General features: G+C 45.9%; 5 protein-coding genes and 1 long non-coding RNA gene across 8 annotated transcripts; 2 read left to right on the top strand and 4 right to left on the bottom strand.

Moving 5' to 3' along the window:
* Positions 1-14258: 14258 nt before the first annotated feature.
* LOC147991301 (uncharacterized) lies at positions 14259-14705 on the bottom strand. Its single transcript, XM_087538612.1, has one exon. The coding sequence runs from the start codon at positions 14703-14705 to the stop codon at positions 14259-14261; it is 447 nt and encodes a 148-aa protein (XP_087394738.1).
* A 699-nt stretch (positions 14706-15404) lies between these two features.
* LOC125512925 (short-chain dehydrogenase TIC 32, chloroplastic) lies at positions 15405-17458 on the bottom strand. Its single transcript, XM_048677990.2, has 8 exons — positions 17240-17458; positions 16942-17176; positions 16734-16813; positions 16494-16647; positions 16306-16384; positions 16155-16239; positions 15975-16021; positions 15405-15866 (listed from the first exon to the last, which is right to left on the bottom strand). The coding sequence occupies exons 1-8, from the start codon at positions 17343-17345 to the stop codon at positions 15705-15707; spliced, it is 948 nt and encodes a 315-aa protein (XP_048533947.1). The 5' UTR covers positions 17346-17458; the 3' UTR covers positions 15405-15704.
* A 341-nt stretch (positions 17459-17799) lies between these two features.
* LOC125512933 (uncharacterized) lies at positions 17800-19094 on the bottom strand. The gene has a single exon (XM_048677998.2). The coding sequence runs from the start codon at positions 18785-18787 to the stop codon at positions 17984-17986; it is 804 nt and encodes a 267-aa protein (XP_048533955.2). The 5' UTR covers positions 18788-19094; the 3' UTR covers positions 17800-17983.
* A 1010-nt stretch (positions 19095-20104) lies between these two features.
* LOC125512942 (uncharacterized) lies at positions 20105-24523 on the top strand. The gene is made up of 2 exons (XR_007285615.2): positions 20105-21359; positions 21446-24523. It is a non-coding gene; the product is annotated as an uncharacterized LOC125512942 (long non-coding RNA).
* Positions 24524-24793: 270 nt separating this feature from the next.
* LOC125512904 (Tetratricopeptide repeat (TPR)-like superfamily protein) lies at positions 24794-35707 on the bottom strand. Of its 3 annotated transcripts, XM_048677971.2 has the most exons (20): positions 35223-35707; positions 34970-35092; positions 30794-30877; positions 30633-30683; positions 30453-30545; positions 30168-30308; positions 30009-30089; positions 29666-29913; positions 29418-29589; positions 29216-29337; positions 29057-29114; positions 28884-28949; positions 28284-28502; positions 28002-28053; positions 27465-27838; positions 27270-27364; positions 26953-27192; positions 26224-26867; positions 25277-25480; positions 24794-25185 (listed from the first exon to the last, which is right to left on the bottom strand). In XM_048677971.2, the coding sequence occupies exons 1-20, from the start codon at positions 35415-35417 to the stop codon at positions 24980-24982; spliced, it is 3468 nt and encodes a 1155-aa protein (XP_048533928.2). In that variant the 5' UTR covers positions 35418-35707; the 3' UTR covers positions 24794-24979. The 3 variants fall into 3 exon arrangements, with proteins under 3 accessions (XP_048533928.2, XP_048533932.2, XP_048533935.2); XM_048677975.2 differs by lacking the exons at positions 34970-35092; positions 35223-35707 and adding an exon at positions 31439-32507; XM_048677978.2 differs by lacking the exons at positions 30794-30877; positions 34970-35092; positions 35223-35707 and having other exon boundaries at positions 30453-30558; positions 30633-30674.
* An 11896-nt stretch (positions 35708-47603) lies between these two features.
* Positions 47604-50109, top strand: LOC125533832 (U-box domain-containing protein 33). Its single transcript, XM_048697173.2, has 7 exons — positions 47604-48147; positions 48257-48378; positions 48470-48591; positions 48741-48845; positions 48985-49081; positions 49196-49336; positions 49444-50109. The coding sequence occupies exons 1-7, from the start codon at positions 47982-47984 to the stop codon at positions 49597-49599; spliced, it is 909 nt and encodes a 302-aa protein (XP_048553130.2). The 5' UTR covers positions 47604-47981; the 3' UTR covers positions 49600-50109.
* Positions 50110-70624: the final 20515 nt, after the last annotated feature.

The raw sequence follows: 70624 nt of genomic DNA on the forward strand, positions 1-70624 counted from the left end.
AGGGAAAAATTGGCTTTACGCAAAACTATAACCATAGAGCTTTCCACCAGCCAAATATGCATGTAGTATAGCTTTATTCTTCCATTATTCTCTATGTGTTACCTTGCCAGCATATTCCATGTGCTGACCCGTTTCGGGCTGCAACGTTCATGTTGCAGACTTTTCACACGACGAGTAAGGTGCCTTTAGGTCGTGGTTCTATACATAGTGATGACGTTGGAGTTGATGGACTCACCTATCTTCCAAGTCTTCCGCTGTTATCGTTATTAGATGGCCTTAAGCCATATTTATTGTAATAAGTTCTCTTTTGAGACACTCGATGTAATAAGTGTGTGATTGCTACTCTGGTGTAAATCCTTCAAGTACTGTGCGTGTCAGCATTACCGATCCAGGGATGACACTGATGCACAGAGATTGGACCGTTTGAGGTCTGGTCGCTACACACTTTGTGTGCTACCAAATGTCACAACGTAACTGGGTGATTATAAAGGTGCTCTATAGGTGTCTCCGAAGGTACTTGTTGGGTAGGCGTATTTCGAGATTAGGATTTGTCACTCCGATTGTTGGAGAAGTATCTCTGGGCCCACTCGGTAATGCACATCAGTTAAGCCTGGCAAGCATTGCAACTAATGAGTTAGTTGCGGGATGATGTATTACGGAACGAGTAAAGAGACTTGCCGGTAACGAGATTGAACTAGTTATTGAGATACCGACGATCGAATCTCGGGCAAGTAACATACCGATGACAAAGGGAACAACGTATGTTGTTATGCGGTCTGACCGATAAAGATCTTCGTAGAATATGTGGGAGCCAATATGAGCATCCAGGTTCCGCTATTGGTTATTGACCGGAGACGTGTCTCGGTCATGTCTACATAGTTCTCGAACCCGTAGGGTCCGCACGCTTAAAGTTTCAATGAAGGTTATATTATGAGTTTATGAGTTTTGATGTACTGAAGGTTGTTCGGAGTCCCGGATGTGATCACGGACATGACGAGGAGTCTCGAAATGGTCGAGACATGAATATTGATATATTGGAAGCCTATATTTGGATATCGGAAGTGTTCAGGGTGAAATCGGGATTTTACCGGAGTACCGAGGGGTTACCGGAACCCCCCGGGGGCTTAATGGGCCATAGTGGGCCTTTGTGGAGAAGAGGATAGGCGGCCAGGGCAGGGCCGGGCGCCCCTCCCCCCTAGTCCGAATAGTAGAAGGAGAGGGGGGCGGCGCCCCCCCCTTCCTTCCTCTCTCTCTCCTCTTTCCCCCTCCACTCCTAATCCAACAAGGAAAAGGGGGGAGTCCTACTCCCGGTGGGAGTAGAACTCCTCCTGGCACGCCCCTCCTGGCCGACCGCACCTCCCCCCTTGCTCCTTTATATACGGGGGCAGGGGGGCTCCCTAGAGACACAACAATTGATCGTTTGATCTTTTAGCCGTGTGCGATGCCCCACTCCACCATAGTCCACTTCGATAATACTGTGGCGGTGCTTAGGCGAAGCCCTGCGTCGGTAGAACATCATCATCGTCACCACCCCATCGTGCTGAAAAAACTTTCCCTCAACACTCGGCTGGATCAGAGTTCGAGGGACGTTATCGGGCTGAACGTGTGTTGAACTCGGAGCTGCCGTACGTTCGGTACTTGATCGGTTGGATCGTGAAGACGTACGACTACATCAACCGCGTTGTGCTAACGCTTCCACTTTCGGTCTACGAGGGTACGTGGACAACACTCTCCCCTCTCGTTGCTATGTGTCACAATGATCTTGCGTGTGCGTAGGAATTTTTTTGAAATTACTACGTTCCCCAACAATGATGCCCCTCAGGATACGATTCTCCTCCTCGAGCTTATTGACTTGCTGCTTGAGGTCCATTATTTCCTTTCGAAGTTTTCCGGTAACAGCCAAAGCTCCCTGCACCCAAGGGTGCTGCATAGCTGCGGGAGAACCAGTGACACTCTTTTTCATATTCTCATAAGAAAGAATTATAATATTGGAAGGGATAACCGAGTTTTGGATAGCCGAGCTCTGCAATTCCCCCATTGTGAATCCAGCTCGGAAGCGGGAAGTGACTTCTTGATCCTCCTCCATGGCATCTATCCTCTTCAAATCAGCCTCCATATCTTCCTCCGTTGCTGGCCCAAAGTGGTCAACATTGTTGTTTGTCATTAATCCCGGTGCCGGATGAGACACCCGGCTCTCCCCGACTGACTCTTACGAAGACATCTTGCTCTAATCTGCAGCAGCAACAGCTCGAAACACAAACAGAGGATAATTGCGTGATACGGGAACCAAAACCTCCGGGAGATTATATAATGAATTTTTACCGACCAAAATACGTAACGTGTAAGAAAACAGAGTCCGAAGAGCACACGAGGTGCCCACGAGGTAGGGGGCGCGCTCTCCACCCTCGTGGAGCCCTCGTGTCCTTCCCGGACTGCTTCTTATTTTTCTATTTTTCTAAATATTCCAAAACGGAGAAATATTGCCATAAAAACTGTTTTGGAGTCGGTTTACTTACCGTACCACATACCTATTCCATTTCAGAGTCTGAAACGTTCAGGAAAGTGTCCCTTATATATTCCTCCGGGGTTACAGTTTCAATAACATTGGTTTCAACATTTATAGGTTTACCTGAGATATAATGTTTAATCCTTTGACCGTTCACCACGTTCGGATTTGTGCCTTCGAAGTTGTTGATTTTCATGGCACCGGAATGATAGACCTCCTCGATAACGTAAGAAACTTCCCATTTAGAGAGAAGTTTTCCTGCAAAAAAATCTTACACGAGAGTTCTATAGCAATACATAATCACCTACATTAAACTCACCTTTTGTATTCTTTTGTCATGCCATCTTTTAACTTTTTCTTTAAATAATTTGGCATTCTCATAGGCTTGAGTTCTCCATTCATCAAGTGAGCTGATGTCAAATAACCTCTTCCCACCGGCAAGTTTGAAATCATAATTGAGCTCTTTAATAGCCCAATAAGCCTTATGTTCTAGTTCGAGAGGTAAGTGACATGCTTTTCCATAAACCATTTTATACGGAGACATACCCATAGGATTTTTATATGCAGTTCTATAGGCCCATAATGCATCATCAAGTTTCTTGGAACAATTCTTTCTAGATCTACTAACAGTCTTTTGCAAAATTAATTTGAGTTCTCTGTTGCTCAATTCTACTTGACCAATAGACTGTGGGTGATAAGGTGATGCAATTCTATGATTAACATCATATTTAGCAAGCATTTTACAGAAAGCACCATGAATAAAATGTGAACCACCATCAGTCATTGAATATCTAGGAACTCCAAACCTTGGAAAAATAACTTCTTTAAGCATCTTAATAGAGGTGTTATGATCAACACTACTAGTTGGAATAGCTTCTACCCACTTAGTAACGTAATCAAAAGCAACTAAAATATGTGTATATCCATTAGAGGCAGGAAAAGGTCCCATATAATCAAAGCCCCAAACATCAAATGGTTCAATAACAAGTGAATAATTCATAGGCATTTCTTGACATCTACTAATATTACCAATTGTTTGACATTCATCACAAGACAAGACAAACTTATGGGCATCCTTGAAGAGAGTAGGCCAATAAAAACCGGATTGCAATACCTTATGTGTAGTTCTATCTCCAGCGTGGTGTCCTCCATAAGCCTCGGAATGACACTTGCATAGGATCTGTTCCTGTTCATGCTCAGGTACACAACGTCTAATAACACCATCTACTCCTTCTTTATAAAGATGTGGGTGATCCCAAAAGTAATGTCTCAAATCATAGAAGAACCTTTTCTTTTGCTGGTATGTGAAACTAGGTGGTATAAATTTAGCAACAATGTAATTAGCATAATCAGCATACCATGAAGCAGTATGAGAAGCATTTATGACATTTAATTGTTCATCAGGAAAGCTATCATCAATAGGTAGTGGGTCATCAAGAACATTCTCTAACCTAGACAAGTTGTCTGCAACGGGGTTCTCAACTCCCTTTCTATCAATAATATGCAAATCAAATTCTTGTAGCAAGAGAACCCATCTAATAAGTCTAGGTTTAGCATCTTTCTTATTTAATAGCAACATGATCTGTGTGAATAGTTACTTTAGAATCAACAATATAAGGTCTGAACTTATCACAAGCACATACAACTGCTAAGAATTATTTTTCAGTAGTAGCATAATTTCTCTGAGCATTGTCTAGAGTTTTACTAGCATATTGAATAACATTTAATTTCTTATCAACTATTTGCCCTAGAACAGCACCTACAACATAATCACTAGCATCACACATAATTTCAAAGAGTAAATTCCAATCAGGTGGCTGAACAATAGGTGCAGAGATCAATGCTTTCTTAAGTATTTCAAATGCTTGTACACAATCATCATAAAAAACAAATGGTATATCTTTTTGTAATAAATTAGTCAGAGGCCGAGAAATTTTTGAGAAGTCCTTAATGAACCTCCTATAAAAACCGGCATGACCAAGGAAACTTCTTATACCTTTGATGTGCTTGGGACATGGCATCTTTTCAATAGCATCAACCTTGGCTTATCAACCTCAATGCCTCTTTCAGAAACTTTATGCCCCAAGACAATACCTTCATTAACCATAAAGTGGCACTTTTCCCAATTCAAGACAAGATTAGTTTCTTCACATCTCTGCAAAACTCGGTCAAGGTTGCTTAAGCAATCATCAAAAGAGGATCCATAGACGGAAAAATCGTCCATGAAAACCTCACAAATCTTTTCACAAAAGTCAGAGAATATAGCCATCATGCATCTTTGAAAGGTGGCAGGTGCATTACATAAACCAAAAGGCACACGTCTATAAGCAAAAGTACCAAAAGGGCAAGTAAAAGTAATCTTTGATTGATCATTGGCTGACACAGGTATTTGAGAGAAACCAGAATAACCATCTAGAAAGCAAAAATGAGTATGTTTGGATAATCTTTCTAGCATTTGATCGATAAAAGGTAAGGGGTAATGATCCTTTTTAGTAGCTTTATTTAATTTGCGGAAATCAATTACCATCCTATAACCTATAATAATTCTTTGCGGGATCAACTCATCTTTATCATTAGGAACGACAGTAATACCTTCCTTCTTAGGGACACAATGGACATGACTTACCCACTGACTATCAACAACTGGATAAATTACACCTACCTCAAGAAGCTTTAGTATTTCCTTCCTTACCACTTCCTTCATCTTAGGATTCACCGTCGTTGATGATCACGAACTAGTTTGGCATCTTCCTCTAAATTTATTTTGTGTTGACACAGAGTGGGACTAATGCCCTTAAGATCATCAAGAGTATATCCAATAGCAGCACGGTGCTTCTTTAGAGTTTTCAATAATCTCTCTTCCTCATGCTCTGAAAGGTTAGCACTAATAATAACAGGATATATCTTTTTCTCATCAAGATAAGCATATTTAAGAGTATCAGGTAACGGTTTAAGCTCAAACACGGGATCACCCTTGGGTGGAGGAGGATCCACTAGGATTTCAACAGGTAAATTGTTTTCCAGAATAGGTTCCTGTTTAAAGAATACTTCATCTATTTCCCTTGTTTCATTCATAAACATGTCATTTTCATGATCTATCAAATATTGTTCTAAAGGATCACTAAGAGGTACGGCAATAGAAGCAAGACCAATAATTTCATCCTTACTAGGTAATTCTTCTTCACGCTGTTGTCTACTAAGTTTAGAGAAATTAAATTCATGAGTCATATCATCTAAACCGATAGTAACAACATCCCTTTGCAATCTATGGTAGCATTAACAGTGTTCAGGAAGGGTCTACCAAATATAATGGGACAAAAGCTATCTTGTGGGCAACCAAGAACAAGAAAATCAGCAGGATATTTAGTTTTCCCACACAAGACTTCAGCATCTCTAACAATTCCCATTGGTGAAATAGTATCTCTATTGGCAAGTTTAATTGTGACATCAATATCTTCTATCTCAGCAGGTGCAATATCATGCATAATTTCTTTGTATAAGGAATGAGGTATTGCGCTAGCACTAGCACCCATATCACATAAGCCATGATAACAATGATCTCCTATTTTAACAGAAATAACAGGCATGCCTACCACAAGTCTAGGTTTATCTTTAGCACAGGGTTTAGCAATTCTAGCAGTTTCATCACAGAAATAAATAACATGCCCATCAATATTATCAGACAAGAGATCTTTAACAATAGCAATATTAGGTTCAACTTTAACTTGCTCAGGAGGTGTATATGTTTTAATATTGCTTTTACGAACCACAATTGAAGCTTTAGCATGATCCTTTATCCTAATAGGGAAAGGTGGTTTCTCAACATAAGAAGTAGGAACAATAGGATCATTATAAGTGATAGTCTTTTCTTCAACTTTAATAGGTGCAGCTACTTTTACTTCTATGGAAGGATGATATTTAAACCACTTCTCCCTAGGGAGATCAACATGAGTAGCAAAAGATTCACAGAAGGAAGCTACTATCTCAGAGTCAAGTCCATATTTAGTGCTAAATTTACGAAAAACATCGGTATCCATAAAAAATTTAACACAATCAAATTTAGGTGTCATACCTGACTCCCTACCTTCGTCGAGGTCCCAATCTTCAGAGTTGCGTTTAATTCTTTCCAATAAATCCCATTTGAATTCAATAGTCTTCATCATAAAAGAGCCAGCACAAGAAGTATCGAGCATGATGCGATTGTTATCGGAAAGCCGAGCATATAAATTTTGAATAATCATTTCTCTTGAGAGCTCGTGATTGGGGCATGAATATAACATTGATTTAAGCCTCCCCCAAGCCTGTGCGATGCTTTCTCCTTCGCGAGGCCAAAAATTATATATATAATTGCGATCATGATGAACAAGATGCATAGGATAAAACTTCTGATGAAATTCCAATTTCAATCGTTTGTAGTTCCATGATCCTGTATCATCACATAGCCTATACCATGTCAATGCATATTCCTTCAAAGATAAAGGGAAGACCTTCTTAATAACATCTCTGGGTACACCTGCAAGCTTAAATAATCCACAAACTTCATCCACATATATTAGGTGCTCATCAGGATGAATTGTTCCGTCTCCTGAAAGAGGATTAGCTAGCAGTTTTTCTATCATACCCGAAGGAATTTCAAAGCAGACATTTTCATTTTCAGTACGTTCAGTAGGTTGAGGAGCAACTCTTTGCTCTACTCGTCGGGGTGAAGATACCCCGAACAAGCCCCTCAGAGGATTACTTTCCATAGTAACAAGTGACGGTAAATTTCAGCACACTATATAAATTTTTCCTTACCAAATTCCACCTACCAAAGGCGCTTCACTCCCCGGCAACGGCACCAGAAAAGAGTCTTGATGACCCACAAGTATAGGGGATCTATCGTAGTCCTTTCGATAAGTAAGAGTGTCGAACCCAACGAGGAGCAGAAGGAAATGATAAACGGTTTTCTGCAAGGTATTCTCTGCAAGCACTGAAATAATAGGTAACAAATAGTTTTGTGATAGGATAATTTGTAATGAGCAACAAGTAACAAAAGTAAATAAAGTGCAGCAAGGTGGCCCAATCCTTTTTGTAGCAAAGGACAAGCCTGGACAAACTCTTATATGATGTAAAGCGCTCCCGAAGACACATGGGAATATCGTCAAGCTAGGTTTCATCACGTTCATATGATTCGTGTTCGGTACTTTGATAATTTGGTATGTGGGTGGACCGGTGCTTGGGTGCTGCCCTTACTTGGACAAGCATACCACTTATTATTAACCTCTATTGCAAGAATCCGCAACTACAACAAAAGTATTAAGGTAAACCTAACCATAGCATGAAACATATGGATCCAAATCAGCCCCTTACGAAGCAACGCATAAACTAGGGTTTAAGCTTCTGTCACTCTAGCAACCCATCATCTACTTATTACTTTCCAATGCCTTCCTCTTGGCCCAAATAATGGTGAAGTGTCATGTAGTCGACGTTCACATAACACTACTAGAGGAGAGACAACATACATCTCATCAAAATATCGAACGAATACCAAATTCACATGACTACTAATAGTAAGACTTCTCCCATGTCCTCAGGAACAAATGTAACTACTCACAAAGCATATTCATGTTCATAATCAGAGGGGTGTTAATATGCATATAGGATCTGAACATATGATATTCCACCAAATAAACCAACTAGCATCAACTACAAGGAGTAATTAACACTACTAGCAACCCACAGGTACCAATCCCAGACTTGGAGACAAGAATTGGATACAAGAGATGAACTAGGATTTTGAGAGGAGATGGTGCTGGTGAAGATGTTGATGAAGATTGCCCTCTCCCGATGAGAGGAGCGTTGGTGATGACGATGGTGATGATTTCCCCCTCCCGGAGGGAAGTTTCCCCGACAGAACAGCTCCGCCAGAGCCCTAGATTGGTTCCGCCAAGGTTCCGCCTTGTGGCGGCGGAGTCTTGTCCGGGAAGATGGCTTATGATTTTTTCCTCATCGAAAGACTCCATATAGCAGAAGATGGCCATCAGAGGGCCACCAAGGGGCCCACGAGGTAGGGGGCGAGCCCAGGGGGTAGGGTGCGTCCCCCACCCTCGTGGGCAGGGTGTGGCCCCCCGGTGAACTTCTTGCGCTCAATATTTATTATATATTCTGAAAATGACTTCTGTGAAGTTTCAGGACTTTTGGAGCTGTGCAGAATAGGTCTCTAATATTTGCTCCTTTTCCAGCCCGGAGTCCCAGCTGCCGGCATTCTCCCTCTTTATGTAAACCTTATAAAATAAGAGAGAATAGGCATAAGTATTGCGACATAATGTGTAATAACAACCCATAATGCAATAAATATCAATATAAAACATGATGCAAAATGGTCGTATCACTCGACAATCAACTCCAACGCCGCGTTTTTCTTCAAGGGGAGTTCTTCAGTATGCAGCAAAATGATGTTTCGGTCGATGAGTACTATACGCGGCTGAAGGTCCTTGCTGATGAGCTGCGCGACGTTGGCATGACCATCGACGACTCCGTCCTCCTCACCAACCTTCTCCGCGGCCTCCATCCCGACCTTGGCCAGTCCGCTGCCAACCTCTCCCTCGTCACGCCGACGTACGCGAAGGCGGTCACATATCTTCGCATGGAGGAAAAGCGTCTCCGTCACACCGCCCGGCAGGCGACCCACGCCGCCTCCACGTCGGTCTCGCCGCTGGCCACGACACTCTGCCAACTCCGCCAGTGCCACACGCGCCTCCTCCGACCCCGCCACCCGCGCCCGCGCCCGCTGGTGGACGCAAGCAGAAGGGTCGCGGGGGTCGCGGCCGCAACACCAACACGACGTCGCGCCCTCCCGCGGCAACCGCGGCCGCCCCTCCTTTGTCGTGGCTCTTGGGGTATAATCCCTGGACGGGTGTTGTGCATCCTTACTCCATGCCCTTTCCCCATCCTCCCGCTCCGGGCATCCTCCGGTCGCGGCCGTCTTCTCATCAGGCGCTGCTGACCGCGCCGGCTCCCGCGGCATACGGCAACGCCGCTGCCTACAGTGGCCCTGGCGGTCACCTAGGCTACGGCGCATATGGCGGCGCCCCTCCGGTCTACGACCCGGCGCTCCTCTCCGCCCTTCATGTTGCACCCTCGCCAAGCACCTACAACGGAGGCGGCAATTGGTACATGGACACCGGTGCCACCACTCACATGGCCTCCAACCTCGGTATCCTCTCCCGTGCCTCCCCCTATCCCTTCAACTCCCGCATCGTGGTGGGTGATGGCTCCTCTCTTCCCATCACTCATCACGGTTCATCCTCTCTTCTGTTCCCCTCTTCATCTCTTACTCTTAATAATGTGCTTGTTTCACCATCCTTAATCAAAAACCTATGTTCTGTTAAAAATCTTACTCATGAAAATCCTGTCACTGTTGAGTTTGACGCTCTTGGTTTCTCTATCAAGGATGCTCGCACCCGGAGGGTTCTGCACCGATGTGATTCCCCCGATGATCTCTACCCATGTGGTCCTACGACGAGTGGCGGCCCGGTTGCTCTTCATGCCGATGTCTCTCTTTGCCACGCTCGACTTGGTCATCCCGGCGCCGACGCTCTTCACAAAGTTTTGAGCACCTTTTCTTTTTCTTGTAATAAATCAGCGGCTCATACATATCATGCTTGCCGCATAGGAAAACATGTTCGCTTGCCGTTTCCTTCATCTACATCAATAGCCACTTTTTCTTTCGGTGTTATACATTGTGATGTTTGGACATCTCCAATGCCTAGTAATTCGGGCTTATCATATTATCTTGTGATTTTAGATGATTTTTCTCACTTCACTTGGACTTTTCCGCTACGCCGTAAATCTGACGTTGCCTCCACTCTCCACAGTTTTTATGCTTACGTCCACACCCACTTCCATCGCACCATTTCTCATCTTCAAACGGATAACGGAAAAGAATCTGATAACCTCACTATTCGACATCTTCTGTCCACTCATGGCCTTACATGTCCATACACCTCCCAACAAAACGGTAGTGCCAAACTTTTCTTTGCACCCTCAATGAGAGTGTTCGTGCGCTGCTTTTCCATGCACACATGCCCGCCCGGTTTTGGCCTGATGCTCTTGCCACTGCCACTCTCCTTCTCAACATCCGTCCATGCAAACCGCGATGGAGCTATACACCTCATCAGCTTCTGTCCGGGTCTCCCCCATCCTATGATGATCTTCATGTCTTTGGTTGCTTGTGTTACCCCAACATCACCGCCACCGCCCCACATAAGCTTGCGCCTCGGTCTCTCTCTTGTGTCTTTCTCAGCTATCAACCAAACACCAAAGGATTTTGCTGCTATGATCTGGTCTCTCGTCGCGTGTTCGTCTCCCGGCATGTTTACTTTGATGAGGTTGTTTTCCCCTTTGAGCAGGCTACACCGACAACAACTCCGCCTTCGGATGATCTCCCTCGACGGCCTCGTGGAGCCCTTGCGCTTCCTCCGCCATGACCCAATGCACCTCTGACGGGTCCTTCGGCGGGGCCTTCTTTGTCGGCTCAGGCGGAGACGGCCTCGCCCCTCCAGGCTTCGGCTCCCGCTGGACTGGTCGGCTCAGGTAGAGCCGGCCTCACCCCTCCGGGTTTCGGCGCTCGCCCTCGCTGGCCTGGCCCAGGAGGCGTCTCGGTCGGGCCCCCTCCCACTTCGCCCGCACTCACGTTGGAGGCGGCCTTGCCCGCTCCCGCATCGCCTGCGGCCTCGTCTGCCGCCTCGTCCGTCTCGGCCGCGGTATCATCTTCGCCACCCGCGGCCCCGCCCGCGGTCCTGTTGCCGTCACCCGCGCTCGTCCCTGCGGACGCCTCTTTGCCACCCGTGGCCTCGCCCGCGGTTTCGATGCCGCCATTTGTGGTCTCGTCTAAGTCCTCGACCGCCGCCTCACCCGCGGTTTCTCCTGCGGCCACGCCTTCGTCTTCTTCCGTGGTTGTGCCTCCACCTCGACGCCGAGCTCGGCCCCCGCCTCCGCCGCCTCATCATTCCATGGTGACACGTGCCAAAGACGGGATCCATCAGCCGAACCCTCGCTACCACAATCTTAGCATCACGGTCATCTCTCCAGTACCACGCTCGGTACGTTCTGCACTGAGTGATCTGTGTTGGCTAGCGGCTATGCGTGCTGAGTATGATGCTCTCGTTGCCAACCGTACCTGGACGTTGGTCCCTTGCCCCCTGGTGCCAACATTATCACCGGCAAGTGGGTTTTTCGGCATAAGCTTCTTCCCGATGGCTCTCTGGACAGGTACAAGGCCCGCTGGGTTGTTCGCGGTTTTGCACAACGTGTCGGTATTGACTTCTCGGAGACCTTCTCCCCGGTCGCCAAACCCACCATGATTCGTGTTGTTCTTCAGCTCGCCGCATCTCACCACTGGCATGTTCATTAGCTCGACATCAACAACGCTTTCCTCTATGGTCATCTTCAGGAGTGTGTTCTCTATCAGCAGCCTACCGGTTTTGTCGATCCGTCTCGGCCTGATGATGTTTGCATGCGATCACGGTCTCTCTACGGTCTGAAGCAGGCACCCCGTGCGTGGTATCAACGCATTGCAGCATTCCTCACTGGTCTCGGTTTTTGCAGCACCACCTCCGACACATCGCTGTTTGTGCTTCATCGAGCTGATCATGTCGACATGCTTCTTCTATATGTTGACGATATTGTCATCACCGCCTCTCGGGCGGACTTACTTCGCGACATCATCGGTCGTCTTGGTTCTGAGTTTCGGCTTAAGGACTTGGGCGCTCTGCACTTCTTCCTCTGCATCAATGTGCGACGTGACACTTCCGGGTTTTTTCTTCATCAAGGACAGTATGCTCTTGATCTCTTGGATCTTGCTGGTATGACCGATTGCAAACCTGTTGCCACTCCTGCCGAGGCCAAGCCGAAGCTCTCTGCCACTGCTGGACAACCTGCCACGGATGCCGCTCTCTACCGCAGTATTGTTGGTGCTCTTCAGTACCTCACGCTCACCCGACCAGACATTCAGTTTGCCGTGCAGCAGGTTTTCCTGCACATGCACTCGCCTCATGATGTTCACTGGTCTTTGGTCAAGCGCATTCTCCGGTACATTCGTGGCACACCGACATTCGGTCTTCGTCTTCGCGCCTCTGCCTCCACTGAGCTCTTTGCTTACACTTATGCGGATTAGGTCAGATGCCCCGACACTCGACGATCTACATCGGGATACTGTGTCTTCTTCGGTGACTCTCTCATCTCATGGTCCTCTAAGCGGCAGCCCACCGTCTCCCGCTCGAGTGCTGAGGCTGAGTACCGTGCTGTTGCCAACGTTGTTGCCGAGACATGTTGGTTACGGCAACTACTTGGCAAACTTCGGGTCTCCATCCCGAAAGCTACGGTGATTTTCTGTGATAATGTTTCGGCCACCTATCTCGCGGCGGATCCGGTGCAGCATAAGCGCACCAAGCACATTGAGCTTGATGTTCACTTCATTCGCGAGAAGGTTCAGTTAGGTCAGCTTCGTGTTCTTCATGTACCGACAACCCAACAGTTTGCCGACATTATGACCAAGGGGCTTCCAACCGCTGCATTCCAGGAGTTCTGTTCCAGTCTTTGCATCGCCGACACCGACGCTTCGACTGCGGGGGGTGTTGAGCGTGACATATTTGTATTACTTATCCTATCTTCTATAGTTGACTCCTAGAAATATGGTAAGTCCATGCCAGAGGCGCTCACTGGAGCCTCAACGTCAATGCATTTAGGAAAGTGAGAGGACAACTCGGGCATGCCAGGTACCGGGAAAGTGCTTGACAATGGCGCTGGACTTAGAAGTTCCGATGTGTTGCACGACTGTACTGTCCATGGTGACTCACGCGCTGCTAGGTCATTTTCCTTTTTTCAGAGAAACAAGGCGAGATCGTGATGGTTACTTAGCTCGAATCCTTCAGAATACCTTGGTCATAAAAGTCAAAGTAATAAATGACGGTTAAGGGTAATGACTTCAAACGTGGCCAGCTTCTATAATGTGGCGGGCGATGTTTACAAGTCTCGAAAACGGATTCACCGGCTTATTTACTCTTTATACTCTATTTTTTAATTTAAAGTTGACCAATTTACATAATGTATCTATAAATAAAGTAATAAATATACTTAAAACAAAGTAGAAATTGGCAAAATGGATAAATTCATTGCAATATCCAAGATCGGCTGCATCCTCTAGTGTTGAATCGGGTATAGAACCCAGGATGCTTGGTTACAATTCCAAATCTACTAAACCATTGTTCGAGGAAAAGTATTATACAAAGCTTGTGGGATTGACGTGACAGGTATAATTTGAAGCGTCCGTTGTGGGACCATGACTTGCGAAGAAGGTAATCAACGCAAAGAACTTCTTCACTTTTGGCCCCAGGAAAATATGTCGCTTCCCAATCTTTCTACTCGAGGCATGGTCATGGTTTTCATTCTTTGTTCTGTTGTGGACCCGCATTGAAGTGGGACATTGCTTCTTAGAGCATCTCCAATAGACGCGCTAAAAAATTACAGCGCCGAAATAGCATTTTAGCGTGCGCAGGAGGATGGTTGCTTTTCTAGGCGCTGCAAAATTTAGCGCGCCGCTATAGCGCTTCACCCGGCGCGGCAAAATCTAGCACCCCCGGCAAGCGCTTGGAAAAAATATGAAACAACATATACGAAAACATTCATAGTTCAAATTCATAGCATAGTTCAAGCCCCAAACCACAAGCAAGTTCATATGATGCTAAATAAAAATAGATAAAATGATGCTAAACTACTCCTCGTCCTCCTTGGTGGTGTAGTCCGACGACCTAAACACATCGAGCCACCGAGGATCTTCATCGTCCCAGGTCGACGCACGTCCCAGGTCGATCTGGGCTTCCGCCAGTTCCTTCCGTGCTCGCTTGTCCGCCCGACGCACGGCTCGCTCCACCTTCCTCTGGGCCCAGAACTTGTTCTTGGTGGCAACATCCTGCGGGAAGCACTCACGCCACACCGCCATGGCGTGCTCGTCCACCTCGATGAGGAGGAGGCGGCACTCCCGCCTCTGCTGGAGGTGGCGATGCTCCTGGCGCGTGCGCACGTCGGAGAAATTCATCTGCGACCGAGGCCGCCCGAGGCGCCACGGCGTCGTGCTGTACGCGCGGGCGGCCTTGTAAGCGGTGTCGATTGTTCTGAGCCCGAGGCGTGTATCACCGGAGCAGATCTCCGTGTAATACATGCGGAGGGGCGGAGGCGGACGCCGCGGTAGCCCGAACTGCTCCGAGGGCGCGGCAGCATGGCGGTGCGCGGTGGCGGGGGTGTTGGAACCGACGGGGAAAAAGGCGCGGCGGCGGCGGGGAGCTGGAAGAGGCGAAGGAAGAAGGCGCGGCGGTGGCAGAGCACTGAAAGAGGCGGGAAGAGAAGGCACGGCAGTGGCGGAGCACTGAAAGAGGCGGGAAGAGAAGGCGTGGCGACGACGGGAGTGAAGTTTCTGGCGGTTGGCGGGTGCAGGCGCGTGGCTTTTAACCCAGCGCGCTAAGCATCGCGCGGCAAAACTACCGCGCGCTGCCGCTTTTCCCTGCGCGAGGGGCCAAATTTATTTCGCGCGCCTGCTGAAGCGTGTCGCGCGGCCTCTCGCGCGTCAAACTGGCGGTTTTCCAGCACGCCGCAAATTTTGCAGCCCGTTGGAGATGCTCTTATGACACTTCCAGCGATGCGCCGCAAATTTCGCAGCCTGTTGGAGATGCTCTTATGACACTTCCAGCGGTGCAACCGGTGAAGAAGTTTGGGCAGATTTAGGGAAGAGCACAAACTGATGAGAACTGTAAAGATTCTTAAATACGGATTGGACATGACTACTTTCATGGGGATTAAAACTACTTTCACATTTGTTCTACGCTAGCAAAGGATCAATCAAGGCGGCGAAATTTGTGAAGACTTCCAGACCAAAAATAATACCAACAGAAATTGATAATTACAACAGACAATTTACAACAGACAATAGACATGCCCAAACTTTTCATAGACAGTGAAGCAAGACATTAACTCTCATGATCTAATCTTCACTACTTACGTGTGACCGTATAAGCACCACGGCGGCACGACACAACTGCACTCTGATATACCAACCATCACTTTGAAGTCTTGTGCTTCTGTCGTCTTGGTCTAAGCAGTCGAACATAAAAGTAGCAGACATGAGAGCGTATACCGAACAATCATTTGATCTGAAACCGGCACATCAAGAAGACACTATCTGCAAGCTGAAGTTCGACAACTTCTTGGCCAATTCTGCATCTACAGCTTGCGAGCTTGTGTTGGCTATATTACAATTGCCGAAGTATTTACCAGTTATCCCCTGGACTTGAGGGTGCATCGCCACATAACATGTCGTTGCAGCACCCTGAATTAACATAGCATGATGTTTTCTTCAGCCATTGAAAATGCGTAATATGTTCTACCAAGAAGGCAAAAACAACAACCAAATATGAAACCGTGAGGGCTTAATCACCTGTTGGACGCTTCTGCTTATGATTCTTCCAACGGTGTTCATGAGAGCTGCAACACAAAAACAGTTAAAATTGTTACAACCAGAACTACCAGCACAATCTACGATTCAGAGCTACTTGCACTTTTGTTCCATATTGTGCTGGTAGCTCATAAGACCAATTTCTAGTGATTCGAGAGTTACCGCTCACAATGGTCCTGTTTCTGAAAAGGCTTGTCACGATGACGCCCGGATGGACCGTGTTAGCTGAAATGTTGACCCCTTCATCCTGTTGACAAAATTGTTTTTGAATTGTTCTTCATCCATTCATTCAGGCGGCAAAGAATCGACGTACCTTGAGAATCCGGGACAGCTCATTCATGTGGAGAATGTTTGCAAGCTTGGACTGGCCATAAGCAATGAAGCTGTTGAACCTGTGAAGTTCAGAACATGGCGAGCAATGTTACTTCCCCAATTTTGTGAGGCCTTGAGATGGTTGGTTTCATTCATTCAGCTTGGTCTAACTGACAACAGATTGATTACCCTGAAGGATCATGCACTTTGTCGAAGCATATCCCTTCGGGGTAGGTCATGATATGCCCGGAAGATGACACGTTAACGATCCTTCCTTCCACGCCGCTGTCCCGGCACGCGCTCTTCATGTTCTCCAGCAGCAGGTTTGTCAGAAGGAAATGCCCTGCCATGCCATTGGAGTCGACAAGGTGAGCATCAACCTCATAACTCACGGACCACATGAGCACCCGGCGGACAACTTTGGTGTACCGATGTGGTTCGTGGCGAAGTGCAGCTCTAGGCCGTCGGGGGAACGGGTGCAGTCCCTCGCCATGACTCCGGCGTTGTTGCTGCCGAGAAAAAATGCGAGAAATTAAGCTCCCAGTGTGTGCAACCACGGGCAAGATGTCTGCTCATTTCATGACGGAAATAGAGAGGTCGATTGGATGCTGTTGTGGATGTTCTTAGTTGTTCTTACATGAGGATGTTGAGGGGCAGGTTGAGGGAGGCGAACTCCGCGGCGAATCTCCTCACGGAAGCCATGGAGCTAAGGTCCAGCTCCAGCACGTCCACCTCCGCGCCGCCGCGGATCTCGGCCTGGATGGCATCCTTGGCCCTCACCCCCGCGGAGACGTCGCGGACGGCCATCACGACGCGCACGCCCCGCAGCGCCAGGACGCGCGCCGTCTCCCGACCGATTCCTCTCGACGCACCTGCAGGGGCGCGAGCTCGTCGGTGTCAGCTCACGGCTGAAACCAGAAAGTAGAAGTAGGTACCTGTGATGACGGCGACTAAGCCGCGGCCGTCGATGCCGGCGGTGACCTCCTCGGCCGTGGAGGCGCCGGCGAAGCCCGAGGGCCCCTTGCGGTAGAACCACCACATCAGTCAGTCGGCCGGCAGGCAGCAGCAGCAGCAGCGCCGCAACAAGTTCGGCACGGGCCAATGATTGGATTCCGACTCCGACGTTGTAATATCGACATCAAGACGAAATGCATGTCAGCTCAGCACTGCCGAGCTCTATTTTTTAGGGAGTACCTAAAACTCATCTAAATGAGACGTAATTTGATCTCATTCATTTGGAAAACAAAAATGGATACAACCCCACGTCAGCACACACGCATCTTATAGCACCACATTCAATGGCTATAAAAAGTGAATGAGACCAAATTAAATCTCATCTAAATGAGTTCTAGCAAAACTATTTTTTACGACTATTGACAAGAGATTCCCACAACCCAACGGTGGATTCGGAACTGAACCCTACTCGAATTTTTTTGAAGGTCAACTCCACTCGAATTTGGAAACTTTCAGCTCAACATTCAAACTCAGAGTCCCATCACAAACGTACGTACGCACGCAAGTAAATGTGCATACAGTTTACCAGTTGCATTCGCTGACATCTACTACTGAGAAATTTTACATGGCCAAAATATTCGGGCAAGGGAGAAAAGCAACAAACTACTGGAGTAAAACATGCACCGCGGCGTACGCAGCCATCACACGCGACGGCATGGGATTATCTAGGAATCCTTCTTATCTTCGTCTTCGTCGGCGTCGCCGTGGGCGCGCGCCGTGCGGTCGACGCCGTCGTCGCAGTAGTACCTCTGGAGCGCCCTGGGCAGGTAGAAGGGCAGGAGGAAGGCGAAGAGGTTGGCGCCCCAGAAGGCCATGTTGGCCAGGGCGAGCACCCTCCCGGCCACCACGCGCCGCTGCGCCACGCCGGGGCCGCCGCGCTTCTCCTCCATCTCCTGCCGGAGCCACTCCCCGGCCGCGAACATCCTGCGGACGCTGTACATCACGGGGACGGCGGCCCGGACGGGGAGCGAGAACCGCCACGGGAAGGCGGCGGTTAGCCCCTCGGTGAACACCTGCGCGGAGAGCAGGAAGGCGTGCGGGGCCGCGGCGGCGATGCCCGTGGTGTCCCCGGAGCGGAGGCCGTCGAGGATGTAGAGCGCCGGGAGCGCGGCGCCGACGAGGAAGCCGCCGACGGTGTGCGCGGCGAGGAGGAGGCGCGCGGGGCCGAGGAAGACGGGCGCGGACGGGTCGGGCTTCCCGGGGCGCTGCGGGAAGGCGAGCGACGCCAGGAGGAGGAGGTAGGGGAGGAGCAGCACGGCGAAGGCGATCTCCGAGAGCGGCACGGTGGTGGAGAAGGCGAGCACGGCGGCGGCGCCCAGCGTGTTGAGCTGCTTGATGGAGAAGAGGTAGTAGTGGTGGTGCGGGCGCGCCGTGGGCGAGGTGGGCGTAGGGTGCAGCGGCGGCGGCGGCTGCCCCATCGACGGCAGCGCGATGCCGCCCCCCGCCGTCGGGCCCACGCCGCCGGACATCGGCGTTGGTCGGTCGGTTGAGAGCTTGCGATGCGAGGTGGCAGCGGCAGAGTGGGGGTGAGAGAGTGAGGTGTCTCCGGTGCAGGGGGCGGGGGGAGCTTAAAGCGACGGGTGGATGGCATGCGTGGCGCGTTCTGGTGCTCGGGTCGCCATGGCGCGCCGCGTGTGGAGGCTCTCTGGATTATCTTACTGGCCTCGGAGCCTGTGAGGAACAGCGCAGCTCGATCGGGTCAAGCTACGTGTTCCCGGCGTGTCGTTCACGGACTTGCTTGGAGGGCGAAAAGCGGGTGGTCGCGCAAGTCGCGCAAGGAACTTTCTTGAAACAAGGTGATTCGAGGTTTACAACCAAGTAGGCACTCCACTTGTGCTGGAGCAGATGATATGATTACGAAAGGAAAAGAAGAGTACGTAGGGGCGTGTTTGGTTTCCGTCGGCTACAGTGCCTGCGTTGCATATTCTTCTCCGCTTAACCTGGCTCTGGAAAAACAGTCTCATATCTGACATCTGTAAATTGTTTGGTTGTCTGCATATGGACTTTCTACATTAGGGGATTAACTTTGGCACATTATTTGGTTGTCTGCATTGTCTGGACGCATACAACTACATGTTGTTTGGTTGCCCCCATAGGGTATGATTAAGAGCTAGCACTTGCACTTAGCACACACGGTTAAGAGCTAGCAAAGGAAGGGGAAGAAGAAATGCAGTGTTCGCCGAACCATGGCGACTGTGGTGGATAGTGTCCGTGGCGCCGGACCATGGCGACTGCGGTGGATAGTGGCACGGCGAGCGACACCGTTGACGAACTAGTTGCGGTGCTCGCGCAAAGACGGTGGACAGAGGAGGAGAAAACAGTGCTCGCGCCATGTTATCGTCCGTGCAGTAGGACGAGAGAGGAGGCCAAGATGATCGACGCCAGAAACGATTCCAGTGTAGTGGGACGAGAGAGAGGAGGCCGAGCGGAGGCCAAGATGATCGAGCCCGTCGGCGGCGCGGCGAACTGTAGTGTGCACGGAGGCAGAGGACACGAGAAATCAGTGCGCGCGCCATTGCAACGTCAGTGCAGTAGGAGGACGACAGAAAGTAGGCCGAAATGAGCGACGCCGGAAACGACTCTAGTGTAGTAGAACGCGGGCAAGGAGATCAAGGGGAAGGGCATCGGTGTCAAGAGGGGCGAATAGGAGGGCTCTGAGCAAAAGACAGAGGAGCTCGACATAGCGGCATGAGTGCACTAAACTATTGTTCAAGGAGAGATGAAGCTACAATCGTCGAAACCAAAATCTTACAACACGGATGTTGTGCGGAGCTACGAGATTAGGTTGTTGGTTAAAGGAAATTTCAAACGATCGATCGTGCGCGACAAATCTGACAAAATTCGTCCAGAATAGCTCCAAACGGGAACACGAAATAAAAAACTTTCGGCCGACGAACTACGAACCGATCGCCTGAATAGACCCGTAGCATCGAGGTGCATCTTTTTCGTGTAGAGTTTACCTCGAATCAAAGTATCGTTGTGTAGATCAGAGGGACAAGGAAGAAAAGAGATCAGAGAGAAGCTTAATGGAGGTTGAAAAAGACCTCACCTAATCACCTGGCATCCCTCAGGTCTCCACTGTGTAAGGGCCCGCTCACTTGGGCTCGCCTCGGCCTGACTCACAAGAAATTGTCGATCTGAGTGTTTCCAGTGAGCCAGGCCCAGAGATGCTTTAAGTTTCATGCTATGCAGGCCCAACAGTATATACAGCCAACCAAACAGCCTATTTCCTTTCCGCGTGGCTCTGGTTGGGCCTCATGCAGGCAACCAAACATGCCCTAGATGAATCCCAAAAGGAAAAGATGATTATTGAACTTATAAAGGATGAAAGGGGTGCTAGACGCAACCAATGCCTCCACGTCGGCTATGAATAGTGCACAGCGAGCGCGAGCCGGCAGCAGCGAAGCGCGAGTGCGAGCGGGCAGCAGGGAAGCGAAAGAAAAATGAGAAGTGAGCGGGCAGCCACAGAAGAAAGAGAAAGAAAAATGAGAAGTGAGCGGGCAGCCAGAGAAAAAGAGAAGCGACCGGGCGTCTCCCCTGTGACCCTCGTCCCCTCTTGCCGTCGCCGGCTCCTCTCCTCTCCCCGCGCCTCGTCCGCCTCCTCTCCTCCCTCTTCCTCGTCTCCTCACCCGCACCGCCAGCTCCTTCTCTCTCCTTGCCCCAGCCGTCTCTCTCCTCCCGCGCGCCGTCAGCTCCGAATCTGGAGGAAGAGGAGAGATGCTGGATTTGGAGGAAGAGGAGAGATGCGGGATCTGGAGGAGGAAGAGGAGATCCGGGCGTCCCGGCGGTGGCTCGACCAAAGCTGACCTCCTCATCTCCAACGCGGCCTCTAACCACAATGCGCTCTCCCCCCATCCTCCCCTGCAGGCTCTATTCCTTTGCCAGGCTGCCCCGCTCTTTTGATTTGACCCATTTTCTGCTGCCCCCTCAGTTCTCGACGACGACGCGTTGCTCATCCCCGCCGGCTTCGATCTCGTTATCACGCGTGCCCATCAAGTTCGTGGACGGCCGCGGGGACGCATCGGCTCCTTGTGAGGACAAGTGGGTAGCTAGAAACTGTTGTTGCTGTGTTCTGATTGGGTGGGTTTCAGTGTTTAATAGTAGTACCATGTTTCTTTGCGTGGTAGAGCTGAGGACTAGCATGGTTGTGGGCGCAGTGACCGAGGCGATGGCATTGCGTCATTTTTGCCTCCATTTCATTATTTTTATGATCCAGATAAGGCTGTTTGTCCTGGTTTGGAGGTAGATGGTGCCAAGGTAGCACAAAGTTCCGAGAAAAGGTAAAATTCAGACCTGTTTTTTGAGCAGTTTTAACATGGTCCCTCTTACCCCCTCTTTTCACATGAGAGGTAAGAGTATAAAATAGATCTTAGCCGTTGATCTCATCAATGAATGGCTTGATTGACTCTTACCTTCTTACCTCACATGTAAAAAAAGGAGGTAAGAGGTAAGAGGGACCATGTTAAAATTTGCCCTGTTTTTATCACTGGTAAACTTTTGTGATCTTCTCTATTTATTTAGATTCAATTACCATAGCTGTGGTAATTTCATTTTTGTTCCTTGGACAAATCCTGCAAATTTTTAATAGGAAGCATGTTTCTTGCGTAATTTTCTCTCGAGACACAAACAGGTGTCACTATAGGAAAAATATCGTAACCATCATTCTCCCTAGTCATAGTTCGGGAAAAAAAACTTATCAAACATATAATTCCAGCTATGTTACCCGCATAGCAAGTGCCATCACGGTTTGAAAGTCATCCGGTCTGCACGTTGTATATCGCCGTCGATTGTCAGTGTACCTTCCATAGCTGTGGTAATTTCATTTTTGTTTCGCATGTGGGTTTGGGTGGCCAAGAGATTTTGCACCACGAACTGTAGCAACAGCCTGACGGTGTATCTCCCTTGAGCAACAATCTCCCATCGTTTTTGTTGATGATTTTTTTGCCAGTTTTTGCCAGTTAAGTACTTTCCTGAAGGAGCTCCCAGTTAGGCTTTGATGTCTGCTTTAGTCTGATATTTCCATTTGATCTTCCAAAAGGAGCAACCATCACAGTACCGAAATTATGTTCCACTTGATGGTTCTTAATTGTATTTCTCAGTTTGTGTTTGGACTTCCACTGTAGGTGGTTGCGAATCTCAGGCTTTGCATGTCCGTCTATGACATCCTTGCCGTCGAAGGCAGATTCATCTTTCTAGGATAGGGCTGCTCGACGTATAAAGTAATTTGTGCCATCATCTCTGCCATCCATTTATCTTTGCTAAGGAATGTGAGATGTTACTACTTACTAATTTTGTATGTTGTTTAGTATTCCACTGGTTGCATGGTGGATGTTTTTTGCTGTTAGTTTCTTTATATGCTAGCGAAGCTCGAGTTCAATAGTTCTTGTCATTACGTATTTGTTATTCGCCCCCGTACTGAATTTCTTTAAAATACATCGGTTCCAGTCTTGACTATGGGCTGTTTTGCCATGCTTACATCAGAGCTCAAAAGTAGATGTCATCAACAAGTAGGTGATACCTGTCTGTCCGATTTAGCATTTTCGAATTGCTCACAACATTTCTTTCGGCATGTCAATGAAAATGGCACCTTCCCGTTCTGATGTTCATTATGTTTCTTGAAGCCCTCACCATCTTTATATTCATTACATATTCTCAATAGCTTATTTCTTAATAACACCTAAAGTGAATACCAGGAGCTCATCCTTACCTCTCCGGTCTATTCTTATTTGAGTATTAAGAGCACCTACATTACTTTGGTTCTGTATGACTGATCAAATTTACACACACCTCAATCATAGTAAAGTCTGGAAGGAGACGTAAAAGAATCAAAGAAAAGTAGAGATGCACAATAATCTTACTTTTCAGGGATTGTTCTTGGGTTCAGCTTTCGCTGGCATGTTGTTACTACAGAGTTACGCTATCTCTTTGAATCGTCGTATATACTCCAAACTCTTATAGATTATGCAACTAGCTAATGGTTGGAACTTTAATACTCCGCTTTATGTTAGTTGCTTGTTCTGACTGTATGTGATGATTATATCCATGTGTATGTATGTGGTCTTCAAAGTTGTTGAAAGATTTAAAGCATAAGCAAGCTCGTCAAATTCCTTCGGTACGTTATATATTCTTCTGTCTCCTTCCTATGCTTTAGAGGTTTATAGTAAGAAGATATGAGATTCAGTCTTTCCTTTTCAGTATATCTGGAAGTATATGGGAGAGATTACTAGGTCACACATATAGTTCAGTTATTAAGTTTCTAAATAAGTTCAGCCCCAGAGCACATATTTTGCATCCATTGCTTATTTAATCCATTGAGATCTATTCTCTCTGGTTCATACCGTATGTTTACATTTGACTTGGAATCAGCTGTACTTTTGTTCTGCTTTTGTTACAAGGTATATCATCAATTTCCTGTCTGGACGTACTTTTATTAGTTTGCTTCTAACTGCATCTTAATATGTACTCGGTGGGCTCTACAAGATTCGATGATGGATGTGTGAATGTGAGCAATCAGGATATAAATTTCTTCCAACAAGACATGCATTCAGGAAATATGTTGCGTCGCAACTTTGCAGCTTCACATTGTAGGATTAATATTTGGCACCTGACATGAGATTGAGAAATACCATGCTTTAATTAATTATTAGTACATACCTTGTGCAGGGCACATAAAATATATCTGATATCGTTTTTTTATGAATATTTTTTTCTTTTCTACCCTAATTCAGTAGCACCACTTCTTGATGTTATTTCTCTATACGATTGTTGCTTCCACTATAGTTTTTCTCATCTGAAATGAATTTGAATTAGGTCACTTTAGTACCAAGGTAAAAATTTATTTGTTCTTGAGAAGAGCCAAAATCCTAGGTGATCGTTAGATATTATTGATAATTATCAATTAATAATTATGTGCTTGACTGTTTGTTGATGACCAGTAAATTTGTCACAGTGTGCTTTTGGAATTTCCATGTGTTGAATAAAATTGGCAATGGGATCGGGAGTTGGTGGCAAAGAATTATGTGGTTTGATGACACTAGGGGCAGGAGTGGTGATTTGACTAAGAAGGTGCCTAAATAAGCTGTGAGGCTGCCTAAACAAAAATGTATTTCTGTTAACCGATCTAAGTCATTCTACTATCTGTAAACCAATTTAAGTCACTCTACTATTTGTAATACAATCCACATTGCATTATCTTTCTATCTACATTTCCTACTTACTCACTACTAACATTGCTTCTAACTGGCTTGTTGCGCCATTGGCGCAACCAGGTCATCTAGTAGCTCTAAAAGATGACTATAGCTCTACAGATGGCGCTTGTTTCGAACGAAATTGTGGTGTATGCTGCTTGAGCTGGGATAAGCAGACTGACGCTTCCTTTTTCCTTTCTCAAATGTTGCACCGACGCTCGTTCTCCCTACCATTTTCTTCTCTATCCAAAAGGACCATCATCATGTTTCAAATGTTACAGGTTACGGTTTGCAAGGTTTGCGAGAGTAGGGCCTCCTTGATAAAGTTCACGGCAACAAATACACTTCGCCAGAGCACCCCACGGGTTCATCCCAAATAGGTGTGCTCGACAAACAAAAATACGCTACAGGTGATTCCGGTACGCCCGTATCAGCTACAAGACCGGTGACTGACTTCCGGCCGGGTCAAGGACGCTACACGCACACAAGCTGCAGCAAAGCCGTCCAGTACCGGGAGCACGACGGGTTCTGGTGTATCGCCCTGAGAAGCCACGCCCCAGGACTCTGCATCGTCTCCACCAGCTGCTGCTGCTTCTTCTGCTGAGGACCTGCCGCCGCCGCCGCAGTCGACTGGCTCGCCAGCAGATGCATTTGGAAGTAGAGCTCAGCAGGCCGCAGTTCTGCGCGAATCAAAACCAGGAAACGGTCAGATAAAATGAAATGAACGTTCTTATCTGAGTAGTGTTCAAGCTTTGAGCTTCAGTTTCAGACCTGGGGGCCATGAGAACCACTCGAGGCGAAGGTTCTTCTCCCACTTGGCTTTGGAGCCGAGGCTGCCTTCTGCTTGGGCCAGTAGGAGCGATATGATGGGCACCATAGCTTGGGACTTCTGCTGTGCCTTTCTGAGGCTCGAAGCTGCGCGGGTTATATACTGAGGAGCCGCATACCTCCGCGCAATCTCCATATGCATAGCTCCTGCCAGGGTGATTTTCATTCAGCATACGGTGAGAACATAGAAAGAAGCAAACTCATCTACTCCTAATGTTAGTCCCGCTCGCTATCGCCCCTTAAGATTATAAAAATAACACAAAATTTGCAGGCAGTGGACAGAGTTTGTAAAAACTTAAGGGTTGAATAGGCTGTGTGAATTCTACCTCCCGGACTAACTTGCAAAGAAATGTGATGTCTAAGCATCTACTTGGTCACTGTAGTAGTACTCCCTCCGTTCCGAATTACTTGTCTTGGATTTGTATAGATACGGAGGTATCTAGCACTAAAATGAGTCTAGATACATCCGTATCTAGACAAATCCAAGACAAGTAATTCGGAACGGAGGGAGTAGATGTGAAGCAGAACCCATCAGCTGGTGTTATGTTATGGACAATGTTAAGCTAAGGCGGCAATGCTACTGTGAATGCTCATGATCAGTAAACCAGGTGATAAACAAGTCACCCGCAATGCTACTGTGAATGCTCACTATCAGTAAACCAGGTTATAAACAAGTCACTCATTTTCGAAAGAAAAAAAAGTCACTCACACAAAGAAGATTCTTCTTTCTAAGTTTCTTAAGCAGATTGCGGGATACTGTCTATTGGAGATAACAGAACAATCGAGTACAAAATTCAACTCCACATAAGAAATAACCAAAAAAAGTTTCAGGGAAAACTGACAATTGAAATATGCTAACCAAGAAACAGAAAAACAACATACTGGCTTACCATTGAGGAATAAGATGCAGCTATCAGCATCCTTTTCCGCACATGCCTGTGCAAGAGCTTTTTCAGCACTTGCAAAGTCCTCATCCCGCATAAAACACTGAGCACATGCTAGATTAAAAAGAGATGCCCATTTTGATGGGTTCCTACCATTCCTTTCAATGCATCCTTTCAGATTTATCTCTATTTCATCAGAGCCACGGTTCACTGAACATAAAGATTCAAGTTGCTTGAGCATTACCCAGCCAACCTCAGTATTCGTGCGGTTCTGCAAGCATTTCATGTATTCCTTCCTGGAGTTCGAAAGATCGCCTTGCACCACATAAGCCCGACATAGTTGCAAGTGTGCAAAGAAAGTATCCACACTCGGGGGAGCAACTCTTAGAGCATCTGTAACTTGAGCAATGCCGTTTTCATAGTCATCAGATTGCAAATTAACCTCTGAAGACAAAAGAAGTAGCAAGTACTTTTCATAAAGGATGAGTTTATGCTCTTGTGAATTGCTACTGCTGGACATAATTTGTAAAACCAGCCTCTTCAAAGTGGCACAAATATGTTTGGGGTACTTCTCTTCACGTGCTTTTTGGAAAATAGCAAGCACAAGCAAGTAGCGTGCATCTTGGTTCCATGGTTCTTGATGGACCAACCTTCAAATGAAGTTACATCTTAGTTTGCCAACCGAAGCCAAATAAGTATAATGTTGTCAATGTCGTAAGTTGGAAAAAAACATACCTTTGCAGGTTGCATATTCCATTGTATTGACTTAGGTACTGGTCTTCACATGTTGGGAACGAGAACTTTGGATAAGAGGTGCAGGTAGCATAGCAAGACATTGTTGCACAAGCTTGAATTTGATGCGGAGACCTTAGGCCCCTATTGGATGTGTGCCCATGGGACAACGAAGTAACCCTTACTGCTTTGTGAGAAGCAGTCCAATCTCCGCTCGACAGCAGCAGAGATCCAAGATGGTTTCTGCAGCATGCAACGAATGGCAACATTATGATCAATATAGTCATAGTCATGGTTTATTGTTCCAGGGAAGATGTTACCTTACTAAACTGCAGTCAGGATACATGTGTAGAACCTTTTTCAGGTAAGACAAACCACCCCCGACCCCTAAACAGTTGTTTAATTCCCCACCAATCTACAAGTGAAATTTAATCTATATTATTACAACTAGCATACAACCAAAAAAGGAAGAAAAAAAATCTACCAAGTACCCAAAAAAAAATTAGGGTACTTACTGCCTTCCCCAGAGCAATATTTGAGTGGACTTCACTCATCACGTCATAGGATGTAAGTCTAGGAGGCGTACTCAAGTGAGGTAACTGAAAACGCTTGCTTGGCTGCAAAGCATCTAATGCAGAGATGATGAATTTCAACTCTCTGTTATAACTGGGTTGACCAGGGAGTGTATGAATGACCGAAGCTGCAGAATCCTTCCCAGCTATGTTGTATGCTAAGGTGCATATGAATCCCAATGCCCCAGTTGCACTCTCCTGCTTCATATTAGATAAGTTTTCAGCCAAGTTTCGTGATATGGAAAGAGCTTCATCATGCCGTCCAAGTTTCCACAATGCAAGAGCATATACTTGCAATCCATCAACGTTCAGCAGTCCTAGAAATTTGAGATGACTTGTTAGTGTGTATGTTGTATATAGCATGTGCAAAATAAATTGATATAATAATAATATAATATGCTTGTCATGCATGTTTGTTCAATTCATAAGAAAAATAGGAAATATAAGCCTTCAGTTGCTTGAAATGGAAACTAAACAGACCTTGTGTTTTCAACTCTTCGCACTCGCGCACTGCATCAGTTGCAAGACCAGCCTGCGGTCAATGTGATGATTTTAATTAAAGAAGTGGAAGTGCTTATGGGGAATTAAAAGGATAACCACCTAACTATAAGATTCATAAGTACCACACTAGGAACAGCAAGCTTATTACAGATACACAAGTCACAGTACACAACATTCTTTTAGATTTACAGTAAACAGCATGATTTAAGCTTCTTGCTCTGAAATAAATAATTCTATCAAACCATATGATAGTATTCTTACCTTACATAGTGACCGAGCAAGATTCACTGAAACATCAACAAAAGGATATCTATTGTCCAACTTGGATCTGCGCATCATGCCTAAAGCAAATTTCGCATGTTGGTAAGACGTGATTGCAGATTGAAAATCTGATCGCACTTCAGAGACCAAGCCATTTATATTGTGTGATTCTGGGTAATGAGGCGCTCGCTGAACAGCCTGTCTTACAGCCATCAATACCTACACAACATAAAGCACCACATACACAGAGACTGGCATGTCAAAGAAGGAAAAGAAGCATGTAATAAGTGTAAACAACATAAGCATTGCTCAAGAAAGATTACATATACATAACCTGGTGCTCTAAATACCCAAACCCAAGCACTAACTTATGTAGGCATAGGTATAAACATGTGCCTAGTGAAACCATCTGTAGCACTAACTTAGTGACAATGCCAACAATCCAACAACACTATGATGTAAAGATGAGAACATATAATAACTGCCACCAGGTTAAACGGGTTGCTTTAGAAAAACATCACTTCATTTTGAGCATGAAGTGGCCAATATTTACTTCAAAATTAACTTTCAACGACACGAGAAAAATGAAATTGAACATACCTGAGGTGACAGAAGTTCACCAGAACGAGCTGCAATTGTTCCAAGGCCAATCTGGAACTCTGGCAGCTATGCAAATATGACATGAGAATGAGATAAAACTAAAGTAAGGAAATAACTAAGCAAATTACTAAATTACATTAATAACAACAGACAACTCAGTAAATTGTACTTACAGGTAGTATCTGCACAGCTCTCAAGCAGCTTTCATAAGACTCATTTACTGCACCAGCCCTTTAAGATCATACCAAAGATTAAATCAGCGTAAGCAAAAATTGAGTGCAGCAGTATAGGGGCCTTTCGGGCTTTCAGCAAAAGATGTAGGGGGTGGTTACCTAGATTGGTGATCGTTTTCTGCCGACATTCCAGCCCATGGCAAGGCCAATGATGGATCAATGCTTCGAGCTCGATCAAATGCTTGTCTTGCCAATTGCTTGTGACCTGATTGTCTGTAAATCTGAAGGTCCAACTATTAGTTACCTTCCTGCTAGTAAAAAGAGCCAACCAGGCAACCAACTACTGCATAAATAGCAGTACCTTTCCAAGGTATGCCCAAGCTTCAGAGAGAGACGTATCCAACTGCAGTGCCCTGATAAGAGAATGCTGCTTTAAAGCCTGATTACTTGAGACTGAACCCAATGTAACCCAGAAATCCTTATTAACTGGTTCCAGCATCAAACCACCCAATGACATTTTTTCTGGAAGCTCCCTGTTGTACAGAAAACATAGAGTATCATCAGAAATCTCCCAAACGAAACTAGCATCTGATGAACAAAGAAGTTTACCAAGCAATGGGGTCTACAGAGTTATTCTCCTCCATGGTACAAATGAGATCAAGACAAATAGCAGTATCAATGTGAATATTAGCTTCCCAGGGAGTGAGGTGCAAAGCTCGTTGATATGAGAGTTTTGCACTATTTGCAGCTGACAAGCATGTATTTCTCCACTGAAGGATAGAAGCTTTGAAATTTTGTTCATCCATGCCCCTCTTGATATGCCTATCCTCCCACGGAAAACACCTTGCAAGTGCGAGCTGACATAAAGTGTGAGACATATGATTGAATAGAATGCTTCAAGTTACAAGGTGCCAAGTAAATTTAAGTGATCAATTAATGGTTATAGAGGTACCTGAGTATCTGCATGCAATTTCCAAACACAGGAAAGGTTTCCAGCCAAGGAAGTGCAAACTTTAGCAGTTTCAGATGCTTCCTACATGAAACAACACTCAGGTGATATATGGACATGAAATGCTATTGATACAGAACAAAGTATCATATACCAAAATACCTTCAATAGATTAGCTGCCCAGGTAAAGGCCCCAGTAGTTACGCAATGCTTTGACCACGCAAGCAATGCCGAAGCAAGTCCAAAGTATGCAGAATGATTATGAGGAGCCATCTCCACGGCAGAACGAAACTGTTCGACTCCCTATATTGTGTAAAGTACAATATCACAGAAGTTATTACTGGTAGCAGCAGTAGAGTTCGCATAGATACTTAAATTGTTCTTTGCTAATAAAAGCAGTAGGTATCCAACACAACTGAAGGTTCATTAGCTGAAAAAGCTTCCTACCTTTCTGAAATAACCAAGCATTAGCTGGATGTTTCCACTTTCAATCAAAGCAAAGACCCTGGAACTATCAAGTTCAATAGCTCGCCCATATGACTGCCAACAAAAACTGAAGTAAGCATATTCAGAAGACTCACAGCAACACTAAATTGTTTATGATGCTCGAAAGTGAAAACAGCATACCTTTACTGCTGCAGTAAACATGCCCAAACGGTGGTAAGCCAGACCAAGTGCCTAATACCAAATATGGAATGTTAAACCAAATACATTGTAAAGACAGAATGAACGTATGACTTGAGTTTCATCAACTTTGACAAACAAATATAAGGAAATAAAACACACACCTCCCATAAATCCGCACATGTTGGGTAACCTCGTATTGAGTGTTGAAGGCTCTGTATAGCATCTGACCACTTCTTTTGATGAACCTAAATTTTCCACATCATGTCAATACTTACTATGGATATGTTCCGTTACGCAATTTATAGAAAAGATAATCACAAGAAAACTATTAACAAATTATACACACAAGCTTAGTCTTATCAGTCTAAAGTATAAACAAAGAACACTAGTAGCTCCTTGATTCAAGAAAACAAAACAATGCGATTGTTAAAGCATAGAAAGGGCTCTAAGCCTAGTCATTGAAGGATAGACAGGCATAAAAAGATCTGAAACAGCTCTAGGATCGGAACAAAAAAGGAGCTGAGCACCAGGAAGGAACAGTCACCCAAAGGGCCAGACTGCCAAATGACCTGGGGGGAACCCTCTGAACTGGTCAATTAAACCCAGCAGGTGACGCATGTGAAGCAGGCTCCCAAAAGGCATCAGAACATTTGATATTTTTATGATAAGCGCATTTCAGACGACTGTGTTTTACTGCCGCTTAGGAACTTGTTTTGTTTTATACTTCTATTCAGGCAGCAGCGCAAAAAATACTTTGAAAAGGGTAAAAAGGACAAGCCAGTACCCCATTGTTTTACTCTATGTACCTTGGTAAGCCAGTATGGAAGTATGCACTGCCCACATGTCTTTGCACTGGTGTGATGATGTCCACTAGAGGCACAATTGACTCTTCAACTCCTCTCTAACAGTATTGCCCAGTTGGTACCAACTCTGAGCTCTGCCCTTTCCTAGAATCCAGGCCCGTCCATGGAGGAGGCCGAGGTGGGCGACCACACAGGGCCCCAAATAACTAGGTATTAGTAGTATAATGACACTTTGCCATATAAACCGGCCATTTAATCTAGCGGCTAACTAAAGGTACCCAGCACAGCAAAGCCTAAGCAACATACCCAGCAACAAAGCAAGCCCACGGGGCCTGCTTATTCACGAATCTATCAACTGTCCCATCGATCGCTAAACCCCAACACGCCGGTTCGTCTGCTTCCGCCAAGCGCCCCAGGACACCACTGCTGCCTCCCGCGATTCCGCCAATCGCCCGGGACGCCGTCTGCTGCCTTCTGCCATCGGCGATCTGCTACCTTCCGTGGTTCTGCCAATTGCCCACGACGCCGTCCGCTGCCTTCCGTCATTGGCGATCGGCCACGACCTTCTATTAGGTATACTTAGTTTTATCTCTGCTATTTATCACGAGTACTTGGTTAAGTGTGATCTCCCTGACCTAGATTAGGAGCAATCCCTGGTTAGGAGTAGCCAAGTAGAATGAGATTATGTGTCCCTGGGCTAGGTATTGGTAGCGAATTTATTTGTCCTGGTGCTAGGTTAGGAGTAGGACAAAATTAAGTTTGTTCTTGATCAGTTGTAATTGTTTTTTATATTTTTGTTCACACTAATTAGGAATTTTCATGTTTGAATAATGAATCATTAAATTTCTTTGGTTTATAAAAACAGGAGGCATTTATTTGTCAATCCTCATCAATCATCATGTCTTCCAAAAATAGAACGTATGATTCTGGTTATATAAACAGAAGCACAAGCTCAATCTCAAAAGAGTGCTCATTTCAAGGAATACTAGACAAATGTTGATTTTTGGTAAACATGAGGTTAGCTTATTGCTTTAGTATCCCTTCACTGTTTTTCAGCAATAGTATTTTGATATATGTCTAAATATTATACAAAATAAAACAGAATGAAATTATGTAATAAAGTGAGTGTATGCCGTAATTATATTAGTTCTTTTGTTATATGACTTTTTTTGAAATTTTGAGCCCTATTTTGATTTTTGGCCCGGGGCCCCAAATTTCTGGAGACGACCCTGCTAGAATCAGCCACCTCTACTTTACAGCTTATACTGTGCCTCCAATTCTTACTTACTTACTAAGCCTTTTGTCCCAAACAAGTTGGGGTAGGCTAGATATGAAACCCTTTCACGAGGACTTCCCAGGAGGTCACACATCCTAGTACTACTCTCGCCAAATGGGTTTCATACCCAAAGGACTGGCTAGTTTTTACGTTGGCTCGCCAAGCCTATCACAACCCTTAGATATGAAACCCTTTCACGAGGACTTCCCAGGAGGTCACCCATCCTAGTACTACTCTCACTCAAATGGGTTTCATACCCATGGGACTGGCTAGTTTTTACGTTGGCTCGCCAAGCCTATCACAACCCTCCTCCTTTACCCGGGCTTGGCCAATTCACTTCAGCAAAAACAACTGGTGCGCTAACTAGGCTCAATTGCCCCGTGGCAGTACTTAAGAGTTCAGACCAAACATAAAACGAGGAGTTATATTTACTCTTTAGTTCCACCATTTGTAATCTCCTGATGTATGGACCATCTATAATTTTATGATTCTGCCTATGATCGTTATTTTTTCTCTTAGATTAGTATCTATCTATATAGTGTACTGTGTACGAGTAACTATGGATATTGTGCGTTGACAATGGCATGATGCTACAACCAATGGCCAAGATCGGGAAAATCCTGATGTTTAGGGTGTGTTTGGATTGTGCCTGCACTCACCTTGCCAACTGAGGGCACGCCAAAATTTTAGCGGACGAAACGGCCGCCAGCGCCTCGCCAAATAATTGGCTATGGTATAAACGGGAAGGAACAATGGGTCAGGGGCGTGCCAAAAGATTGGATCTCAACCAAACGCAAGAAGCACTCTGGTCAACGACCAAATATTTGGTAGGGTGCGTCAGGGCTCTAATCCAAACAGGCCCTTAAAACCCTTGGAACAAACTCCTTAGTACACCAGATCATGTCACATTGTATTTCAGGATGGTAGTTACACAGAATATTCACCAGCAGCAAGCACTAATGGCACTGGAACCTTGCAGCGTGTGGTGATGCCGATGGCCCAATTTTGACGGATAAACTATTTGGATTATATCGGCGCATACTTGCATAGAGAATAGCGATTTCAGTATCACTGTGCACAGATGGGGCTAATTAAACATACTTGTATACATAAAACATACTGGTGCATATTTATTTTTACCATATTTCTATATCATAAAAACGCTACGTGAAGTCACGTGTATTTTGCCGTATGATATAATTAAGGAATACAACATACACAGCAACAAGTAAAAACAAACATTACTTGTAGAGTTGTACATCACCTATTCAGTAAGTACCAAACTTAATCCTGAATGACCTATTGCTGGTGGAATTTGCTTATCAGCAGTATGTACTCCATATTCGATTATCCCTCACTGTACTTGAGATGAAAATCTGCACCATCAAAGGACATAATAGGGTCTAGCTGCCTTTCAAATTTAAACCAGCAGTACTGAGGAGTGATCCCTGGTCGAACAGGTGACTCAATGAACCAAGACCTTGAGCAGTTTGATGACCAGGCTGATTATACCTTAACTAAACCTATACAGCATACCTAAGAAACTACTACAACAAGGTCATTGCGATGGTTCCTACTGATGTAGTTCCTGCTAAGGCCTCCTTTGGTTTGGAGGAATTTTGTAGGATTTTTATAGGATAGGATTTTTATAGGAAAAATTCCTTCAGAGCTCTTTGGTTTGTAGGAATGAAATCCTATTCCTATGGAGGAATTCTTCCTATCCTCCACATTTCATAGGAAAATAAACATTAGCCTAGACTCAATGGAAAAAATCCTATGGTGTGAATCAAAGGGCATCTCCTTTTCTATTCCTATGCATAGGATTTGAGATGCATGTCATCTCATATCCTATGACTTTTCTATTCCTATGATTTTTCAATCTTATGAACCAAAGGAGGCCTAAAGATCTTCTGTTATTATCAGATAATATCATTATGCTATCACACCTACAAACCTCATCGCTGGTTTATAGAAGTATCTTTTTTTTTTGCGAATAGGTTTATAGAAGTATTAACAGAGAAGAAGATGATTGAAAATTCCTGCTTCCCTATCTAATATCTACGAGACAAAGGCCTGAAGTACTCTCTAACTAATACATATAGGCTTCGTTTCCATAGGTTCAAAATTAGGAGGTTCCCATCAAATTCAAATGTATTCAGTCAATAGAAATGAATCCTTAAGATTTGCGCATGATGTTGCCATGATCACTTCAATCAAGCAATATAAAGTGTGTAAAAGCAGCTGCCACTCGAGTGCACCTGCAAGTAGCCGAGTCTCCGGAAGGCCCAAAATGCGCGCGGCGACTTGCCGGCAGCCTCCTTGCACACGGCGAGCTCCAGGCTCTCCTTCCCCTCCGCGTCAAGCAAATCGCAGAGCGCCTCCTGCACCCACCAGCCACCAGACAGAAACAGGCTGCATCAAAACACCACCGCGAGCAAACCAACCAACCAACAAACGACTTCAATGCAACACGCAGCGCATGTGTACGCGTCCGCATTCAACCGCACCCACCCCGGCCTCGGCGTCGTCGGGGTCGAGGGCCACGGCCCGCTGGTAGCACCTGGCGGCGCGCTGCGCGTCGCCGGCGCGGGCGTAGTGGTGGCCGAGGGAGCGGAAGGGCCCGCCGTCGTTGGGGTTCAGCTTGGCGGCCGCGAGGAGGCGCTCGGCCTCCTCCTCCGCGCCCTGCCTCGCCGCGGGGGCGGACATGGGGGCCGGCGGGCGGGCGGAGCTGGACCCTCGGAATCTCGTGCTGCGGTGCTACTGGTACTCCGCCGAGCAGCGGACGAATCAGCGGCAGACTGGGTGGGCTTGAAGGATGAATGAATCCGAGTTGGTATGGATCTCCGCGCTCCCACTCTACGCCAGTACAGTGGAGCGGAGGAGGAGGGAGGGATTTTCTTCGGGGCGGTGGTGCTCCGGTGGAAGGCGGAGAGGGTTAGATGGATGGCCCCGTCGAGGAGGGGACGAGGGAAAGTAAAAGCACTGTTGGAACTTGGGCCAGGAACTTTAGGCCCAGGTCGACCGAACGTGATGTGTGGATAAGAGTTCTTATAAATGTTCTAAAAAAAGGATAAGAGTTCTTAAAAAGGAAGTGATGTGTTTCTAAAGAAAAAAGGAGTGACATAACCCTAAAGAAAGTGATGTGTGAATATTTGAGGGAGCTCTACTTTGCCACCTTAACTTTTTTTAGGGTTGATGTAACAACTTACGACATCTCTAGCCCATTCAAGAGTTAAGTATCGAGAAAAATATATGCTAACCCAACAAGTCAAAATTTAACGAAGAGGGAAAGAAGAGCAAATAAAAACTTGTAGACACCAAAGTTCTTATGTATCTTTCGGGAACGAAGCAAAAAAAAATCAGAGAAAGAAGAGAAGAGCAGGCCTTGCGTATATGCTAAGGTCACACTTATCTTTATATGGTCCGAAACCATTTCATTTTCTTAATTTCTCATAGTAGTGCCCTTCCATCAAAACCAGTAAACATGAGCCATCGCTGGTAATCTTTTGTACCATATATAGTGCTACCATTTAAAAAAAATATAGTGCTACCAATTGTCAGAGTTCCTCAATGCCAATGTGGGACAGGACCAACACTAACAAATTAATGATCAAATGATAATCATGATGAATCTTTTTTTTCAGAGAACATGCAATGAACTAAGCCAAACGGATCTATTCATGTTCAATTGATGGCGCAGTTACATAAATCATTTGAGCAGCTACAGGCATATGCATCATAATGTGTATGGAAAAATCACAATACAAATATCATCGATATACACCCAATAAATTAACTACCACATTCCCCTAAAAAAAACTACCACATTCAGCATACATTCAAATGGGCTAAAAGGTTTTTGTTTTTGGTTTCTTGAGAAAAAGGCAACCAAACATGGTTAAGCCACCCACACAATTTGTCTTCTATTTTCTCCTTGTGCTTACTCCATCGACCATATGTCTATCAAATGTGGCAAGATTTTATCTAAAATAGCCGTATGGTTGAGAGAAACTTGGTGTTTTAGTTTCAAGTTTAATTTTTTGATTCAAAATTCAACCTGCACAAAAAATGCAGCAAATCGATAATAATCCAGTGATGATTATGATCAAATTGTAGCTAAAACTGACATGTGATGGGAGAGAAATCTGGTGTGTCAATCTTCTGCCCCGCCCCGAGTATTCATTGATTCATCTTCCCTTTTATGGACAAATGCTACACGTACGGGGATAATCCATATGACTCAATACAGTACTAATTTTATTTTTATCATATCAAAAAAAATTATGTTGAAAAGAAAAAATTATAGATCCAATGCCACATTTCGTAAAAATTAACGATACATGTATAGGATACACTCAATGTGTACGAGCTTGTCCAACAGGTAAGTTGAACAACTCGCACATATCCTAAACTGGACGCTGCTGACTATCCGTCTCACCCCCGTCCCCCGTCCCCCGTGCCGCTCCCGCGAGCGGCCCGGGCGGAACCCTAGATCGTCGCCGCCGCTCCCTTTTCTCGCCTTCCTTCTCCCTCGCTGCCGCCAGGGGACGCCGCCGGGCAAAGCCCGCGCGTGCGTCGGTGGCGGCTGGGCTCCCTCCCTCCTCGTGAGGCTCCTGGGCGGCGCGGTACGGCCGGCCCTCGCGGCGGCGCTCGGCTCGGCGGCAGGTCGGGCCGCCGACGGATCTGAGGGGCTCCCCTTTGGTGGCGCTGCGGCGATGGCGGCGGCGTGGTCTGCGCGGGGCGGCGAGGCGCGGGCTCCTCCTCCTCCCGATCTGATGGCGCCGCAGTGGCGTCAGCGCTCGGGTGTACGGCGGGGTCTGCAAGGGTGGTCGGCACGAGACGTCTTCCTCCCCGATCTGATGGCTCCACGGTGGCGCCAGTGCTCGGGCGGCGGTTGGCTTCGGCAAGTGGTGGCGGACGTTGGGCTCTCGGTGGCGCTCCGGCATGTGCAGGCGGCGGCGGTCCCTGTGCGCGGTCGGCAGTTCCATCTCTGACCCGGACGGCGCGGGGGATGGCGGCGGCCCGGCGTGGCCGGCGATCTGGATGCGGTGGTGCCGGCGGCTCGCTGATCTACCGGTACTCCAGGGTCTGCCTGGTGGTGCTGGTGGTGACGGCGGCCCGTGCACGAGAGTTGGATCCCTTCGAACTGATCTGGGTGAAAACTTGCCTTCGGCTTCTGCTAAGGTCGGCGATGGCGGCGCTATCTGCGTCGTTCCTTTCTTGAAGGCATCACCGTGGAGAAGTTCAAGGCCACTCTCTGCTACCTCCGGGGGAAACTCTAGATCGGATGATCGGATGACGGCGGCGCTCTGGTGTCATTCCTCCCTTGGGGGCGTCATTCTTGGAGGTACACACATGATCGAGGGACCAGAAGACGGATTCTTTGGTGGAGCGGTGCTTCATCCTACACACTAATGGCGACGGATCTTGACGGTGTGGTGCAGTGCAGATTCGGAGTTCGCTGTGGAAGGATGGACTCGGGAAGGAGGACGACGCTGTCGGGCGTCGTGGTGGCATCGATGGCAGAGAGACCTGACACGGTACATGCAACAGTACAACTCTGAAAATGGATTGGTGGCAGATGGCTGCGGCGGCCTCATACCCGGCAGGCGTCCTGGTTGAGGAGTGCGCCGGACTGATAGGTGCCCCTGTTGGGGAACGTAGCAGAAATTCAAAATTTTCCTACGTATCACCAAGATCTATCTATGGAGAGACTAGCAACGAGGGGAAGGAGAGTGCATCTACATACCCTTGTAGATCGCTAAGCGGAAGCGTTCAAGTGAACGGGGTTGATGGAGTCGTACTCGTCGTGATTCAAATCACCGATGATCAAGTGCCGAACGCACGGCACCTCCGAGTTCAACACACGTATAGCCCGGTGACGTCTCCCATGCCTTGATCCAGCAAGGAGAGAGTGAGAGGTTGAGGAAGACTCCATCCAGCAGCAGCACAACGGCGTGGTGGTGGTGGAGGAGCGTGGCAATCCTGCAGGGCTTCGCCAAGCACCACGGGAGAGGAGAAGAACTTGGGAGAGAGGGAGGGGCTGCACCAAAGGCATAAGGGGTGTCTTGAGAGGCCCTCCTTCCCCACTATATATAGGGAGCCCAAGGGGAGGGGGGCCGGCCCCCTCAGATCCCATCTGAGGAGGAGGTGGCGGCCAAGGGAGGTTTCCCTCCACCCCAGGCGCATGGGCCCTAGGGGGAAGTGGCGCCCCAGCCCACTTTGGGCTGGATCCCTTCCCACTTCAGCTCATGGGACCCTCCGGGATAGGTGGCCCCACCCGGTGGACCCCCGGGACCCTTCCGGTGGTCCCGATACAATACCGATGACCCCGAAACTTGTCCCGATGGCCGAAATAGGACTTCCTATATATAAATCTTTACCTCCGGACCATTCCGGAACTCCTCGTGACGTCCGGGATCTCATCCGGGACTCCGAACAACATTCAGTAACCACATACAAACTTCCTTTATAACCCTAGCGTCATCGAACCTTAAGTGTGTAGACCCTACGGGTTCGGGAGACATGCAGACATGACCGAGACGACTCTCCGGCCAATAACCAACAGCGGGATCTGGATACCCATGTTGGCTCCCACATGTTCCACGATGATCTCATCGGATGAACCATGATGTCAAGGACTTAATCAATCCCGTATACAATTCTCTTTGTCTAGCGGTACGATACTTGCCCGAGATTCGATCGTCGGTATCCCGATACCTTGTTCAATCTCGTTACCGGCAAGTCTCTTTACTCGTTCCGTAACACATCATCCCGTGATCAACTCCTTGATCACATTGTGCACATTATGATGATGTCCTACCGAGTGGGCCCAGAGATACCTCTCCGTTTACACGGAGTGACAAATCCCAGTCTCGATTCGTGCCAACCCAACAGACACTTTCGGAGATACCTGTAATGCACCTTTATAGTCACCCAGTTACGTTGTGACGTTTGGTACACCCAAAGCACTCCTACGGTATCCGGGAGTTGCACAATCTCATGGTCTAAGGAAATGATACTTGACATTAGAAAAGCTATAGCATACGAACTACACGATCTAGTGCTATGCTTAGGATTGGGTCTTGTCCATCACATCATTCTCCTAATGATGTGATCCCGTTATCAACGACATCCAATGTGCATGGTCAGGAAACCGTAACCATCTATTGATCAACGAGCTAGTCAACTAAAGGCTTACTAGGGACATGGTGTTGTCTATGTATCCACACATGTATCTGAGTTTCCTATCAATACAATTATAGCATGGATAATAAACGATTATCATGAACAAGGAAATATAATAATAATCAATTTATTATTGCCTCTAGGGCATATTTCCAACAGTCTCCCACTTGCACTAGAGTCAATAATCTAGTTCACATCGCCATGTGATTAACACTCACAGGTCACATCGCCATGTGACTAACACCCAAGAGTTTACTAGAGTCAGTAGTCTAGCTCACATCACCATGTGATTAGCACTCAATGAGTTCTAGGTTTGATCATGTTGCTTGTGAGAGAGGTTTTAGTCAACGGGTATGAACCTTTCAGATCCGTGTGTGCTTTACAAATCTCTATGTCATCTCCTAGATGTAGCTACCACGTTCTATTTGGAGCTATTCCAAATAACTGTTCTACTTGGAGCTATTCTAAATTGTTGCTCCATTATACGTATCCGGTATCTCTACTCAGAGCTATCCGGATAGGTGTTAAGCTTGCATCGACGTAACCCTTTACGACGAACTCTTTTACCACCTCCATAATCGAGAAAATTCCTTAGTCCACTAGTTACTAAGGATAACTTTGACCGCTGTCCTGTGATCCATTCTTGGATCACTCTTGTACCCCTTGACTGACTCATGGCAAGGTACACTTCAGGTGCGGTACACAGCATAGCATACTGTAGAGCCTATGTCTTAAGCATAGGGGACGACCTTCGTCCTTTCTCTCTATTCTGCCGTGGTCGAGCTTTAAGTCTTAACTTCATACCTTACAACTCAGGCAAGAACTCCTTCTTTGACTGATCCATCTTGAACACCTTCATGATCATATCAAGGTATGTGCTCATTTGAAAGTACCATTAAGCGTTTTGATCTATCCTTATAGATCTTGATGCTCAATGCTCAAGTAGCTTAATCCAGGTTTTCTATTGAAAAACACTTTCCAAATAACCCTATATGCTTTCCAGAAATTCTACGTCATTCTGATCAACAATATGTCAACAACATATACTCATCAAAAATTCTATAGTGCTCCCACTCACTTCTTTGAAAATACAAGTTTCTCATAAACTTTGTATACACCCAAAGTCTTTGATCATCTCATCAAAGCATACATTCCAACTCCGAGATGCTTACTCCAGTCCTTAGAAGGATTGCTGGAGCTTTGCATACTTATTAGCATCTTTCAGGATTGACAAAACCTTCCGGTTGTATCACATACAACCTTTCCTCAAGAAAAACGTCGAGGAAACAATATTTTGACATCCTTTCTGCAAGATTTCATAAATAATGCAGTAATCGCTAATATAATTCCAACAGACTCTTAGCATCGCTACGAGTGAGAAAAGTCTCATCATAGTCAACTCCTTGAACTTGTCGGAAAGAACTTAACGACAAGTCGAGCTTTCTTAATGGTGACATATACCATCATTGTCCGTCTTTCTTTTAAAATCCATCTGTACCCAACAGCCTTACGACCATCAAGTAGTTCTTCCAAAGTCTACACTTTGTTTTCATATATGGATCCTCTCTCGGATTTTATGGCCTCGAGCCATTTATCGGAATCCGGGCCCTCCATCGCTTCTCCATAGCTCGTAGGTTCATTGTTGTCTAGCAACATGACTTCCAAGACAGGATTACGTACCACTCTGAAGTAGTACGCATCCTTGTCATCCTACGAGGTTTGGTAGTGACTTGATCTGAAGTTTCATGATTACTATCATAAGCTTCCACTTCAATTGGTGTAGGTGCCACAAGAACAACTCTTTGTGCCCTGCTATACACTAGTTGAAGTGACGGTTCAATAACCTCATCAAGTCTCCACCATCCTCCCACTCAATTCTTTCGAGAGAAACCTTTCCTCGAGAAAGGACCCGATTCTAGAAACAATCCCTTATTGCTTTCGAATCTGAGACAGGAGGTATACCCAACTGTTTTGGGTGTCCTATGAAGATGCATTTATCCGCTTTGGGTTCGAGCTTATCAGCCTGAAACTTTTTCACATAAGCGTCGCAGCCCCAAACTTTTAAGAAATGACAACTTAGGTTTCTCTAAACCATAGTTCATTCGGTGTCGTCTCAACGGAACTATGTGGTGCCCCATTTAAAGTGAATGTGGTTGTCTCTAATGCCTAACCCATAAAATATCGTGGTAATTTGATAAGAGACATCATGGTATGCATCATATCTAATAGGGTGCAGTTATGATGTTCGGACACACCATCACACCATGGTGTTCCTGGCTATATTAGTTGTGAAACAATTTCCACAATGTCTTAATTCTGTGCCAAACTCGTAATTCAGATATTCATCTCTATGATCATATCATAGATCTTTTTATCCTCTTGTTACGACGATCTTTCAACTTCACCCTGAAATTACTTGAACCTTTCAATAACTCAGGCTCGTGATTCATCAAGTAAATATACTCAACATCTACTCAAATCATCTGTGAAGCAAGAACATAACGATATCCACTACACGCCTCAGCACTCATTGGACTGCACACATCAAAATGTATTACTTCCAACAATTTGCTTTCTAGTTCCATTTTACTGAAACCGAGGCTTTCAGTCATTTTGCCCATGTGGTATGATTTGCATGTCTCAAGTGAAAAAATCAAGTGAGTCCAAACGATCCATCTGTATAGAGTTTCTTCATGCATATCTACCAACAAACATGGTTCGCATGTCTCAATCCTTTCAAAAACGAGTGAGCCCAAAGATCCATCAACATGGAGCTTCTTCATGCGTTTTATACCGATATGACTTACGTGGCAGTGCCACAAGTAGGTGGTACTATCATTACTATCTTTTGGCATGAACATGTGTATCACTACGATCGAGATTCAATAAACCATTCATTTTAGGTGTAAGACCATTGAAGATATTATTCAAATAAACAGAGTAACCGTTATTCTTCTTAAATGAATAACCGTATTGCGATAGACATAATCCAATCATGTCTATGCTCAACGCAAACACCAATCTCAATGGTAGAGGGAGCTTGCGATGCTTGATCATATCAACATTGGAAACACTTCCAACACATATCGTCAGCTCACCTTTAGCTAGTCTCCGTTTTATTCCGTAGCCTTTTGTTTCGAGTTACTAACACTTAGCAACCGAACCGGTATCTAATACCCTGGTGCTACTAGGAGTACTAGTAAAGTACACATTAACACAATGTATATCCAATATACTTCTATCGACCTTGCCAGCCTTCTCATCTACCAAGTATCTAGGGTAATTCTGCTCCAGTGGCTGTTCCCCTTATTACAGAAGCACTCAGTCTCGGGTTTGGGTTCAACCTTGGGTTTCTTCACTAGAGCAGCAGCTGAATTGCCGTTTCATGAAGTATCCCTTTGTTCCCTTGCCCTTCTTGAAACTAGTGGATTCACCAACCATCAACAATTGATGCTCCTTCTTGATTTCTACTTTCGTGGTGTCAAACATCGCAAATATCTCAAGGATCATCATATATGTCCCTGATATATTATAGTTCATCACGAAGCTCTAGCAGCTTGGTGGTAATGACTTCGGAGAAACATCACTATCTCATCTGGAAGATCAACTCCCACTTGATTCAAATGATTGTTGTACTCAGACAATCTAAGCACAAGCTCAACAATTGAGATTTTCTCCCTTAGTTTGCAGGCTAAGAAAATCGTCGGAGGTCTTATACCTCTTGACGCGGGCACGAGCCTGAAATCCCAATTTCAGCCCTCGAAACATTTCATATGTTTCGCGACGTTTCAAAAACGTCTTCGGTGCCTCAACTCTAAACCGTTTAACTGAACTATCACGTAGTTATCAAAATGTGTATGTCAGATGTTCGCAACATCCACAGACGATGCTCGAGGTTCAGCACACTGAGCGGTGCATTAAGGACATAAGCCTTCTATGAATCAATGAGGACAATCCTCAGTTTACGGACCTAGTCCGCATAATTGCTACTATCAACTTTCAACTAATTTTTTCTCTAGGAACATATCTAAACAGTAGAACTATAGCATGAGCTACGACATAATTTGCAAAATCCTTTTGACTATGTTTAGGATAATTAAGTTCATCTTATGAACTCCCACTTAGATAGACATCCCTCTAGTCATCTAAGTGATTACATGATCCGAGTCAACTAGGCCGTGTCCGATCATCACGTGAGACGGACTAGTCAACGTCGGTGAACATCTTCATGTTGATCGTATTTTCTATACGACTCATGCTCGACCTTTCGGTCTTCTGTGTTCCGAGGCCATGTCTGTACATGTTAGGCTCGTCAAGTTAACCCTAAGTGTTTTGCATGTGTAAAACTGTCTTACACCCGTTGTATGTGAACGTAAGGATCTATCACACCCGATCATCACGGCGTGCTTCGAAACGACGAACTGTAGCAACGGTGCACAGTTAGGGGAGAACACTTCTTGAAATTTTAAAGAGGGATCATCTTATTTACTACCGTCGTTCTAAGCAAATAAGATGTATAAACATGATAAACATCAGATGCAATCAAATAGTGACATGATATGGCCAATATCATATAGCTCCTTTGATCTCCATCTTGGGGCTCCATGATCATCTTGTCACCGGCATGATACCATGATCTCCATCATCATGATCTCCATCATCGTGTCTTCTTGAAGTTGTCACGTCATCTATTACTTCTACTACTACAGCTAACGGTTAGCAATAAAGTAAAGTAATTACATGACGTTTAAGTTGACACGCAGGTCATAAATAAATAAAGACAACTCCTATGGCTCCTGCCGGTTGTCATACTCATCGACATGCAAGTCATGATTCCTATTACAAGAACATGATCAATCTCATACATCACATATATCATTCATCACATCCTTTGGCCATATCACATCACATAGCATACCCTGCAAAAACAAGTTAGACGTCCTCTAATTGTTGTTTGCATGTTTTACGTGGCTGCTATGGGTTTCTAGTAAGAACGTTTCTTACCTACGCAAAGACCACAACGTGATATGCCAATTGCTATTTACCCTTCATAAGGACCCTGTTCATTGAATCCGATCCGACTAAAGTGGGAGAGACAGACACCCGCCAGCCACCTTATGCAACTAGTGCATGTTTGTCGGTGGAACCGGTCTCACGTAAGAGTACGTGTAAGGTTGGTCCGGGCCGCTTCATCCCACGATGCCGCCGAATCAAGATAAGACTAGTAACGGCAAGCATATTGAACAAAATCAACGCCCACAACTACTTTGTGTTCTACTCGTGCATAGAATCTACGCAATAGACCTAGCTCTGATGCCACTGTTGGGGAACGTAGCAGAAATTCAAAATTTTCCTACGTATCACCAAGATCTATCTATGGAGAGACTAGCAACGAGGGGAAGGAGAGTGCATCTACATACCCTTGTAGATCGCTAAGCGGAAGCGTTCAAGTGAACGGGGTTGATGGAGTCGTACTCGTCGTGATTCAAATCACCGATGATCAAGTGCCGAACGCACGGCACCTCCGTGTTCAACACACGTACAGCCCGGTGACGTCTCCCATGCCTTGATCCAGCAAGGAGAGAGTGAGAGGTTGAGGAAGACTCCATCCAGCAGCAACACAACGGCGTGGTGGTGGTGGAGGAGCGTGGCAATCCTGCAGGGCTTCGCCAAGCACCACGGGAGAGGAGAAGAACTTGGGAGAGAGGAAGGGGCTGCACCAAAGGCATAAGGGGTGTCTTGAGAGGCCCTCCTTCCCCACTATATATAGGGAGCCCAAGGGGAGGGGGGCCGGCCCCCTCAGATCCCATCTGAGGAGGGGGTGGCGGCCAGGGGAGGTTTCCCTCCACCCCAAGCGCATGGGCCCTAGGGGGAAGTGGCGCCCCAGCCCACTTTGGGCTGGATCCCTTCCCACTTCAGCCCATGGGACCCTCCGGGATAGGTGGCCCCACCCGGTGGACCCCCGGGACCCTTCCGGTGGTCCCGGTACAATACCGATGACCCCGAAACTTGTCCCGATGGCCGAAATAGGACTTCCTATATATAAATCTTTACCTCCGGACCATTCCGGAACTCCTCGTGACGTCCGGGATCTCATCCGGGACTCCGAACAACATTCAGTAACCACATACAAACTTCCTTTATAACCCTAGCGTCATCGAACCTTAAGTGTGTAGACCCTACGGGTTCGGGAGACATGCAGACATGACCGAGACGACTCTCCGGCCAATAACCAACAACGGGATCTGGATACCCATGTTGGCTCCCACATGTTCCACGATGATCTCATCGGATGAACCACGATGTCAAGGACTTAATCAATCTCGTATACAATTCCCTTTGTCTAGCGGTACGATACTTGCCCGAGATTCGATCGTCGGTATCCCGATACCTTGTTCAATCTCGTTACCGGCAAGTCTCTTTACTCGTTCCGTAACACATCATCCCGTGATCAACTCCTTGATCACATTGTGCACATTATGATGATGTCCTACCGAGTGGGCCCAGAGATACCTCTCCGTTTACACGGAGTGACAAATCCCAGTCTCGATTCGTGCCAACCCAACAGACACTTTCGGAGATACCTGTAATGCACCTTTATAGTCACCCAGTTACGTTGTGACGTTTGGTACACCCAAAGCACTCCTACGGTATTCGGGAGTTGCACAATCTCATGGTCTAAGGAAATGATACTTGACATTAGAAAAGCTATAGCATACGAACTACACGATCTAGTGCTATGCTTAGGATTGGGTCTTGTCCATCACATCATTCTCCTAATGATGTGATCCCGTTATCAACGACATCCAATGTCCATGGTCAGGAAACCGTAACCATCTATTGATCAACGAGCTAGTCAACTAAAAGCTTACTAGGGACATGGTGTTGTCTATGTATCCACACATGTATCTGAGTTTCCTATCAATACAATTATAGCATGGATAATAAACGATTATCATGAACAAGGAAATATAATAATAATCAATTTATTATTGCCTCTAGGGCATATTTCCAACAGCCCCATACCCGGCAGGTGTCCTGGTTGGGACCTCAGGTTTTAGATGTTTAGGTTTGGCTGTGATGTCTGTTTAGTATTAGGCCCAGACTATCTGCGCCCTTTCATCAATTGGATAGGTGTAGTGACAATTATTGCTTAGATGGTGGTTTTAGTCTTACTGTTGTATAACTTTGTAAGATCTTGTGATAATAATTAATAAAGTGACTATATGCATCACCCAAATACAGAGACCGGGGGTCATCCTCATACCCTAGAATGGATGTAAAGCCAAACAAATTGCTTCCACGCCGAGAAACGATATGATCTGATTTTACTGGGTTAGCTACTACCATAAATTTATTCTGCAACAAAATTAGCCCTAAGTCAAAGGATCATTGCCCTTTTAATTGATTTTCTCGTTTCCCTGTAGTTAGTTATTTAAATTAACAAGTCTGTCCTTCTCGCACGAGTTCTTCATTGGATTTGTTTAACTGAACGGAAAAATCCAGATCAGCTAGAATACCTTTTAAAATTCTTTGAACAATGATTGAGTAATACATCATTTCACCCGGAAAAAAAACAGCCTTTACCATTTCTTCATCACTAATCCATAGAAAAAGAAGAGATGCAGTGTATGGCACAACCCCAGTTGCACCAACAGACCAAGCAGGAGTTCAGGTTCAGTGTATGTTGCTTAGATTCCCGGCATCTTTTAGCTCCCGCCATGTAAGATTCCGGTCGATCGGAATTTGAAACCCGGCGACTAATCCGTGGAACGCATTTGTTTACGTGATCCGGAAGGAGCAAGGCCGAGCTCTTGAGAACGAGGCTTGGATCGAGTTGACCAATGGCTCCGTCGCCTACTTGCACCACGTCGCTGTCGCGCACTGCTGTGCCGCCCCGTCTGGCTTTCTCCTCCCACGGCGACGCGCCACCGTCCCCAAAGTCGCCTCCTCATACTACAAGGCTGCAAGCACATAGCTGTTGCCGCCCGCCCTCTCAGCCGCGCGAGACATCGAGCTCCACGTACGTACGGGGCGATCGAGGAGGATCAGCTGGCTAGCTCGGGTGGAGACGACCGGTGGATGGAGGCTGCGGCGGCGGCGGAGGAGAAGGTGTTCGTCGCGGTGCCGGCGGAGCCCAGGGCGGGGCAGTCGACCCTGGCGTGGGCTCTCCGCCATCTCTACGGCGGCGCCGGCACCACGATCGTCGTCACGCACGTGCACGTCCCGCCGCAGATGATCCCCATCAGTACGTGCGTCGTGCGTTCCTTCATCTCCGAGTACATCGTTGAGCTCTGCTCTCCTAGCTACTGCGGGTCTCATCACATGTTTGTTTTGATCCTCTCCTAAAATCTCAGTGGGGGTCAAGTTCCACGCCGATAAGCTGAGCCCCGAGCCGGTGCGCGCGTTCAGAAGGGCGGAGCGCGAGAGGGCCCACGAGATGCTGGACGACTACATCCACCAGTGCTCACAAATCAAGGTGCCATTTGCTTAATCTCTTCATCCTTTCGAGAGAGAAAAAAGCTCCCCTTCTTCTGTACTATAATGTGCACAATGTCTGCAAATTCCAGGTGAAATGCGAGAAGCTGGTGATCGAGCAGGAAGACGCCGCATCCGGTCTCGTCGAGCTCATTCGGCTCCGTCGGATCACCAAGCTCGTGATCGCGGCCGCCGAAGACAAGCACTACTCGAAGTATGATGTCTGTCAGGGCAGAACTCTGTTTCTTGCACATACAGACATGCTCTGTGTTTTCTTTCCTTTCCTTTTCCGTTTGGGGTAGGAACAGGGAGTTCTGAAACATGTAAACTTCCACGTTTATAATTTTTCATTTCCGGTTTCAGAAAGCTCGACAAGCCTGTGTCCAAGACAGCGACAGAAATAATGGAGAGAGCTGATCCATCATGCAAGATTTGGTTCGTCTGCAAGGAGCAGTTAGTCTGCACCAGGTAAGCTTTTTTAATCTGATTTGTTACTAGTAGCTTTCCGATTTCTCGTGGCTAATGCATTATGGATGGCAGAGTTCCAAATATCACAGACTCTCTTACGAATTTTATATCAGTAAATTGACTCAGTTATGCATTGCAGGAGCAAGGAAGTACAAATTGCACCATTAACTGTTGCTGCACCTTTGCTCCCTAGTCCTGGCCATGAAGCTCAGCATTTGCAATCTCCCCAGGAAGAGGTGCATCAGATCATGCAATCTCATCTTCTAATTTCCAGCACCTTTTTTTTCTTTCAAAAATGACAGGATTCATCATCGTGCTTCTTAATTCATTGTTTTTTTTAACGTTTGTAGGGTGACACCGAGATGGAACCGAGTTTCGACGATGAGCTCGAAGAGGCACGCAAAGCGGTCGGGGAGCTGATGAGAAGGGCTCTGAAAGAATCCTGCAGGCGCCAAAAGGCAGAAGAAGAAATGGCCACATCTCTCCAGAAAGTAACTCCTTGATCAGAATTTGTATCAGAACCAAAAAGAGCTTCAGTGCAAAATTCAACTTGCATTGTATTTTCTTCAGAGTTTGATCGGAGCTTTGAACCTTGCAGGCGCAAGAACACGAGCAGCTGTACCTTGAAGAGGTGAAGAAGAGGGAGGAGCTCGAAGCAGCCCTGGCGAGAGCAGACAGAGAAATCGCGCGGCTACGACAGGCAATCCAGCAAAAACACGACCGGGGAGGCAGTCACGGCGAGATCGATGCTTGAACAGCACACGTCGTCACAGGCGACGACGCGACAAAACCCAGCTTCGGCGCCGCAGCCGCCGCCGGGCAATTTCAGAGCAGCGGCGGGGTAAGCCGACGGAGCCTTTTCCGTGGTGAAGGGTGATGGCAATGCCGCAGTGGTGGAAGAGAGCTGGACACTGCTCAGCAGGAGGACTGGGAAGGTGCCCGATGAGGACGGGGCGCCGATGCGGTCAGCCGCTGGCTCGCGCGCTCTGGGTTTTGCGCCGCGGCAGTGCTCTGTTTCCTTGTGACTCGAATGCAGCGAAGGCGGTACCGTGCTCATTTTGGTACCTACGCAAGTACAGCATATACTCACCAGGCTAAACGCTGAGAGGGCAGGGATTAGGTGCAATTTTACTGTTTAGCGTGCGAGGACAGAAATTAGGTGCAGTTTCAATGTCCTCAAATGTTGTTGTTTCTGTTGAAACCAAAATTTTAAGATACATTCCTACGATTGATTAGTACAGTATAACATAAAAAAATTCATCTATTCCCTTATTACCTTCAAGATTTAAGCATATTATAATCCCCTTCCTTGTTTCTAGAAGCAAGAAGTCATAGTATCCATATACTCCCTCCTTTCCGGTTTATAAGACTTATCTCAAAATTTTAGTTTTTTCATTTTATAAAGCTCAATTTGATTGTTCCCCATCACATGTTCAGACTTCAAGGTGCATTAAATCATTGCATGCAAGTATTAAGAGAAAACTAACCAATACATGCACTTTATGCATGCATGCGTGCATTGCAATTAATGCATTCGTAAACATAATTTTTTGAGGAAAACAAGAGCATTAATTGGGTGCTTTTACAAACTATAAAAAATATTCCACCACTCATCATCTATCTTGGTTGGTAAGATTTTTGAATTGAGCCTTAGGCTAGTCATAGTGGGAGTAACTTAGATAGTAACATAGCGCACTTCAAGAAATTTTTGCTTATGTGGCAAGTATTTAATGTGAGGTGGTAACATAATACTTCCTCCGTCATGGTTTATAAGGCACGCTTGGAAATTCTCTAGGACCTAGGTGGTTATCTATTGGTTGTGAGATGGGCTTAAAAATAGCATTCACACTACGCATGCATATAAAAATAGTATACGGAGTACTAATTAGCTACTAGAAATAAATGCAATGCGCCCTAAACCTTGTCTATTGTGGAAACGCACGCAAATTTAACTATGCCTTCTAAACCGTGACGGAGGGAGTATGTACTGTAATATAGCGCTTCCTAAGACAAGATGAGTCTACAAGCTAATAAATGAATCCATCTATGACACTATTATCATGTTACTTTGCATTATGAAGGTAGTAACTTAGACTAGTGTCATGCATATGACACTAGTCTAAGTTACTTCCCACTATGACCAGCCTTATAAACCGGAAAGGAGGGAGTACAATCATTGACATCGTCTTACCTTGCAAGAGTTAATACTCGTTTTTTTAAACACCATTTATTGTAATTAATTAACAAAAGATTATTGCAATCATTCATTATAAAATTAGCCACGCAAAGCGGAACACTATTAAGAGGAATCCATCGGGGCTGCTAATAAAGCTAAACTTCGCAATCTCGTGTGCCACCTTATTGGCAAGCTGATTATTTTTCACAATTTTAAAATCCCGCATATGCCTGAAGATACTCAAGGCCTCTTTCTTCAGGTCAACAAGGGGAGACCTACTAAGCTTCTCATTTGCAAGCAAGAATATACAAAAGCACAGTCAGTCTCCAAAATAATAGACTGGTGGAGGGTAATACCAAGCACAAAGCTCAACTTCATTCACGGTGATACACTGATCAAAAAAGTCCCACGAGGAGATGATAACTATGCCAGAGGAGTTTCTAGCAACCACCCACACATTGACCGCATTAATACTCGCCACAAAGCTGGTGTCGACATTGCTCTTGATAAAATCGGCAGTGGGAGGTTTCCACCATACATGATCTTTAAACGGTCTAATGTGCTGCTATAACCCCTCCCACCTTCTCTTACCTTTGTTAATGTAAATCCAACTCAATAATATCATGACAGGGCGCGAAAGAGGACCAACTTAGGCGACAAAATTTACAAAGACAATAATGGATTCCTTCCCCTTCTCAAAAATTAAATCATTTCTCAAATGCAAGGCCCGCCAGAAGAGAAACAAGATTTGCTCTCGTTGATGCAAGCTCAACTGATTCGGTCCCGAGAATTGAAATATCTTCATCAAGAATATTCCATGAATCTCTCAAAGCCAATCACAAAGCACGAGCCTTTGAACAACTTAGGAGTGCATGAAAAGTGCTTTCATCTTCTACACCATAAATAAAGCGCATACTCCCTCTGTCTAGGTGAATAAGTCGTCTTAGGTTGTGCATCATGACCAAGAAAGAGGGGAAAACAAGAGAACTTAATGTTTATTTGCTAATCAATAGCATTGTATGCAATGAACTAACCACTGCATGTCGTGTTTGGTAGTCTCGAGTCATTGAAAACATGCACGCCCCACATCTCTTATTGGTTGATATGTCAAGAAACAAGAAACGAGGTGGAAGTTAATGCATCGCACCTAAGTGTTTTGGGATTATTTGGTTTTCGTAAGGTGACTTATGCACCTAGACGAATAGACTACCTGAAATAGTCTGGTGGTGTTTAACTATTAATTTGGACCGCCAAGCTATAGACTGCGGGACACCATGCAGAAATCCTGATCTTCTAGAGAATATTAGCCTTCCAAATTAAATTTCAAAGCCTTGTTTACCCCATTTGGATCGCTACTAGATTGGCCCAATGTGTCCTTAGTATCCATCAAATTAAGCGCAAAATTGTACACACTTTTAAGAATAATATACTGCTTTTCTTATAGTGCCACACAAATAAAATCTCCACCCCCAGAGGTGTGAATACGAATCTTTAGAATCCTCTCTGCATCGTGGGGATAGAAAAGATACTTAACCAATTTTCATCCCAACATTTCCCTCGGCTGAAGAATAAATCAGAGACCCACTTCAACCTAGTATTATGCCTTTTAGCTAAAGTTTTTAGGTCAGAGCTCCTTGTAATCAATTATCCCACCAAATATTAATGTTGCTTCCATTATACACCCGTCAAATTACACCCTTATTTAACATATGTAGCCCATGCATAATACATTTCCAAGTCACAGATGCATAATGCGGAAACACTTTATTAAGAATATAATCTCAAGGATAATACTTTGCCTTCATCAGCTCTGCACAAACGCAACGCCGGTTTAACCAATAAAGCTTGGTTAAATAATCTGAGATCACGAAATCCTATGCCACCATTACCTTTAGGCCTTGTTAATTTGTCCCACACTAAGCAATGTGTTTTCCTTCTATCGTTCTCATCTCCCCACAAAAAAATCCTAATAATCTAGGATAGCTCCTCACAAAGGGAAGCCGGAAGTTTGAATATTCCCATAGAATACACAAGTAGGGCATGAATGACTGATTTACTAAATCTTCCTTAGCCCCACAAGAAGCATACTTTTCAATCCAGACTGAGAGCCTTTTCAACACCTTTTCGTTAGTGGATTGAAACATTACCAGCATTCATTCTTCCCTCTAGGACCGACAATCCAAGATATTTATCCTTAAACCCATACATCGTAATTTTTAAAATTACCATTGTAGCCACTTGATTCTTCAAGCCACACCTTTTCCCAAACAACATGGAACAATTACTTAATAATTGCCCAGTCCCTTTCTCATACACCGTCAGAATATTTTTAATGGCTAATGCATAATCAATGTTGACCTTGAAAGACTGTCATCTACGAACACAAGTGAGAAATACCAGGAGCTTGTCTATTCAAAAAAAATTCCTTAAGAGCACCCCTGGCACAAGCATCATTAAGCAGCAAAGAAAGTGCCTTAGCTACAAATAGGAATAAATATGGAGATAACCGATATACCTGCCCGAGCCCTAGAGTAGGTGAAAACGACTCCAATAATTAACCAATTAAACGCCAAATTTCATCGATGTAACACACGTCATAATCCAATTAATCCAACATGGTGCAAAGCCCAAAGCCCCATCACACATTGCAAGAAATGCCAATCCACATGGTCGTAAGCTTTAGCCAAATCCAATTTATAAGTAGAAAATTTCCCTCTTAAATCTTTAAGCGTACTCAAAGAATGCACACATTCAAAAGCTATGAGAGCATTATCAGAAATTAAGCTTTCCAAAAATATACATGCTTTTAATAGGGGATATAATACCAAAAAGAGAGGACGCGGTTTGGTTACAAGACACTTGGAGACAATCTTGTAGATAACATTGTACAAACTGATCGGCCTGAAATCCTTAATTGATTGTGGATTCTTAACTTTTGGGATGTGAACAATAGTTGTATCATTAATCCCCTCATGCATTTTTCCAGAAATAAAAAACTGCTAAACACCCTTAACAATATCCTCTTTTATCCAACCCCAATTCCGTTGTTAATACTCGTATTTTGTTTTAGTGTAAGCCTTCATCGTCTACTTTACTCATTGCTTAGATACATCGTTTACAAGTTTAGGAAACAAAAATAAAAAGGGTTCATCAACCCAATTACATTACAAACCACATTTTTAATATAATAGTTATATGTAGCAATCTCGTGAGGGGCACCGTTAGCTTCCCTTGGCCAGTGTTCAAATCTCACACTTCCAGTTTCTCTACCAATATCAACAAAATGTACATGTATAACATGAGCTTCATTCCATCATTGATCACGATGAATTCAAGCATCAATTACCTTAATGTTATCCGACTCAACTTGAACTGAGTTACATCCAATATGTGAAGCCAACGGGAGACCGTGGCGTATGTCTAGAGCTTCAGTCGTAGTAACCGAAGGTACATGTGATAATATCTAGATGGAGGATGCGATTAATTTTTCATTCATGTCCCCGAGAATAGCTCCAACCGCACCATTGCATTCATCAATTTGAAATGCGGCATCCACATTGAGTTTTACAAAACCCACGTCAAGTTTGGACCATTGAATCACCTGATCAAGAGAACTTTTCATCTCATGAAATGGTTCCTCCCCTCCTTTCAAGCGAGACCCACGATAGGGTTTCTCCGCCTCCCGCCGGTGCCACTACTGATCTTCCTCGTCTCCTATGGCCTTAGGGCCACGAAGGCGTGGTAGATCCAGGCATACGCCGATGGGAGGGCTCAGAGTCTGTTTTTAGGTTTTTTAGGTTGCTTAGGGTTTGTGTCCGACTCAGGAAGATGAGGTGCGTGACAGCTCCCTGAAGAAGGAATAAGGTCTTCCCCGCTCAGCCCCATCTCGGTGGTGCGTCTAGCGTTGTCGGAGGGTGTTTGGAGGCGTGTCTCTGGTGGATCTTGTGGGATTATGTTGGCGTTTGTCTTCGATGGATCTGCTTGGATCCGGTCTTCGCTTGTCCGTGTTTGTATGTCTTCGGGATCCTTATGATCTATGCCCCTCTTCATCAGTTTTTGGTTGATGTTCTGGTGTGCTGGTCCTTTGGGGTCTTAGCACGACGACTTTCCGACTCTCTATGACAAAAAGGTTTGCCCGGCTCCGGTGAAGGAGGGGAGATAACGGCGGCACGCCTTCGGCTCACTTCAGTGCTTGTAGTTGTTGCTAGATGGTCTATAGATATGGATGTAATGTCTATTGCTTATTATATTGTTTGTACTGCCGTGATGTTTGATGAATAGATCCGAAGTTTTTCCCAAAAAAAGAATCATCAGATCATTAGCCCTTCCTCTAATCTTCTTTAGGTGGCGCATATTGTTGGCAATGATCGAGAAGATAAAAATTAAGCATCGGTGGATGGGTAGAATGATTGCCCGATGAGTTGTTTGTCTTCATATCCACCAGAAATACCAACAGGCCACCACAACTATTCCTTGCGGTTAGATCATAAAATTTTGACGGCTCATAACAATTAGTAAGGTTGTTAAAAGAGCTTACATGTATTATCTATTTTTCACGACACAGTTGAAACCCTTTCTTTGAGTGGACACAATGAAAATACAGGCAACATATAGATAAAATAAAACTAAAAAGTTGTTAGCACTACTCTTGTCATGATGTATCAACATGTTTAGTTTCGAGTTTTGCATTTAGTTAGATGGTCTAGGGCGCTGTTTGTCAGGTGAAGCTTCAACTCAGCATGGGGAGAGACGAGATGCCAAGCTACCATGCGATGTTGTAAGAGGGCGAGATGTTGTGATGTCGTGGGAGGCAGCAGAAGCGTGACGGATTGCATCAGGTTGAGTCAGGTGACCTGACATGTCATTTAGTTTGCTGCAACCGTGAGAATCGGTGAGTTAGTTAGCTGAATAAGTGGGTAGTTGCACACGTGGAGTGGAGCATAGAAAACGGATCGTGGCATTGGCCCCTGCTATTTCGGCGGATTATCTTCCGAGCTATATGAACTCTCTTGCCTTATCTATGAGGTTTAGCATAGAGGATATTATTAAAGGAAAAATGCCAGTGAAGGAGGACGTCCAGAGCGTTCAAGCCAGTGTGTTCACCAAGGTTTTTCCTTGGCCTCCATCGCCGGCGAACCGGGTGGCACTTTCCGTTGATGGAGCATTCTCTTCGGCTGATGGCACGACAACGGCAGGGATGATCTTGAGGAGACATGATGGTTCTATCTGTTGGGGAACGTAGTAATTTCAAAAAAATTCCTACGCACACGCAAGATCATGGTGATGCGTAGCAACGAGAGGGGAGAGTGTCGTCCATGTACCCTCGTAGACCGTAAGCGGAAGCGTTATAAGAACGTGGTTGATGTAGTCGTACGTCTTCACGATCTGATCGATCCAAGTACTGAACGTACGGCACCTCCGAGTTCAGCACACGTTCAGCTCGGTGATGTCCCACGAACTCCGATCCAGCAGAGCTTCGAGGGAGAGTTCCATCAGCACGACGACGTGATGACGGTGATGATGATGCTACCGACGCAGGGCTTCGCCTAAGCACCGCTACAATATGACCGAGGTGGATTATGGTGGAGGGGGGCACCGCACACGGCTAAAAGATCAGCTGATCAACTTGTGTGTCTATGGGGTGCCCTCCTCCCCCGTATATAAAGGAGTGGAGGAGGGGAAGAGGCCGACCCTCCTAGGCACGCCCCAAGGGGAGTCCTACTCCCACCGGGAGTAGGACTCCAACCCTTCCAAGAGTAGGAGTAGGAGAGAGGGAAGGAGTAGAGAGGGGGAAGGAAAGGGGGGCGCCCCCCTCCTTGTCCAATTCGGACTAGAGGGAGAGGGGGCGCGCGGCCTGCCCTGGCCGCCCCTCCTCTTCTCCACTAAGGCCCAATAGGCCCATTACACTCACCGGGGGGTTCCGGTAACCCCCTCAGTACTCCGGTATTTGTCTGAACTTGTCCGGAACCCTTCCTAAGTCCAAACATAGTCATCCAATATATCGATCTTTATGTCTCGACCATTTTGAGACTCCTCGTCATGTCCGTGATCATATCCGGGACTTCGAACTACCTTCGGTACGTCAAAACACATAAACTCATAATACCGATCATCACCGAACGTTAAGCGTGCGGACCCTACGGGTTCGAGAACAATGTAGACATGACCGAGACTCACCTCCGGTCAATAACCAATAGCGGAACCTGGATTCTCATATTGGCTCCTACATATTCTACGAAGATCTTTATCGGTCAAACCGCATAACAACATACGTTGTTCCCTTTGTCATCGGTATGTTACTTGCCCGAGATTCGATCGTCGGTATCCTCATACCTAGTTCAATCTCGTTATCGGCAAGTCTCTTTACTCGTTCCGTAATGCATCATCCCACAACTAACTCATTAGTCACAATGCTTGCAAGGCTTATAGTGATGTGCATTATCGAGAGGGCCCAGAGATACCTCTCCGACAATCGGAGTGACAAATCCTAATCTCGATCTATGCCAACTCAACAAGCACCATCGGAGACACCTATAGAGCACCTTTATAATCACCCTGTTACGTTGTGACGTTTGGTAGCACACAAAGTGTTCCTCCGGTACTCGGGAGTTGCATAATCTCATAGTCATAGGAACATGTATAAGTCATGAAAAAGCAATAGCAACAAACTAAACGATCATCGTGCTAAGCTAACGGATGGGTCAAGTCAATCACATCATTCTCTAATGATGTGATCCTGTTAATCAAATGACAACTCATGTCTATGGTTAGGAAACATAACCATCATTGATTCAACGAGCTAGTCAAGTAAAGGCAAACTAGTGACACTCTATTTGTCTATGTATTCACACATGTACTAAGTTTCCGGTTAATACAATTCTAGCATTAATAATAAACATTTATCATGATATAAGAAAATATTTATTATTGCCTCTAGGGCATATTTCCTTCAGTCTCCCACTTGCACTAGAGTCAATAATATAGATTACACAGTAATGATTCTAACACCCATGGAGTCTTGGTGTTGATCATGTTTTGCTCGTGAGAGAGGCTTAGTCAACGGGCCTGTGACATTCAGATCCGTATGTATCTTGCAAATCCCTATGTCTCCCTCCTTGACTTGATCGCGGATGGAATTGTAGCGTCTCTTGATGTGCTTGGTTCTTTTGTGAAATATGGATTCCTTTGCCCAGGCAATTGCACCAGTATTGTCACAAAAGATTTTCATTGGACCCGATGCACTAGGTATGACACCTAGATCGGATATGAACTCCTTCATCCAGTCTCCTTCATTTGCTGCTTCCGAAGCAGCTATGTACTCTGCTTCACACGTAGATCCCGTCACGACGCTTAGAACTGCACCAACTGACAACTCCACCGTTCAATAAAAACACGTATCCAGTTTGTGACTTAGAGTCATCCGGATCAGTGTCAAAGCTTGCATCGATGTAACCATTTACGACGAGCTCTTTGTCACCTCCATAAACGAGAAACATATCCTTAGTCCTTTTCAGGTATTTCAGGATGTTCTTGATCGCTGTCCAGTGATCCACTCCTAGATTACTTTGGTACCTCCCTGCTAAACTAATAGCAAGGCACAAATCAGGTCTGGTACACAGCATTGCATACATGATAGAGCCTATGGCTGAATCATAGGGACCATCTTTCATTTTCTCTCTATCTTCTGCAGTGGTCGGGCATTGAGTCTGACTCAACTTCACACCTTGTAACACAGGCAAGAACCCTTTCTTTGCTTGATCCATTTTGAACCTTTTCAAAACTTTATCAAGGTATGTGCTTTGTGAAAGTCCAATTATGCGTCTTGATCTATCTCTATAGATCTTGATGCCCAATATATAAGTAGCTTCACCGAGGTCTTTCATTGAAAAACTCTTATTCAAGTATCCTTTTATGCTATCCGGAAATTATATATCACTTCCAATCAACAATATGCCATCCACATATAATATTAGAAATGCTACAGAGCTCCCACTCACTTTCTTGTAAATACAGGCTTCTCCAAAAGTCTGTATAAAACCATATGCTTTGATCACACTATCAAAACTTTCATTCCAACTCCGAGGTGCTTGCACCAGTCCATAGATGGACCACTGGAGCTTGCACACTTTGTTAGCACCCTTTGGATTGATAAAACCTTCAGGTTGCATCATATACAACTCTTCTTCCAGAAATCCATTCAAGAATGCAGTCTTTACATCCATTTGCCAAATTTCATAATCATAAAATGCGGCAATTGCTAACATGATTCGGACGGACTTAAGCATCGCTACGGGTGAGAAGGTCTCATCATAGTCAACTCCTTGAACTTGTCGAAAACCTTTTGCAACAAGTTGAGCTTTGTAGACAGTAATATTACCATAAGCGTTAGTCTTCTTCTTGAAGATCCATTTATTCTCGATGGCTTGCCGATCATCGGGCAAGTCAACCAAAGTCCACACTTTGCCGATCATTCAGGTTGACCCGGTCGGCCTGATTGACGACGAAGTCGAATTTGTCGCCGTGAACGGCTTTGATTGGTCAAAACCCAACTTCCAGCAGACTCAAGATGGTGAACCGGCGAGGGAGGGACAATGATCATCTTCATGGGCTTATAAAGCCTTGTAATAAATTAGTTGTTAAAACACCGCATGTTTGCTTATGCCATCGCGCATAAAATACTTATATGTGAATCTGTGTTTCCAGATGCCAATGTTTAATGCTTGCTTATGCATCGTTTAATGCTTGTCTCTGCAATGTTTGAACTCTGTTCCTGTAAATATAAAGAAAAGACTGGCATGGCGGTTTAGAACCAAACGGGTTTAAACACCTAATTTAGAGCCAATATATTTACCTCGATAAGAGCAGAGACAAATATAAATAAAGGATAAGGGCTAATACAAACTTTTTAGTTAACACAGCAGGTAAGCGTGTATAAGCAATGACCATACCTTGTCCCTTTTAATCCTTAGATCGCCGGTTTAAATAATCTGGGTGATTGAATTTGATAAATCAATATTTATGAAAAGTTAACGCTTCTTGAATACTCAATGATCATTATACCTTAGTAGCTCATACCTTTTGATCCTTGAACCACCGGCTTGAATGACCCGGGCGGCCGTGTTGTCCAATAATTGAGCCGGTGAAGAAGACCAGGCTAATTTATTTGTAATATTGAAACAACAACAAACTAAAAGGCAAGCGACAGATAACAAGCATAATTTTAATCTTGTATTCAAAAGGTTGGGGGTTTCTGATTCGAATACGACCAGTAAACCGGACCAAAGGGGTTAAGCTAAGGTTCGAATACGACCATATAGCCCCCAGTGGCTTTGGCGTTGCGCCGATCAAGAGGGTACTGACAGCTATGTTCTCTTTGGTTCGAATACGACCTATGTTTGAATAGGAAGCCCCCAAATGACCTTGAGAGGTTTTTAACGACCCTGATTCGAATACGATCCAAGTCAGACTCAAAGGGGTTAAGCTATGATTCGAATACGATCAAGAAGCCCCCAATGAGTTTTGGCCTTGAGCCGATCAAGAGGGTTACGACAGCTATGTTCTCTTTGGTTCGAATATGACCTATGTTTGAACAGGAAGCCCCCAAGTGACCATGAGATTTGCAGCTAATTCGGATACGATCATAAGCTGGACCAAAAAGGTTAAACTTGATTCAAATATGATCAGCTCCTTAATAGTCATTTGTAAATGAGAAATAATAAAGATGCATAGTCTTTGAAAAGAAAAGAGACCGATGGTCTTACTTTATTGCTTATCATAGTATATACAACGTGAACGTATGTACATGATGAGAGCCGGTGGCTCAGGTGTAACAGGGCCGAAGTTGAGCAATGTTCCATGGCCGGCGGGTCTCCTCTTCCGACTTACGTGAGTCTGCATGCTCTCGAACATCAATGAGGTAATATGACCCATTGTTTAAATTTTTACTGACCACAAAGGGTCCTTCCCAAGGTGGGGATAACTTGTGTGCATCTGAGAGATCCTGGATGAGCCGGAGCACCAAGTCGCCTTCCTGAAAAGTCCTGGACTTAACCCGGCAGCTGTGATAATGACGTAGGTCCTGTTGATAAATTGCTGACCGGGCCGCTGCTAAGTCTCTTTCTTCATCCAACAAGTCAAGTGCATCCTGTCTGGCTTGTTCATTATTAGCTTCAACATAAGCCGCCACACGGGGCGAGTCATGATGGATGTCACTAGGCAACACTGCTTCTGCTCCATAAACCATGAAGAAAGGTTTGTAACCCGTAGACCTATTGGGTGTAGTGTTGATACTCCATAATACCGAAGGTAATTCCTCTACCCAACAACCCGACGTTCGTTGTAAAGGAACCATAAGCCGGGGTTTGAGCCCTTTCAAAATTTCCTGATTGGCTCTCTCAGCTTGACCATTGGATTGAGGGTGAGCTACAAAAGAAACATCAAGCCGGATGTGCTCTCGTTGACAAAACTCTTCCATAGCCCCTTGAGACAGATTGGTGCCATTGTCTGTGATAATACTGTGTGGAAAACCGAAACGGAAGATCACTTTTTTCATGAACTGAACCGCCGTGGCTGCGTCACACTTACTCACAGGCTCCGCCTCAACCCACTTAGTGAACTTATCAACTGCCACTAGGAGGTGTGTCTTTTTATCCTTAGACCTTTTGAAAGGTCCCACCATGTCAAGCCCCCAGACCGCAAACGGCCAAGTGATTGGAATCATCCGGAGCTCTTGAGCCGGCACATGTGCTCGTCGTGCAAATTTCTGACATCCATCACACCTACTGACCAGATCTTCTGGATCAGCATGATCCGTCAACCAGTAAAAACCATGACGAAACGCCTTGGCCACTAAAGATTTTGACCCGGCGTGATGACCACAATTGTCTTCATGGATCTCCCGAAGGATTTCTTGACCTTCTTCGGGGGAAACACACCGCTGAAACGCTCCGGAAACACTGCGATGATATAACTCTCCATCTGAAATCGTCATGGACTTAGATCACCGGGTTATCTGTCGAGCCAGGGTCTCATCCGCTGGCAACTCTCCCCGGGTCATGTAAGCCAAGAACAGCACCGTCCAATATGGAATGACATGAAGAGCCGCTACCAACTGTGCCTCCGGGTTAGGAACAACTAAATCTTCTTCTGTGGGCAACTTGACAGAGGGGTTATGCAAAACATCCAAAAAGGTGTTAGGTGGCACCGGCTTACGCTGAGACCCCAGCCGGCTTAAAGCATCAGCTGCTTCGTTCTTTCGACGGTCAATGTGCTCCACCTGATAACCTTTAAAATGTCCTGCAACGACATCAACCTCTCGGCGATAAGCCGCCATGAGAGGGTCCTTGGAATCCCACTTGCCAGATACCTGTTGAGCCACTAGATCCGAGTCACCAAGACATCTGACCCGGCTCAAGCTCATCTCTTTTGCCACTCGAAGACCATGGAGCAAGGCTTCATACTCTGCTGCGTTGTTAGTGCAAGGAGACATCAACCGTAACACATAACAAAATTTGTCACCTCGTGGGGAAGTTAGCACGACTCCAGCCCCCGAGCCTTCCAACTACCTGGACCCATCAAAATGAATAGTCCAATACGTGTTGTATGGCTTCTCTTCTAACATCTGCATCTTTGTCCAGTCATTGATAAAGTCAACCACCGCTTGAGACTTAATTGCAGTACGTGAAACATACTTCAACCCATGAGACCCAAGCTCAATTGCCCACTTGGCGACTCATCCAGTGGCTTCTCTGTTTTGAATAATGTCTCCCAAAGGAGCAGATCTAACCACAGTGATTGGATGTCCCTGAAAGTAATGCTTAAGCTTCCGGCTCGCCATGAACACCCTATAAACAAGCTTCTGCCAATGTGGATATCGTTGCTTAGACTCAATTAGCACTTCACTGGCATAATAAACTGTCCGTTGTACTGGATGCTCTTTGCCAACCTCCTTGCGCTCTACCACAATAGCCACACTAACAGCTCATGAGTTGGTAGCCACGTATAACAACAACGGCTCTTTCTCAATTGGAGCAGCCAAGACCGGCGGCTCAGCCAGCTGTGCCTTCAGATCCTCAAAAGCAGCGTTCGCAGCATCGCTCCAAACAAAAACATCTGTTTTCTTCATCATCTGATACAGAGGCATTGCCTTTTCTCCTAACCGGCTTATGAAACGGCTCAAAGCAGCAACACGACCTGCCAGCCGCTGTACGTCATTGATGCATGTTGGCTTGGCTAGGGATTTAATTGCCTTGATCTTCTTCGGGTTAGCTTCAATACCTCGGTTGGACACCAAAAACCCCAAGAGTTTGCCGGCTGGAACTCCAAAAACACACTTGGCCGGGTTAAGCATCATTTTGTAGACCCGGAGATTATCAAAAGTCTCTTTCAGATCTGTGACCAAGGTTTCCTCCTTCCTAGATTTTACCACTATATCATCCACATAAGCATGAACATTACGTCCAATTTGATCATGAAGACAATTCTGCACACACCACTGGTAAGTCGCCTGGGCACTCCCAAAAGGCATAGACACATAGCAGAAAGCTCCAAAAGGAGTAATAAAAGCTTTCTTCTCCTGATCCTTGATCGCCATCTTAATCTGATGATAACCGGAATAAGCATCCAAGAAACTCAAACGTGCGCAACCCGCCGTAGCATCAATGATCTGATCAATACAGGGGAGAGCAAAAGGATCAGCCGGACAAGCCTTGTTCAGATCGGTGTAATCCACACACATACGCCAGGTGCCATTCTTTTTGAGTACAAGCACCGGGTTAGCTAACCATTTGGGGTGAAAGACCTCCACAATGAACACGACTGCCAAGAGCCGGGCCACCTCTTCTCCAATGGCCTTGCGCCTTTCTTCATTGAACCGTCGGAGAAACTGTCTGACAGGTTTGAACTTTGGATCGATAGTAAGAGTGTGCTCAGCGAGTTCCCTCGGGACACCCGGCATGTCTGAAGGTTTCCATGCAAAGATGTCCCGGTTCTCACGGATGAACTCGATGAGCGCGCTTTCCTATTTCGGATCCAAGTTTGCGCTGATGCTGAACTATTTGGATGAGTTGCCAGGTACAATGTCAACCATCTTAGTGTCATCAGCTGATTTGAATTTCAACTCCAGCTCATGCTCTGTTGTTGGTTTCTTTAATGACGTCATGTCTGCCGAGTCAACATGATCCTTGTAAAATTTTAACTCCTCTGTTGCACAAATAGATTCAGCATAGGTAGCATCACCTTCTTCACATTCCAAGGCTATCTTCCGGCTCCCATGTACTGTAATGGTGCCTTTATGACCCGGCATCTTGAGCTGCAAATATACGTAACACGGCCGAGCCATGAACTTGGCATAAGCCGGCCGCCCAAACAGAGCATGATATGGGCTCTTGATCTTAACCACCTCAAAGGTTAGTTTTTCCGCTCTGGAGTCATACTCATCCCCAAAGGCTACTTCCAGCTCAATCTTACCAACTGGGTATGCCGACTTACCAGGTACCACACCGTGAAAAACCGTGTTGGATTGTTTAAGATTTTTATCCGTCAATCCCATCCGGCGAAACGTCTCATAGTAGAGGATGTTGATGTCGCTGCCTCCATCCATGAGCACCTTAGTAAACTTGTATCCACCAACCTGAGGTGCCACTACCAAAGCCAAGTGACCCGGATTATCAACCCGGGGCGGGTGATCCTCTCTGCTCCACACAATAGGCTGCTCTGACCAACGTAGATAACATGGAATTGCCGGCTCAACGGCATTGACGGCCCTCTTGTGAAGTTTCTGGTCCCTCTTACATAAACTGGTAGTAAATACATGATAATGTCCACTACTCAACTGCTTCGGGTTGCTTTGATAACCGGATTGCTGCTGCTGATTCCCTTGGCCGGGTTGCTGATTATATCCTCCTTGGTGACCAGGATAACCCTGACCGTGAAAACCTCCCCCGCCTGAACCGGCGCCCGGGCCCTAGAAGCCGCCTCCACCTGAACCGCCACCCGGGCCGTGACCTCCATCAAACGCATTTGAATTTTTAAATGCTTTCATGATCGTGCAATCCTTCCACAAGTGGGTGGCTGGTTTCTCCCGGGTGTCATGTTTTGGACAAGGTTCATTCAACAACTGCTCAAGAGTGGGCCCTGACCCGCCCGACTGAGGGGGTTGTCTGCCCTTGCGGCGCTGATTACCACCCTGTGCATTAGTATTAGCAACAAACTCATCAGCCTTATGTTTATTACCTCCCTGATTCGCCGGGTTATGTTGGTGACCCTTGCCGTTGCCGTTCTTCTTTCCCTTCGTTGCCTTTTCTTCGTCAGACACCGGGTCCTTGGTGGTATCAGAATCAGCATACTTGACAAGAGCCGCCATCAGCGTTCCCATGTCATTACAGTCACGTTTAAGCCGCCCCAGCTTCTGCTTCAGAGGTTCAAAATGACAATTTTTCTCCAACATCAAAACTGTTGAGCCGGCATCCATCTTATCAGATGAATGTATTATCTCCTTGACCCAGTGCACCCAATGGGTTGTAGATTCACCATCCTCTTGCTTGCAATTGGTCAGGTCCACAATCGACATTGGCTGCTTACACATGTCCTTAAAGTTCTGGATGAACCACACTTTCAACTCTGCCCATGAGCCGATAGAATTGGGTGGCAATCCCTTCAACCAAGTCCGAGCTGTTCCATCCAATATCATGGTAAAATACTTGGCCATTGTAGCGTCGCTAACCTCCAATAGTTCCATACCCATCTCATAACTCTCAATCCAAGCCCCCGGCTGTAGATCAGTCGTGTAATTAGGCACCTTACGAGGCCCCTTGAAATCCTTTGGCAACCGCTCATTGCGTATGGCCGGTACCAAGCAAGGCACGCCTCCGGTTCTTGTGGCCACTCCTTCCTCAACCGAGGTTGCTGGATAAACCGGAAAGGTTTGATGAGCCGCCTGCTCTGCCACTATTTGAGCCGCTCGTTCCGCCTCTTGACGAATCCTCTATTGATCCGCCAAGTTAAGGGCTCTAGCCCGCACCGGCTCATGCCTATATCGCCGGTTGTGGCGTTGAGCATTACTTGACATCTCTGCAGACTCCATGTGCCTACTGTAACTCGGGCTCCGGCTTGGGCGAGGAGTTGAATGAATCCTATCTCGACTGTAGGAGTATGCATCCTGCTGGGCCAGGGCTGTCTGAAGTAGTTCTCTTACCCTCCGAGTTTCAATTGCTGCTGGCGAGTCGCCTTCCATTGGGAGAGCCGCCAAACGAGCCGACGCTGCGAAGAGGTTTTCCAGAGGGTTGGAGAAGTGACCCAGAGGTGTTGACACATAACGAGGAGGAGCTGTATTTATACGAGGTGGCTCCATGGCGCGTGGCTGAACTGGTGCACCGGGTGTCGTGACCCGGTTTGCCTTCGGCGGATTGCTCCCCCCAGCCCCGGGTGTATGGAATAGGTTCCTGGGATCCAGTGTTAAAGGTAGATGCGATTGAGTTTTCTGATGCCTCCTCCTCATGACCTCGTTTGATGCGTTAAGATCCACCGAGAGCCAGAAAGTTTCTGCTTGAAGCTACTGAGCACGAGCATCCAGAGCTGCTCGTTCTGCCGCCATCCGGGTTTCCTCTGCGGCTAGATTTTCCTTAGCTTGCACCATCTCCTCCCGCACGCGTGCCACTTCTGCGTCGTGCTGGGTTTTATCCGCCGGCTCTACCACGACGGTTAACAAAGTCGTCAGCCTATCCATGAGGTCCATTAGAATCTGAGCCGCGGGGCGCGGGGTCTCCTGACCCGGCTGCTGCCGCCGCGGTAGAGTTCTGCCCGGGCTGCGTCCTCGCCATGAAGACTCCGGCCCAATTCGGCGGCTCAAGGGGGTCCGGAATACTGCTGCCATCGGAACAACCCCCGAGCATGCCGTCTTGCAGCTGGTACAACGAGTCCGTCTCACCTATTGATGATGCAGTATCAGAGCAGATGGCCATCTCCCCGCCTTCCACCGATCCTTCGGAGTATTCACCGCCATGGATGCAGCCTACGAAGGCATGTTTCATGATAGATTGATCACGGGTGGTCCTGGCGCGCTGAGCCGTTTCGATGAGGTTGGTGTGGACGTCCGGCTCAGGGCCTGACTCACCGACCTGGCCGATGAAGACGTGAATTCCGCCGAAGGGGACCCGGTACCCGTACTCGATTGAGCCGGCCTCGGGGCCCCAGCCTTCGTCGTCGATGTAGAGCTTGCCGCGACGACTCTTGGTCATTCAGCCCACAACGTATCCCTTGAGCCCTTCGAAGTTGCCCTTCAAGAACTCAAATCCACCGTGCGCTGGCCCCACGGTGGGCGCCAACTGTCGTGGAGTTGACACGACAGATGTCCTAGAGCAAGGACTTAGTCATAGGGCCATCGCACTAGGAAGCTTAAAGGGGTTAATCGGGACAAAGGACACGAGAGAGTTTTTATACTAGTTCGGCCCCTTACGATGAAGGTAAAAGCCTACGTCTAGTTGGGTTTGGTATTGCTGAAGTTTCAATCTCCAAGGGGCTCAACTCGCCGGCTTGGTTATCGATTTGGTTGTTTCTTGTCCTAAGCCGCCGCCAGGTCGCCCCCTTATAAACACGGGTTGACACCTGGCGGCCTACAGAGTCCCGGCCGGCTCATAAAACGTGTCCGGCTCGGTGACTTCTTTTATATGCCTTTCTTTACATATGCCGGTTTACAATATTTGGGCCTTAAGCCGCCTTTGGGCTTAGGCCTTTTACAAGTCTAGATAACTATAATCTTGAATATTACTGGGCTTCTGTTTGTAACCCGCCATTGGGGTTGACCCGGCCCCTCCTGGGCGGGTCATACCTGGTAGCTATATCCCCAACAGATCCCATCTCAGATTTCATGGCCTCAAGCCATTTTGCGGAATCTGGGCTCATCATCGCTTCCTCATAGTTCGTAGGTTCGTCATGGTCAAGTAACATGACTTCCAGAACAGGATTACCGTACCACTCTGGTGCGGATCTTACTCTGGTTGACCTACGAGGTTCGGTAGTAACTTGATCTGAAGTTACATGATCTTCATCATTAGCTTCCTCACTAATTGGTGTAGGAGTCACAGGAACAGATTTCTGTGATGAACTACTTTCCAATAAGGGAGCAGGTACATTTACCTCATCAAGTTCTACTTTCCTCCCACTCACTTCTTTCGAGAGAAACTCCTTCTCTAGAAAGGATCCATTCTTAGCAATGAATTTCTTGCCTTCGGATCTGTGACAGAAGGTGTACCCAATAGTCTCCTTTGGGTATCCTATGAAGACACATTTCTTTGATTTGGGTTCGAGCTTATCAGGTTGAAGCTTTTTCACATAAGAATCACAGCCCCAAACTTTAAGAAACGACAACTTTGATTTCTTGCCAAACCACAATTCATAAGGCGTCATCTCAATGGATTTAGATGGTGCCCTATTTAACATGAATGCAGCCGTCTCTAAAGCATAACCCCAAAACGATAGCGGTAAATAAGTAAGAGACATCATAGATCACACCATATCTAGTAAAGTACGATTACGACGTTCGGACACACCATTACGCCGTGGTGTTTCGGGTGGCGTGAGTTGCGAAACTATTCTGCATTGTTTCAAATGAAGACCAAACTCATAACTCAAATATTCTTCTCCACGATCAGATCGTAGAAACTTTATTTTCTTGTTACGGTGATTTTCCACTTCACTCTGAAATTCTTTGAACTTTTCAAATGTTTCAGACTTATGTTTCATCAAGCAGATATACCCATATCTGCTCAAATCATCTGTGAAGGTGAGAACATAACGATACCCTCCGCGAGCCTGAACATTCATCGGACCACACACATCAGTATGTATGATTTCCAACTAATCTGTTGCTCGCTCCATAGTTCCGGAGAACGATGTTTTAGTCATCTTGCCCATGAGGCATGGTTCGCAAGTACCAAGTGATTCATAATCAAGTGATTCCAAAAGTCCATCAGAATGGAGTTTCTTCATGCGCTTTACACCAATATGACCTAAACAGCAGTGCCACAAATAAGTTGCACTATCATTATCAACTCTACATCTTTTAGCTTCAATATTATGAATATGTGTATCACTACTATCGAGATTCATCAAAAATAGACCACTCTTCAAGGGTGCATGATCATAAAAGATATTACTCATATAAATAGAGCAACCATTATTCTCAGATTTAAATGAATAACCGTCTCGCATCAAACAAGATCCAGATATAATGTTCATGCTCAACGCTGGCACCAAATAACAATTATTCAGGTCTAAAATTAATCCCGAAGGTATATGTAGAGGTAGCGTGCCGACCACGATCACATCGACTTTGGAACCATTTCCCACGTGCATCGTCACCTCGTCCTTAGCCAATCTTCGCTTAATCCGTAGCCCCTGTTTCGAGTTGCAGATATTAGCAACAGAACCAGTATCAAATACCCAGGTGCTACTGCAAGCATTAGTAAGGTACACATCAATAACATGTATATCACATATACCTTTGTTCACCTTGACATCCTTCTTATCCACCAAATACTTGGGGCAGTTCCGCTTCCAGTGACCAGTCCCTTTGCAGTAAAAGCACTCAGTCTCAGGCTTAGGTCCAGACTTGGGTTTCTTCACTTGAGCAGCAACTGGCTTGATGTTCTTCTTGAAGTTCCCCTTCTTCCCTTTACCCTTTTTCTTGAAACTGGTGGTCTTGTTGGCCATCAACACTTGATGCTCCTTCTTGATTTCTACCTTCGCAGCCTTTAGCATCGCGAAGAGCTCGGGAATTGGCCTATCCATCCCTTGCATATTATAGTTCATCACGAAGCTCTTGTAGCTTGGTGGCAGTGATTGAAGAATTCTGTCAATGACACTATCATCCAGAAGATTAACTCCCAGTTGAATCAAGTGATTGTTATACCCAGACATTTTGAGTATATGCTCACTGATAGAACTATTCTCCTCCATCTTACAGCTATAGAACTTATTGGAGACTTCATATCTCTCAATCCGGGCATTTGCTTGAAATATTAACTTTAACTCCTGGAACATCTCATATGCTCCATGACATTCAAAACATCTTTGAAGTCCCGGTTCTAAGCCGTAAACATGGCACACTGAACTATCGATTAGTCATCAGCTTTGCTCTGCCAGATGTTCATAACATCTAGCATTGCTCCTGCAGCGGGTTTGTCACCTAGCGGTGCTTCCAGGATGTAATTCTTCTGTGTAGAAATGAGGATAATCCTCAAGTTATGGATCCAGTCCGTGTAATTGCTACCATCATCTTTCAACTTTGCTTTCTCAAGGAACGCATTAAAATTCAATGGAACAACAGCACGGGCCATCTATCTACAATAACATAGACATGCAAAATACTATCAGGTACTAAGTTCATGATAAATTAAAGTTCAATTAATCATATTACTTAAGAACTCCCACTTAGACAGACATCCCTCTAATCATCTAAGTGATCACGTGATCCATATCAACTAAACCATGTCCGATCGTCACGTGAGATGGAGTAGTTTTCAATGGTGAACATCACTATGTTGATCATATCTACTATATGATTCACGCTCGATGATGTAGGGTAGAACCCTAATCGGCCAGTCTT

The sequence above is a fragment of the Triticum urartu genome, chromosome 1A (genome assembly GCF_056163025.1).
Source record: "Triticum urartu cultivar PI428250 chromosome 1A, HENAU_Tu73, whole genome shotgun sequence".
Classification (NCBI taxonomy): domain Eukaryota; kingdom Viridiplantae; phylum Streptophyta; class Magnoliopsida; order Poales; family Poaceae; genus Triticum; species Triticum urartu.

Excerpts from the sequence above, each read along its gene's own strand:
- LOC147991301 (XM_087538612.1), bottom strand. The coding sequence starts at position 14,705 with ATGTATTACACGGAGATCTGCTCCGGTGATACACGCCTCGGGCTCAGA.
- LOC125512925 (XM_048677990.2), bottom strand. The coding sequence starts at position 17,345 with ATGTGGTGGTTCTACCGCAAGGGGCCCTCGGGCTTCGCCGGCGCCTCC. Across the intron at positions 17,177-17,239 it reads CTTAGTCGCCGTCATCACAG|GTGCGTCGAGAGGAATCGGT; the intron begins GTACCTACTTCT and ends GCGCCCCTGCAG. Across the intron at positions 16,385-16,493 it reads AAAGTGCATGATCCTTCAGG|GTTCAACAGCTTCATTGCTT; the intron begins GTAATCAATCTG and ends TGAACTTCACAG.
- LOC125512933 (XM_048677998.2), bottom strand. The coding sequence starts at position 18,787 with ATGTCCGGCGGCGTGGGCCCGACGGCGGGGGGCGGCATCGCGCTGCCG.
- LOC125512904 (XM_048677971.2), bottom strand. The coding sequence starts at position 35,417 with ATGTCCGCCCCCGCGGCGAGGCAGGGCGCGGAGGAGGAGGCCGAGCGC. Across the intron at positions 30,684-30,793 it reads CATGTGCGGATTTATGGGAG|GCACTTGGTCTGGCTTACCA; the intron begins GTGTGTGTTTTA and ends ATTTGGTATTAG. Across the intron at positions 29,914-30,008 it reads AATTGCATGCAGATACTCAG|CTCGCACTTGCAAGGTGTTT; the intron begins GTACCTCTATAA and ends ACTTTATGTCAG.
- LOC125533832 (XM_048697173.2), top strand. The coding sequence starts at position 47,982 with ATGGAGGCTGCGGCGGCGGCGGAGGAGAAGGTGTTCGTCGCGGTGCCG. Across the intron at positions 48,148-48,256 it reads GCCGCAGATGATCCCCATCA|TGGGGGTCAAGTTCCACGCC; the intron begins GTACGTGCGTCG and ends CTAAAATCTCAG. Across the intron at positions 49,337-49,443 it reads TGGCCACATCTCTCCAGAAA|GCGCAAGAACACGAGCAGCT; the intron begins GTAACTCCTTGA and ends TGAACCTTGCAG.